The sequence below is a fragment of the Pelodiscus sinensis genome, chromosome 6 (genome assembly GCF_049634645.1).
Source record: "Pelodiscus sinensis isolate JC-2024 chromosome 6, ASM4963464v1, whole genome shotgun sequence".
NCBI lineage: Eukaryota > Metazoa > Chordata > Testudines > Trionychidae > Pelodiscus > Pelodiscus sinensis.
The window spans coordinates 69,343,792-69,415,880 of record NC_134716.1 but is presented as its reverse complement, the minus strand read 5'-3'; the positions used below and the strand labels follow the sequence as shown (position 1 = coordinate 69,415,880).

General features: G+C 41.7%; 1 protein-coding gene across 2 annotated transcripts; it reads left to right on the top strand.

Moving 5' to 3' along the window:
• The first annotated feature begins 42,101 nt into the window (after positions 1-42,101).
• Positions 42,102-70,893, top strand: RGMB (repulsive guidance molecule BMP co-receptor b). 2 transcript variants are annotated; one of them, XM_075932084.1, is made up of 5 exons: positions 42,102-42,147; positions 43,015-43,106; positions 46,625-46,842; positions 52,694-53,202; positions 69,944-70,893. In XM_075932084.1, exons 2-5 carry the CDS (start codon positions 43,102-43,104, stop codon positions 70,610-70,612), a joined length of 1,401 nt encoding a protein of 466 aa, XP_075788199.1. In that variant the 5' UTR covers positions 42,102-42,147; positions 43,015-43,101; the 3' UTR covers positions 70,613-70,893. The 2 variants fall into 2 exon arrangements, with proteins under 2 accessions (XP_075788199.1, XP_075788200.1); XM_075932085.1 differs by lacking the exons at positions 42,102-42,147; positions 43,015-43,106 and having other exon boundaries at positions 45,986-46,842.
• Positions 70,894-72,089: the final 1,196 nt, after the last annotated feature.

Sequence of the window (72,089 nt, the reverse complement as noted above, 5' to 3'; positions counted from 1 at the left end):
GACCCAAACTGTCTGATTTTTTGTTTATGCTTCTCTGTTTATACCCCCTTTTGTCTCTTGGTCATATATTTAGATAGTAGGCTCTTTAGGACAGGTCCCATATTTTTGTTCGGTGTTTGTAGAGTATCTAGCACAATGGAGTCTCGATCCACGACTAGCGTTCCTAAGTGCAACTATGATAATGTTGTTAATAACAATTCATAATAATGAAAACATTAATTAGTCTTGAACACATTAGAAAAAAATCACTGAGGGTAAATTTATGATCTTTTCTGAACTAGGGATGGTTGCACATAGCTGTTTACACAATTAACCAATAAGCCTGGACTCATTGGTTAATCCTAATGGTTACATACATCCCCCCTGCTGCCTCTGTATTAGAGGCAGCAAAGGGGTGGAGGCAGAATCTAGTGCTCATGGAGAGCTGGCTCCCAGTGTGTGCACATTCTTGGAGTTGTCTGCCCTCTATCCATGCTACTTCCCACAGGGGGGAAGGTGGGAGCCAGTGTATGTGGGGACCTAGCTTTCAAGCCTGCTCCCTGTGCTTAGCAGCTTCCATGGAACTGCCTACCCCCCTGAGCTGCTGCCTCTATATCAGAGGCAGCAGAGGGAGTAGGCAGATTCTGGTGCTTGCAGGGATCTGGCTTAAAAGTTGGTTCTCTGGGAGCACTAGCTCCTTCCTGCCCCCCTGTGTGTAAAGGTGCAACCACTAAAAAATCCAGTGGTTATATGTTTACACAAATACACGTTTGTTAATATCCCTAAGCTGAACTAATGCTAGCAGTACTGGGAGCCAAAAACAGTAAACAAGAGCCTGGTTATTGCACTGCTCAATAACATAGAATAGTTCTGCAACAGAAATCTGCGAATAGAGAAAAAAACACCACTGAAATACTTGCCATAAATTTCACTGTGTTCTTCCAAATCTAAGCTGAGGGTGAATTGCATGTGGCCCCTGAAGACATAATATGCAGACCGTAACTTTCCTCTGTCAGTAACTGCAGGGGGAGGACAAAGAAGATTAATTTCAGGCATTTATTGCTTTTGAATTCAAAGAACAAGCAATTTCTATTTGATTATTAAGGAAGATACAAGATCAAGCAAATAGTATGGTTCTATGCATTTATCTCTGAAAAACATTATGTATATTAACATGCAAATTAAGAGCAACCCTTGGTTTCACTAAGACTGAACAACACTATCAAAATTTTAATTGAAATGAAAACAAAGAAGCATTTTCCTGTGCTCCTGGTTGTGAAGATACAGATTATTTTGTACTGTAAATTCATGTACTGTACTTCTGTTTTGTTTGCTCTGCAGCAATGCAGAATGAAATATGTATCGCCAGCAGTGGTATCTACTACTCTTCACTGCACCCTTTGTCTAAAACTGAACATTAATTCCAGTTAATGAGCCTGGGTTTGGATGAGAATGTTTTCACACTTCTAAACAACATCAGAAACACTAGCTCTAATCACTGGAAGATTAATTATAAAATAATTCATGTTATGAAGTTATGATAGAGGGCCAATTGCTATGTTAAAATTTACACAAGGTAGTATTTTAGCAGACCAACAAACTAGCAACATATTTAGTTTTCATGTGCATATGCAATTAGCAGTTTCTAACCCTTTCACTAATGTGTTCTCTGTTGTGAAGCACTAGGGCATTTTTCCTTTGCCTTCCTAAGGTTACAGTGGAATCCAGAGTTCCACTGTAACACAAAGCATACCTAGCAGGGGAGACAGCTCCTGACCTGAATCCAGGTTTTCATCACATACCTGGTTCCACCTGGACATCCCCAGACCATTTTTGGAGATGCAGATATGGTTGAGGATATCAGTTTTGTATCTCTGCAGGGCTCTATTCAATCAGGTAAATGTCTGGAGCTGCTTCCTTGTTCCCTGGATGAAGGGAGAATCAGAGACCAAGACCAAGTCTACACTGGCACTTTACAGCATTGTAAGTTTCTGTCTTAGGAGTATAACCCTTCACCCCTCACCCTCAAACACAGCCAGTTACAGTGCTGTAACATGCCAGTGCAAACCAGACTATAGTTTGGGAACTGCGCTCCCAGTGCAGTTAACTACACCCCTCATGGAGGTGGTTTAAATAGAGCAGTGGCTCTCAACCGCTGGTCTGCGGACTGGCTCCAGGCCGTGAACTACTGGCTGCTGGCCCATGGCAACTCTGGGGAGGTGGGCAGGGATATACTGCCCAGCACCTCCCCCACCACTGCAACTGTTGGGAGAGGTGTGTCCTGCCTTGCCTCTTAGCCAAATAGCACTGGGCAGGGCTGCAGGATGCAAGGGGCATCCGGGCACTGCTCTTAGGGCTGCAGGTGGCAGCAGGGCCCTGATCCCAGCAGGTGAATGCCTCCTGGCCCGTGTCCCCATGCAGTGGGCTGGCTGGGGAGAGAGGGCTGTGCCAAACACTGGCTGCATCAGGCAGATGCAGAATGCTCAGCATGCACCGCTGGCCGGGGCTGCCGCTGCTGTGTGTGTGCTGCTCCTGGCAGGACTGGGGCATGTGGCTGGGTGTCTCAGTGCCGGGAGAGATGCGCTGGTCATGGTGACAGACAATAAGCGTGAGCCACAGCACTGGCTCGGGCCCCCTTTCCCCTGCACGGGGTCAGTGACTGGACCTCCCATGCTGGCACTGGGGAATTGGCCTGGCCATGGGTAAAGCCGGACCTGCACTCACCTGTCCATAGCTCTTTGCTGCTCCCTTAGCATAACCAACCTTCCCCCAGCCCTGGGGCTCGGGACCCTGCACTCCCCCCCACACACATCCCAGCCTGCCCTGGCCCCAAGACCCACCACTCCCACTCCTTTGCCCAACCTTCTGGCCTCATTCCTCAATCTGCTTTGTCCCAAGCTGACAGCAAGCCCCTCTGCTTCCCTAGCCTGGCTACCCAGTTGCAATCCTCCCTCCTCTCAGGATCTGCATGTGCCCAGCTCCCTTCTGCACTCTTCTGAGCAATGGGGTGCTCTTCTTTCCCTCTTCTCGGAGGAGGGTGAATTCACTGGCCTGCCCAGGGTGTGTCTGTTCTTCTCCCCTGCACTCTACATAAGAATGGTCATAGAAATGTAGCCGTGTTAGTCTGGGGTAGTTGAAGCAAAATGCAGGACAATGTAGCACTTTAAAGACTAACAAGATGGTTTATTAGATGATGAGCTTTCGTGGGCCAGACCCACTTCCTCAGATCAAATAGTGGAAGAAAGTAGTCACAACCATATATACCAAAGGATACAATTTAAAAAAAATGAACAAATATGAAAAGGACAAATCACATTGCAGAACAGAAGGGGGATGCGGGGGGGTGGGAAGGGGGAGGAAGGAAGGTAAGTGTCTGTGAATTGCTGATATTAAAGGTAGGGAGAGTGGGATGTTTGTGAGTTAATGGTATTACAGGTGATAATTGGGGAAACTGTCTTGATAATGGGTGAGAAAGTTCAAAGACTTGTTAAGTCCTTGTTGGTAAGTGTCGAATTTTAACATGAATGACAGTTCAGAGGATTCCCTTTCAAGTGCAGATGTAAAAGGTCTTTGTAGCAGAATGCAGGTGGCTAAGTCATTTAGAGAGTGTCCTTTCTGGTTAAAGTGGCAAGAAACTGTTTTCTCTTTGTGATCTTGTCTGATATCTGTTTTGTGGGCATTAATCCTTTGGCGAAGTGTCTGAGATGTTTGTCCAATGTACATAGCAGACGGACACTTTCGGCACATGATAGCGTAGATTATATTTCTGGATGCGCAGGAATATGTGTTCTTGATCTTATAACTCACTTGGTTAGGTCCAATAATGGTATCAGCAGAATGAATATGTGGACAAAGCTGGCAACGGGGTTTGTTGCAAGGGAAGGTACCAGGGTTGGTATTAGTGTGGTATGTCCTGTGGTGGTTGGTAAGAATCATCTTGATTGGTAAGATGATTGGTTAAAATTCGACATTTACCAACAAGGACTTAACAAGTCTTTGAACTTTCTCACCCATTACCAAGACAGTTTCCCCAATTATCACCTGTAATACCATTAACTCACAAACATCCCACTCTCCCTACCTTTAATATCAGCAATTCACAGACACTTACCTTCCTTCCTCCCCCTTCCCACCCCCCCGCATCCCCCTTCTGTTCTGCAATGTGATTTGTCCTTTTCATATTTGTTCATTTTTTTTAAATTGTATCCTTTGGTATATATGGTTGTGACTACTTTCTTCCACTATTTGATCTGAGGAAGTGGGTCTGGCCCACGAAAGCTCATCATCTAATAAACCATCTTGTTAGTCTTTAAAGTGCTACATTGTCCTGCATTTTGCTGTAAGAATGGTCAGACTGGGTCAGACCAAAGGTCCAGCTAACCCAGTATCCCGTCTTTCCACAGTGGCCAACATGCCAAGTGCTTCACAAGGAATGAACAGAACAGATAATCATCACGGGATCTACCCACTAGCAACCATTCCTAGCTTCTGGCAAATGGAGGCTAGGGACGCCATTCCTGCTCACCCTGGCTAATAGCCACTGATGGACCTACATTCTATGAACTTGTGTGGTTTCTTTTCTAATCCTGTTATAGTCTTGGCCTACACAATATCCTCTGGTAAAGAGTTAACTGTATTTTGTGTGAAGAAATTCTTCCCTTTTGTTCTAAATCTGATAGGTAAGTATCCTACCTGCCTTTTCCTGGTGCTGGTTGGCTGAGTGGAAGGGCAGGATATGCCTCTCCAAAACAGGCATGGAAGGAGGAGAGGCACTGGGTGGTGTACCACAGCCCCAACCCCCAGAGCCTCTGTGACTTGGTGCTACAGCACTCAGCTGGCAGCTGGGAGGCAGCACAGGGCTAGGTGAGGGGGGGCAGGGCAGGCACTGGGGACTCCGGAAATAAGGCTACTGCTGGGAAGCTCTGGGGATGGGGGACTCTAAGTGGCAGGTTGCTGACACTGGGGGGAACTGGGACATCCAGGGTGGGGAGCTGGCACTGGGGGGCTCTGGAGATGGGGCTAGTATTGGGGGGGGGAGCATGGGGGCAGGGCTGACACTGGGGGGGCTCTGGAGATGGAGCTAATATTGGGGAGTGGTGGCTGGCACTAATGGGGGTTTGAGGGGGTTGGGTGCAGTGAGGCTCTGGAAACAGAAGGTTGGCACTGGGGAGTCTGGGGGGGGGAGCTATAAGGGTCGGGGGACTGACAGAGCTGAAGCCCACTGTTCATGGTGGCTCTGAGGGCTGGGACTTTTAATGAACTGGTAACATTTTACCTGCATGTTTGCGTATTCATAATTTGCATAATGAATATGTAATTATGCAAATAAAATGTTGCCAGTCTGCCAAAAGTTTTGAATGGGTTTGCTGGTCTGTGGTATAAAAATGGTTGGGAACCACTGAAATAGATCACTAAGGGTACTTCTAGGCAGCAGTGCTATATTGGGATACACTGGATGTATCCCAAAATAGCATTTTCTGTGTCTTGTCAGTATGCTCATTATTACAAAATGCAATCATAATAACGGGTTTACTATTCTGACATCCCAGTAAGCATCATTCCATTAACCTCAAGGATTAAGTAATTTGGTCAGAATAGCAATCTATTTCAAAATTTGGCATTGTGTAGATAGTCTATTTTGCAATTTGGTGCTATCTCAAAATAAGCTTGCATGGCTTATTTCGAGCTAGTGCCGTTATGTAGACACACCCTGAGAGAGCTCTCTCCTAGTGCTTGCATTGTGGCCACACTTTCAACGTGAAACGTAGACAAAGCCTAAATTACAACTGTCTGGGTGCATCTACACTGTAGCATTTTTCCAGAAAAGTAGCCGTTGTTTCTGGAAAAACAATACTTGCGTCCACACTGCCATTGAGTTCTTTTGACAAAAAGTCGAAAGAATGGAGGGGTTTTTCCAACAGTGGTAAACCTGATTCTAGCTTTTTCGGAAAAAGGCGTGTGTGGATGAAGAAGAGGGAGTTCTTTCGAAAGGAGATGCCTCCAGGAAATAACACTGGTACTCTGGTGACCTCTCCATCCAAACTAATCCCAACTTAAATGTGAGATAGTGTCCACATTGATTGGATGCTATCTTTCGAAAAAGCACATTGCTTTTTCGTTGCTCTTTTGCTGTGTGAACGCTCTCTTTCTAAATAAGCTTTCTCTGAAAGCCTCTGAGTCATAGCTCAATCTGTTCCCTTAACAACATGGCCCTTAAGCAACATGGCCCTTAACAGACACCTTTAAATGACCCTCATTTTGACTCTTAAATTATTTCTCATACTAAAGAAGACCAGGAGGCAAAAAGAAATATCTGCCCAGAAACCTCTCTTGTGTCAGATAAATATTTTAATAATTTGAATAGACATTTTTCCTAAGTTTCTGCCAAAATTGCTTGCAGATTTCTATTGCCTCTGGTCCTGACAAATGTTCTTCTATCAAAACCAAATGATTTATTTTTAACAGTAAAATTGGTTGACTTCATGGGCTTGGATTTGGGGTTGCAAGTCACAGATTTGGGGCTACAAGGCTTATGAATCTGTTTCTATCTGATTTTTCCAATTTTCTTTTGAGCTCAGGGTATGTTGGCATTGCCAGGCATTTTCTGTACTAAAGCTAGCTTCACAGTCAAATTTTCAAAGGTGGATACTCAAAATATTTCACACCTAATTGCAACATATACAGCTACCTGAATTGTAAACATAAATGTTACTTTGCATATGGAAACTTAACTCTTTGTTCCATGCTGAAAGCTTGACTCTCAGGCAATGTCTACACTGCACACTTATTTAGAAATAATTCATGTTATTTTGAAATAACAGAGAGTGCGTCTACACAGCAAACCCGTTATTTTGAAATAATTTCAAAATAATGGACTTCTTACTTCGACTCCTGTAACCCTCATTTCACAAGGAGTAAGGGAGTTGAAGGAAGAGTGTTCTTCCTTTGACTTCCTGCTGTGTAGACAGAACCAAAAGTCGAATTAAGGTACTTCAACTTCAGCTATGCAATTAACATAGCTGAAGTTGTGTGCCTGAACTTGACTTTAGTCCATGGTGTAGCCATGCCCTCAAATTCTCTTCCTGGCTCTGACCCTTCTATTCTGATCATTCCCTTTTTCTTGGACATCTTTACTCTGACATCAATCCCATCTCCCTGGCTGATCCCTTTCTGTCAACTTGCTCTCTAGCATTGTGACTCCTTTTTTTTTTTTTTTTTTTTTTTTTAAACAGAGGAAAGTGATTTCCTATATCACCTTGCCTGAGTTGCTTAATCTTTCAGTGGCTTGGTTCCCCATCTGTGAAATGGGGAAAATACCACAAAGAGTTGTTGTGAGGACCAGTTAATGAATTAATAATGCCTATCAGGTCATGGCCATACAAAATCCTAGATAGATAGACTAGATAGATAGCAGTGTCATATATATATATATATATATATATATATATATATATATATATATATATATATATATATATATATAGTCATTTTATTATACTGATCTGATAAACATGTATGTGTATATCTGTGTGTATGAGAGAGACTTTCTGATACTCACCCATACTTAGTTGCTTCTCTGAACTCCTTCCTCTATGGTATGGTTTCTTCTTCCTGTCAAGGCTCTTGGCTACAAGACAAGTCCCTAAGTTACTGAAGCCCCAAATATAGGCAAAGGCAAGAGACTAGAAGAATATTTGGCATGGTTAGTTTTCCTTGATGACTCTTACAGCATTTGGCTGCCCTAGGTCTGCTAAAGATGGTGTGCGTGGGCTGACCAATCTTCAGACAGCATTGGAAACTGCTCCCTGTATCATAAAATTCTCCTCTCTGACGGCTAGCACAACATCTGTTTCCTTTCACAGCTTGGGCAGATCAGATAGAGGCAACAGCTCTGGATAAAGCACACAGTCGGCAATTGTTCTTATGTCAACCCTACAGAGCATAGGCAATTGTAACAAGTATGGCAGAGATGTGAGTGTACATGTTCCTCATCCCAAACGTTAGGAGAATTTCACATTGTGGCTTCAAATCTGCCACTAACAAATGAGTCTTTGTTGAGTGCCATGGTTCTCAAAGGGTGGTCTGTCGAGAACTGCCAAGTTGTTTGCACATCTGCTTCTGTCACAGGGATGAAGCATCTTCCAATTTAAAAGCACTGAAGAGTCCTTCCAGTTTAAGACTCCAGGCGTCTTTTAGATTTTCAGAGACATTTTGGGACTGACTGATTTCATATAGACAAGCTTCCCCCTGACCCTTGAACATTTCTTTCGTATGTGTGTGTTTGCATTTAGTGTGGATTAAATGGTGATAAAACACATGGTCCAAACTGCTGGAGGTGCAGCAAACTGGAAAAGAGAAACAAACTGCAGAGGGGACTGGAGAGAGTAGAAGCTATTAAAAGTACAGAAAACAATGATGGGAAACTGTCCTAGGAAATGTGAAGTTCTGCTTTGGGGAGTGGAAATACAGATACAGTAGGGGAGAAAAGATGTAATAAAGAGTCATCTCCATCACATAAAATCAAGTTTAATTTCATTTTGACTTCTTAACATTTTCCTACTGTCACTCATGAACAAGACCACAGGATATTTGAACTCTTCCACTAAGAGCAACAATGATGTGGGTGTTACCCTAATCCGTAAAGTGGGAGCTGATTTTTCAGATGAAGCTTTTGGTTTACAGATCAGTCTCTGTCAGCCTCACCTATGATCATGAACTTTGGATGACCAAACAGATAAGATTATGGGAACAAGAGGTGGGCCTGAGATTTTTTTTCCAGGTTGGCTGGGCTTACTCTCCAAGAGAGGGTGAGGGGCTCAGCTATTCAGAGGAGAGGAGCTTGGACTAGAGCTGCTACTCATCCTGATCAAAAGGAGATGGCTGAGGTGATTCAGCCACCTGATAAGGATTCCATTGGAATGCTACAGGGCACCTCCTACTGAGAGGAAACCCTGAAGCTGACCCAGGACATGATGGAGTCATTATATCTCCCAGCTGGCCTGGGAACACTGTGGAATCACCCAGAAGGATCTGGAACCAGAGAAAAGGAAGGCCTGGTCCTTCCTACTCTTTGTGCTGCTTGCTGTGACTCTCACCAGGAGAAGTGGCTTAAAAGAAAAAGAAAGAAAGAAGAAAACTGTCCTAATTTTTTTTCAAATATCCAAGCATTCCACATGCTGTGGGAAAGGTACTCCAAAGAGAATCTGAATCCCAAAGGATGATGGCCCCCAAGAAAATATATATATTTAAATGGTCTAAAAAGAAAAGTCCCCATTACTGATTCAGTGTCATGGTATTATAAGAAAAAAAAACCCCTCAGCTCTACTAATTAATCTCTGATAAAGAATTCTTAGAAGGTTGCACTTAATGATGGGTTAATGAAAAAGTGGTTCTTGCAGCATTTTGGTTTTGAGACAGGTTGATCTTTGCAAATCACTGTGTGTCTTAACATACAACTAGAAAGTGATATTTACTTCAAATTCTCCATAGACAAAACTAAGGCCAGGTCTACACTAAAAGGAAATGTCAAATCAAGATACACAACTCCAGCTATGTTAATTATGTTCCTGTCAGTTTCCCTTACTCCTTGCAGGAGTACTGGCCTCTGACAGGGATGCCCTCTGGGTTCGATTGAGCGAGTCTTAACTAGATTCACTAAATCAAACTCTGGAAGATTTACCGCAGCAGCATCGATCTTCCTTTTAGTAAATACATGACTTAAGTGAATGATCTTCATATCAAGGAAAATGGAAAAAAATTTAATGTCTATTAAAGTTAACTACAAAGATTAAATTAATGCTTAAAAAATTTCTGAAACATCCTTGAGAGAGTGCATAAGAAAGTGGTGATATTGCTAGACAGAGTACCAATCAGAGTCAATGAATTAGTGAGTTAGGTATGTTCAGCAGTGCACAGAAATCTGAGAAAACTAAACTATATCCAAGCAGAAGCATTACGAGGATATGGAGTGTCTTCATTCCTATGTCTCTGTGTGTACTATAGATAGCAGCCAGTGAAAAACCTATCACTCTTAATGAAGCTTCTAGATGTAACTCTTTGGGCCAAAGTACTAGGTAATAGCAAAAGGGACTAATATATAATGATTGTTGCCTTCTTCCTCCATTACTTTTCCTGATTGTCCTAGGCTGGGTCACAGAAACAGCATATGCCAACTCAGGAAGGGGACTCCAATGGACTCAAACTAGGAAACTTGAAGAGCTAGAGTTTGCAGACAACTTAGCCCTGCTTGCAGACAAATTAGAGCATATGCAAGAGAAGACAGATGCCCTACAGGAAACAGCTAAGTGAGTGGTCTCAAGATTAGTCAAGAGAAGACCAAGTTGATGCACATTAACAATAGACAGGAAGGTGAAATTATAATAGAAGGGAAAGCAGTGCAAGAGGTTGACCAGTTTGTATACTTGGAGAGTGTTATCAGCAAGAATGGGGGAACTGAAGAGGACATCAGTGAAGGACTACAAAAGGTGCAACAAGCCTTTGCCATATTACGACCAGTCTGGGGTACAAGAGCCATTTCATCAAGAATCAAACTACGTATTTTCACTTCCAATGTGAAATCAGTGCTGTTGTATGGCTCAGAGGCCTGGCATGTTGTCCAGAGCAACACTAAGAGAATTCAGACGTTTGTCAATAAATGCCTTAGACACATTCTCCAGCTAAATTGGTACGATAGAGTGCCAAATGAAACCTTGTGGACCAAAACAAATCAGAAACCAATGGAGGTTCAGATTAGGAAGAGAAAATGGTGATGGGCAGGCCACATCCTGCATAAGGACTGTGAGGAATGTATCACGAGATAAGTGTTAGAATGGAATCCAAAGGGGAAAGGGGATGTTCCAAACAAACATGGTGATGAAGCATCCTGGACAAAGTAAAGCAGCTGGTTTAACGTGGGATCAAATCAAGACTATCGCTAATGATCACAAGAGATGGAGAATGACTGTGGAGGCCCTATGCTCCATTAGGAGCCCAGAATAGAATGTATTCTGACTCTCCGTTTTTAAAAAAAATCTCTTTTTCAGACAATATGTTGCTTAAAAAAGATTTTGAAACAATTCTTTAGTATCCATAGACCATTCCATTACGTATACTTATTTATTAGAAGCATTCATACAAGTACTAACCTTTTAGACATATCCACACAGCATTGTTAGCAACAAAGAAAATGGTCTTCATGTTTTATTTCTAAAGATTTCACTGTGTCTGTAGCTTGCTGCAGCTGTGCAGCAAGCCACATGCTTGTCACTGATATGGCACTTTAATTTTTGTCTAACAAATGTTCATAAGCAATTATATATTTAATATAATTCACTTATACTCATCCTCTTGCAGATACAGCCTGGACAGACACAGCATGTCCAGAGTTTCCTGAATAACTATTATAGCTAGCAACTGGCAACATATTGTATTGTGGTTGAACACTAACACTACCTCCCTCAGTAGTGCTGGAAAAATCTACTAGCTCTAAATTGGAAGAGCATTCTTGTCTTTGGATACCTCTAATATAAATAATTATATGCTGGTTGTACTAACACCAAATTTCTTTTTTTTTTCTTTTACATTTAAGAAAGTTGACATAAACAGCTGAGAACAGCAGGTCAGTCTCCTAACTGCAATAAATCAAGTGTTCACCAATATACTGATAAATCACTTATGACAGCTCTGGGTTTTGCTGAGCAGAACAGGCTGGAACAATGTGTTAAATGTGATCCATGCTTTGTTGAAGAAGAGAGACAAACGTAATGCAGTAAGTACCATGTGTAACCCCATCATCTCTGAGAAACTCAGTATGGGAGACCAGATTCCTGTTTTGTAATGGATAGTTATGGCATTGGAAAAGGTAACAGTCCCATGTATATTCTTTTCCATAAATTAGCTCTCATTATTTTTAGTACTTCAAACTTGTTTTTGTCAATTATGTCCCCCCATGTCTTGTTTGGGGTACATGGGTGCAGGAACTAGAAGTATTGGGGGTGCTGCTGATGTACCATCTACCTGGAAGTGGTTTCCATCATACAGTTTGGTTTGATGGCTCTCAGCATCCCCACTATAAAAATTGATCCAGAGTCACAGTTGAGGGGAGGGGATGAATAATTTCTGAGATATATATTTCAAAATACAATCTTAAGCAGCAGTTTGAAACCTTTTTCATATTTGGGTGAGAGGGATAGGATCACTTGATGATTACTTCTGTCCATTCCCTCTGCGGGCATCTGAAATTGGCCACTGTCAGCAGACGGGCTATGGGGCTAGATGGTCTGACCCAGTATGGCTATTCTTATGTTCATAAGATGTTTTCATCATGTATTAGTGCCCTTTATAGATGCTCACATAGGATAGCTAAGTGAACATAGTGAATATCATCTCGCCTAATGCAATGGATGCAATTGCTTAGAACCTTCCTCCACTTCTTTCCTATGCACACATTTTATAACCATCAACATGCATAAGTCTGACATAAACTGGCCCTTTCAAACTGATGGCAGTTCATGTAGAATGAACAGCTATTCAGCATTAATAAGGAGGGTAGAACAGGGTCGTTAGTGCCTGTTGTGTAGTACCTTGCTTGTTCCCTAAGTCCTCTCACTTGCTTCAGTGGAAGAACCCAGCTAACGGGTAGCAGAAACAGCTCCCGAGATAAAGGAGAAGTGGTACACCACCTCCAGCAAGGTGTGATCACAAAAAATGATATTTACGAAGTCAACTGGTGAAAATATAACCCAGTGTTTCTCAAAGTGGTCCACAAAACCACTTTGATAAACCTGCTAACTGGCTGCTCTGCTGTGTTTATTTAATGGCACCACAGCCACTGAGCCTCACAGCTCCCATTGGCTCCAGTTCACCATTTGCAGCCAAAGGGGGTCATGGGAAGAGGTAGCCTAGCCCACGCCTCTTCCTGCAGCTCCCCTTGGCTGCAAACGGTGAACTGGAGTCAGTGAAAGTTGTGAGGCTCCATGGCCACGGCACCAGAAAGTAAACACATCAAAGTGGTTTCGCGGACAACTTTGAAAAACACTGATATAAACTGATCCTTTCTCACTGTTTGCCACCCACAGCAGGTAGATCTTTCTAACAAAGAGGAGTTTAATTGTGGTGAGAGCATCACAATTTTATTTGTTTTTATTTGTCTATAGCAGCACCTACAACATTTTTGGAGCTATACAAACATAAATGAAGGCAAGTGTTGCCTTATAACAAAAAAATGCTTGACGTGTTAATGCACTTTTCTGAAAAGCCACAAAAGGCAAAGACCAGGATATATTGTCAGGACTATAGAATGCTGTCTCATGAAGAAAGCCAAATATTTTCTCTGCTTTGTCATAGCAATTTACATGTATTTTAAAGCTTGTTTTTTATTTTTGTGACGCACAAAACAATTCTGAGAGTGTATGGAACACTTCCAATAAATACTACTATGAAACAAGACACAGCAGCAGGTTGTTAAGCAATTACCCTTTTTCAAGATATATATTTTTTTCTGTTTGGCTTTACTAGCACAGGAGAAAAGTCACTGGATTGCAGAGGAAAGGCAGCTGGATTAATGTTTCTTGCTACTTTAGAGGTTCATGATGTTTTTCCCATAGGGTATGTCTACACTACCCTCCTAGTTCGAACTAGCGGGGTAATGTAGGCATACCGCACTTGCAAATGAAGCCCGGGATTTGAATTTCCCGGGCTTCATTTGCATAAGCGGGGAGCCGCCATTTTTAAAACCCCGCTGGTTCGAACCCCGTGCAGCGCGGCTACATGGGGCACGAACTAGGTAGTTCGAACTAGGCTTCCTGAAATGAGGAGTAACAGTAGTTTGAACTAGGAAGCCTAGTTCGAACTACCTAGTTCGTGCCCCGTGTAGCCACGCTGCACGGGGTTCGAACCAGCGGGGTTTTAAAAATGGCGGCTCCCCGCTTATGCAAATGAAGCCCGGGAAATTCAAATCCCGGGCTTCATTTGCAAGTGCGGTATGCCTACATTACCCTCCTAGTTCGAACTAGGAGGGTAGTGTAGACATACCCTATGATCCAAACATTCTTCACAGGTGTCTCTGTAGGATGAATCAAATAAATATAAAATATATGTTAAGGGTGTAATTTATCTCAGTGTGGCTCATGCAAGCACCTAATCCTGAATTCAGAGAAAAAATAAGGTTTAAATGATACACAGGGCTCTCTTCCCTAACACGAGTCTTACCCTAAAATAGTATTAGGTAGCTTCCCTGTCATTACTTGCAGCAAGTGATGCTCTCTGCTTTATGTCACACATCATTCTTGAAAAAATATAATCCATCAGATTTATTACATTTGTGATTTAAATGAAATTTATAAACATCCCAAATCAAGCAAGAGCCTCAGGTATTTACTTTTCTTGTTATCTCTGATGTTTGTTCTTTTTCTACTAGCTTGGTCATGTTATCTTTAGTACTTTAACCTTTCAAATAGGAGGTTATTTTAAAAAATGTTGGACAATTGCCCACTGCAAACAAAACACTGTGAGGAGAGTGGGTATAGAGAAAGCTCAGAATGATGAGCAGATAGAAGCTGGGCAGACTTCCAGGCATATCCATATACAAAGACAGGGTCAGAAAATTGCTAAGATGATCTAATGGAAGCAGCAAAGATAACACTCAAGTCTGCACTGTCTGACTGAATTTTGTCTGATCCCAGCAACATGAAGTAAGTGTGCTAGTGCATTTTCTCTGGGGGGGAGGGGGACCCATCAAAGTACACTATGTCTATTTCCAATCAGAAAGTTATTTTTAACTTTTCACTAAGAATTGCAATAGCTGTTGTCAGTCTTTGCCTCTGTCAAAATCTCTTGCACTCTCCCTTCCTCCCCCCCCCCCCCCACACACACAGTGAGAGAGAGTTCTGTCCCCACATATTGGTAATAAAATAAATCTTAGTATTGCTTTATCATTGTGCCGAAGGGCACATTGTAGCACTTTGGCATGAAAGAATTATCTGTCCATATTCATTCTTTCGGCATTTTCAGTATAAATAGAAAATTGCCCACTTAAAAAAACATATCTACTTCTCCCAAGTAAATTTTGGTGATGTAAATACACCTCTAGTGAGGAAGGCTTTAAACTAGGTTTTCCAAGGGATGGCGACCTAGCCCTGAGGTAATTGTGAAAGTCAAATATCAGAAGGAAACACCAGGAGGAAGGTGCAACAGGGGAGACCTCCTGATTCTTACTGAGAAAGTAGGACAGTCGGCTAGTTATCTTAGGTGCCAGTACACAAACACAAGAAGTCTAGGAAACAAACAGGAAGAATTAGAAGTCCCAGCAGAGTCAAGGAACTATGATGTGATTAGAATAACACAGATTGGGAGGGTAATTCACATGACTAAAGTACTGCCATGGGTGGGTATAAACTATTCAAGAAGACCAGTCAGGGGAGAAAAGGTGAAGGAGTAGCACTGTATGTAAAAGAACGGTGTGATTACTCAGCACTCCAATATAAAACTGAAGAAAAGCCTGTTGAGAGTCTTTGGCACATCTAGACTGAATCCCTCTGTTGACAGCAGGCTGCAAATCAAGCACATCAAAATTGCTAATGAAGCAGAGATTTAAATATTCCGTTCATAATTAGCATAAACATGGCCACCACTTTTTTCGAAACAGAGCTTTTTCGAAAAAAAAACAGCAGTCTAGACGCGGATCTGTCGAAAATAAAGCCTTTTTTGACAGATCCTGTATTCCTCAAAAAATGAGGTTTACAGGATCTGTCCAAAAAGGCTTTATTTTTGACAGATCTGTGTCTAGACTGCTGGGTTTTTTTCGAAAAAGCTCTGTTTTGAAAAAAAGTGGTGGCCATGTTTATGCTAATGAGGCACAGGATATTTAAATCCCTGCATCATTAGCAATTTCGATGTGCCTAATCTACATCTCTCTGTCAACAGAGGGATGCAGTCTAGACACACCCTTTGGGTTCAGATTAAAGGCAGGAACAAAAACAAAGCGATGCTTTGATGGGCATCTGCTATAGATCACTAAACGAGAAGAATGAGGTAAACAAGGCATTCTTTGTAAAACTAACAGAAGTTTCCAAATCACAGGTCCTGGTTCTCATGGGTGACTTCTATTGGGAGGGCAATGCAACAGTCCCAGGTGGCCCTAGACTAGTTGCCAGTAACTGGCGCCCTAGGCAAAACATGCAATCGGCAGCCCCACCTCCAAACCCCTCAATGATATTGCACAACCATTTGGCGCCCCATTTAACTTGGCGCCCTAGGCGACCGCCTAGTTCACCTATATGGACGGGCCGCCCCTGGCAGCAGTGCACAGACAATCCAGGAAGTTTTTGGAGAGTGTTCAGGATAACTTCCTGGTGCAAGTGCTGAAGCAGCCAGCGAGGGGTCATGCTCCTCTTGACCAGCTGCTCACAAACAGTGATAGATGATGTGGAAAATGTTGAAGTACTCTATGCTTTTTTGCTTTGGTCTTCACAACTAAGGTCAGCTCCCAGACTTTGGCACTAGGCTGCACAATATGCGAAGGAGGTGAGCAGCCAGACCTATGTAGTGAAAAAACGTGTTACAGCTATTTAGAAAAGGTGGACATGTACAAATTCATGGGGCTGATTCTAATGCATCCGAGGGTTCTGAGTTGGCTGATATGATTACAATACCTTTGGCCATTATTTTTGAAAACTCATGGTGGTTGGGGGGAGATCCCAGATGGCTGGAAAAAGGCAAATGTAGTTTCTGTGATGGGGTACAGCCACAGAAGTCCCCTTGGTTTATCCCCTTAGTGTACTGACAGGCTAAGCAACAGTTCTGCAGAAAATGACCTGGGGATCCTATTAGATGAGAAGCTGGATATGAATGTGTGCCCTTGTTGCCAAAAAGGGCTGCATATTAGTAGGCGCATCATTAGCAGATCAAGGAAAGTGATTATTCCTCTCTATTCAGTACTGGTGAGGCCACATCTGGAGTATTGCATCTAGTTTTGGGCCTCCTACTGCAGAAAGCATGTGGATAAATTGGAAAGAGTTCAACAGAAGGCAATGAAAATTATTAGGGGACTGGGGCACGTGACTTATGAAGAGAAGCTGAGGGAACTGGGTTTATTTAGTCTGCAGAAGAGAAGACTGAGGGTATGTCTACACTGAAGAGGTTTTTTTTGAAAAATGGCCATTTTTCTGAAAAAGTTTCACTTATGTCCACACTGCAATCATGTTCTTTCAGAAAAAAATCAAAAGAAAAGAGGGGTTTTTCCGACATTGGTAAACCTCTTTTTACGAGGAAGAAGCCTTTTTCCAAAAGAGCTCTTTTGGAAAAAGGCACGTGTGGACAGGGAAAAGGGAGTTCTTTTGAAAGAAAAGAGGAAAAAAAAAACAGGTGCCATGGTGGCTACACATTCCATAGTAATCACAGCTTAAATGTGAGATAGCGTCCATTTAGTGTGGATGCTATCTTTCGAAACAGCAGACTGCTTTTTCAATGTGCTTTTGCTATGAAGACACTCTCTTTCAGAAGTTTTTTCAGAAGATCTCTTCTGGAAAAGCTTCTTCTGAAAGAAACCTATAGTCTAGACTTAGCCTGAGAGGAGGGTTTGATAGCAGTCTTCAATTACCTGAAGATGGGTTCCAAAGAGAATGGAGCTAAGGTGCTCTCAGTGGTGGCCCGTGACGGAAAAAGAAGCAATGGTCTCAAATTGTGGTGCAAGAGGTCTAGGTTGGATTTTAGGAAAAGAACAATTTACTAGAAGGACACTGAAACACTGGAATGGGTTACCTAGTGAGGTGGTGGAATCTCTATCCTTACAGGTATTTAAGGCCAGACTTGACAAAATCTTGACTGGAATGATTTAGTTGGGATTGGTCCTGCTTTGAACAGGGGATTGGACTAGATGACCTCCAGAGGTCTCTTCCAGCCCTAGTCTTCTATGAGTCTATGATTCTCTGAGGACAAAGTCAACAATGAAGTAGACAATTCATTTCAAACAAACAGAGAAAGTAAACATATTATAGCAAAATGCTAACTTCCTTGCACGTTAATTGTATACATAAAGAAGCATGTGAAAACGGACAGTTTCATAATGTGGACAAAAGTTTCCATCTTTCACGTGATACCAGCACTTGACTTTCACTCTCTTCAGAGTAGGATTTTTTTCCCATGAGAACAAGAACTCACACAAATGTCTATTAAGGGAGCAACATAAGAAACAAGCAATCATTAGCTCAATACAGTATTTTTACTTAAATATGAGATAGGCAGATGGTCTATGTATTCCTTCTGGAAGCTTCCCAGTGACAGATGGATTCTTGGGGGAAATATGCCTTTGGAAATTCAACACATTCCCTGACACGACAGAAGTGATCTTACCTTGCAGACAGTCGTCTTAATTCTCTTCCTCCGGGGATGAGTTAAGCATATCCTCTGTTCCAGAAGGTTCTGAAATTTCCCAGATCACACGGCATCCATGTGCTTTCAAATCCCCATTAAACCAAATTATTCAAAATGGAAAATACTCAAAGAGCAGTTATAAGTGTTTGCCAAAGGGCATTTCAGGGGGGAATATAAAAGAAGATATTTTTCAGCATGAACACAGAACAAAAGCACAATGGGGTTTCAAATGTAAAAATGACCTATTCGAAGAAGAGCATTTCAATTTCCTCAATAACCTTCACTACATTATTTTACTGAGCACCAATGTTAATTCATCAGCTTAGACCATTTCAAAGTGTTATTTTTACTGACTAGAAAAAAATGAATTGTGATTCTTACAAGTCAGGCTAGAAAATATATCTTGTACATAGATATACAGTACTTTATAAGTCCAGTGATCTCCGTTTTAAAATGAAAATTGTTTTTGTTTATTTGCATATTGTACACATAAAAGAAACTTTAGTATGTGGTAACAGCTCCTTTCAAACATTTAAAATCACAGATATTATTCTGGAACTCTTTCCTAATGAAAGAAGAACTTGTTCTGTTTCACATATACATTTCTGTCAGGTTAACTATTGAACTGCCGATAAGTGCTACCATTAGTGAAATGTGATAAATCACAGTAAAAGAGAAAGAATGACTATAAAATACTCAATCCACTAAATGCTAGAAATTCACTAACTGGAGATCAAATCTGGCTTGAGGTTTCATCAGTGTAAATTCAGAGAGTGAAATTCTGGCTGCAGTAATGTCAATGGCAAAGTTCCCATTGACTTCAGTGGGACCAGGATTTCAGCCAAGAGTTACTCTGCTGCCTTTATGGAAGTTAATGTGAGCTTACACAGATGTAACTGAATGGAAAAAATGACCTTAAAGTAGATTTTTAGTTGTATTTTTTAGTAAGGTGAAGACTTTCAGCAACTAAACCATACACATTGGTTTACCTCTTTAGCCCAAAGATTTCCTAACATCATCAACATTACTAGAGCAAGGTGAAAAACAGAATTTTCTTAATTTTTTAAATTTTCTTTGAAGTTCAATATTTTTTAGTGTTGTCCTCTAAAAATGACTATCACTCATATTTCCTCCACCACGTCCTTACTTACATCCAGACTTACTTAAAAAAAAAAGCAGGCTGACTTTTTATATGGTTGTATAGTACCCAGTGCAGTGCAATCCCAACCTTGATTGGTAACTTCCAGTACTGGCATAACACAAACAACAGAACTGGCTGAAAAAGTGTCTAAATAAAAATATTGAACTTCAATGAAAATCAAAAATAAAGAAAATCCTTAACATCATCTTCTGTTGGGAAAGGACCAGAGGCATGATTACATGGATTCTCTGGACATTGCCTCCAAAAAGCAGAGATGTAGTAACATTAGAAATTACTGCTACCTCAGGACTGCATTGTAACTGTGGAGGGCTCCAGAAACACTCCACTATTAGAAGATGGAGGTTTGTTCTATCCTATCCTCACCCAGAGGAGCCCCTTGCTTGTTCAGATTGTGCACTACTTTCCAAAATGCTTGTGTGAGGTATCCCTACAGAAGAAGAGGAAGAGGAAAGAAACTGAAAAGCTTCTCTTCAGCATCTGGTGGATTAATATCACATAGATTTCAGCAATATGTGCATTCAAGCTACACAGGTAGCCAGAAGGATTGTTGAATGATTAGGGAACTAATTTTGGAGTAGGGAGACCAGGGTTTCATTCTTTGTTTTGCCACAGACTTCCTGAGCATGACCTTGGGCAAGCCACTTTAGTCTCCTTGTGCCTACATTCCCCAAAGACAAATTATAGTGCTTTCTTGAGGCAAAATATATTAAATCTATGATGGGATGCTCAAATGGAACAATGGAGAGGAACCTGAGCTTGACACATGTAAATGAAATTGGAATTTTGGCCTCCTGATATCAAAAGAAAGACTAGGCTGACTGTTTAAAAGCCTGGGCTGGGATCAGTAGAGTTACAGCAAAACTGAATTTGCCCCCTGATTATTACACAAACTGGCTTGATCTCTGTTTATTTCCCTGTGGTCTTTGACTGGTCCTCCAGACTTGATCTTTTTAACAGTGATCTTTTGTATCTTTTTTTTTAACAAAGACATTTTGAAAATATTTTAGCATGAATTTTTCAGTGTCTCCCACATTGCTGAGCTACATGGAAGTTTGATTTAGTTGCAAACTGACATTTAGATCTGAAAAATATAGGACATTCCAGTAACCTGAAATATCATTCTGCTATGCGTAGTGATTACTGGAGTTTTTCAGATGTTTGTAAGTGCTTGACTTTGAAAAGAATAGGAATTCTGGGGATGTACCATAGGTCGCATACTAAGCTACTGCTTCAATTTTTCATCGGTTCTTTAGTTAGGAAGTGATGAGGATCCTCTGAGCTTGCCCATGGCAGAATGACCTATTATGTGAGAGAAGGGATGATTTAAAATGCAAGGAGCTTCTCATTCCCAAAAATGTGGTTACAGTTATAGAACCACTGTATTTTAAAAGTCTGACAGCGATTAGAACTCAGATGTAACTTTTTTTACTTAAACCTGTCTTATTCCTACATCTATAATAATGATAAATAAACAGCACTTGCTTTCACTGTTTGCACTATAGATATGGAGAATAAACATTACAACAGTAACACCTACCAATGCCACTTATTCAATAAACTAATGAGGAGATAAGCACTTAAGGCCATAAGAAAAAAAATGTAAAGGAATGAGCAATTCTGATTGTTTTTTAAAGGAAGTGCTCTTCCTAATGATCTGTTCGGATTTGGAACTAATACTGAATTATGCATGAATACCAGATGCTATCTTGGCTATCCAGCTTTATTTAGGTGTAGGACCTACAATTTGCTTTTTCTTTGTTTTATCTCAATTTTAAATTAAGGCACTGAAAGGTAAGCTCATTGAACCACTTCTGCAAATAACACAGCTCTACTGAAGTCAAGGGAGCTATGTTGATTTGCACTACTACATCCCTGCCTGGCCCATTTTTTCTTATTTTAATATAAATGAATACCAGTGGGGCTATTTTTAACAAATTGTAGTGTTGTGCCAGCAATGGTACACATGCTAGGAACACCAAGCCAAGCAGAATTCTTGCAGGAGCCACACTTATAGAAGGAAGGCAATTTGGGCCAGACCCACAGGCCATGTAAATGATTATACCACTGAAGAGGTGGCTTTCTAAGAAATAACTCCTAGCGGTGAACATGAACTTATTAAAAACCATCCAGGTCTTTTATAAGTTAATTTATGTTACAGCTCAAGGCAAACAGCTTGCCCTTTCATTGGCCAGTCAGTCACAATTTTGCATCATTCTGAGATCTGCACATGGTGACTAACTCTGTTTTCTCTTCCAGGGATAGGAGGAAAACACTTGCCTCAGGTTCTCCATGGAACTTGAGGGGCTGCATTTCCAACCCAGCATGCCTGTCCCTGGGTAGATTTGGCAGTGCTAGAATGTGCATACTGTTTAGACCAAAAATGTGTAGAGAAGGGGATGAGACCAAACATAAGCCTAGTACTGTGAATCTGCAAGGCAATGGGCAAAGATAATCATTGGTTCTGAACTACCCTTGGACTGTGCTCCTTCTTCCATTCTGCAGTGGCAACACACTTAGCACGCGGAAACACTTCAAAGGTTGAACCCAGTGGGAACAGAATTAGGCTGGCACTGAATAAATAGATGAGCCACATGGATATTTCCTGTGAGGCCTCCATAAAAGCAGAAGTGTGAGGCTTCCATAGGAGTGATGCAAGATTTGCAGATTAATTGTTAAAGCTTTAAATGCAAGGGGCTGCCAGGATCATTAAGGGCATATTTACAAATTCCTTGTGTGACAACCCATCTCCCATCCTTTGCCTGTCTTGTCTATTTAGATTGACACTCTTTGGGGAAGTGTTTGTTAGTTCGGGTTTGTTTGGCGCTTAGCACAATGGGGTTCCAATCTTAGTTGGGGCTTGTAGTCATGCCTGTAATAAAAACTAATAACAATGATTGTTGTATCCTTGCAATATTCAGGTATGGAGCAGCCAGTGGCTATGCACATGTCCAAAGGAATGGAACATATTGTTCACTCTTAGACAAATAAGAATGCTTCAGAACATTAGAGATCCTGAATTCTGACTAGCGGATGGGGGAATAATGACTTATAACATGGTAGAAAGCAGACGAGGTAAAAAAAAACAACCTTATTCCCCAGCGCACAAAAGTAATATCCATCTGCTCTGGGCCAGTGGTAAAATGCATGAGAAAGGAACAACTGGTATGCTGCACATTGCATGACAGCTGCACATGCCTCATCAGATGCACCTGGCATCCCAGTCCCCAGTCAAAGCAGCATCACAGCTGAAGCAATTTGAAACTGAGAAGATTCCAAGCCTTCTTGCTGCGCTGGGATCACACTGCAGAGGCTTGTCAATTTCCAGCCAGTTCCACGATCAGGTACATCTGGTTTATGTGGAGGAGTGACATAACTGGGAAAGGCAGACCACAAAGACAGAGGAGTAGTTTAAAGGAAAAGAGAGAGAGAACTGCTGAAAGGAAGAAAGTAGGTAACAGAGAAATCAAAGGACACTTGAGAGAGGCAAAAGACCAAGACAGAGAAAAGAAAAGAGAGAGAATGACAGAAAATGGGGTAACATGGGCATGATGAGAGAGAGCCAGATTGGGACAGAAATGGAAGAACTAATAAAGAAATCCAAAGCAGAAATTGAATAGAGGCCATAACAAAAGAGATGGGGAACTTCTGGGGAAATAAAGATTTGAGGAATAGTGAATAGGACATATAAAGAATAAGTAAGGAGGAATGTATAGGTCACTTCACACTTTTTGAAATTAAAAAAAAACCATAGAATTTTGTTACATTTTTTTCACCCAGCTTTACTGCTTACATCATGTTTACAATAATAATGCATCAAATCGTAGGTGTCCGGGTTTATAGCTACATATAAAATCACACCTGTTTGCTTACCTGGGACTTTTCCTATTGCGCGCGCACACACAAACCCAGAACCTTGATATGAACACAGAAAAATAATGAGGGATTAAATGCAGAGGCTACGACTTGATTTAATACTGTAGCTAGTATACCCATCCCAAACTATTCAGCGGGTTGTTCCAGTGCAATGCTCAGTGATCACAAATAGCCTTGGTGGACTATAAATCTGAGCACTGGTGTGAAAACCATGCCACCCACCCATACCCTCAGACTGTTTGGTCTAATAGTCCACTTAAAATGTATGCAAAACACCACAAGAGGAACTTCATGGCATAATTAGATAGGGTATGATGTGATCCAGACTGACTGTGAAGAAAACATCAGAATTTGGAGAGTGCACCCTGTTCTCCGCAGCCTAGCTTTCAGACTGAGGGGTTAATCTCTGCAGGAGAGATTTGCAAAGGCATCAATGACAATTATTATTTATCATTTGCATTACTATAGCACCTAGGAATCCTAGTTATGGACCAGCATCCCCTTGTGTTCTGGGTTTGTACAACCCCTAACAAAAAAGACAATTCCCTTCCCAGAGAGCTGAAGTCTAAGCCAAGATGCTGACAGATTGGGAAGTACAAGGGAAATGGAAACAACACTGTATAAATAGACAAGACAGAATCAGGGGGAGGTGCAGAGAAAGAGCATATATCACACAGTGAATGGTGGGAAATCACATGGTAGTTCCATGATTTTTATTTATTTATTTAGGATGGATTTACTCAGGAACTTAACTGCATAGGAAGGTAAGTAGGGCAGGAGAGGAAAGGGTAAGAGGGACACACACGTATGATATGAAGATGAGGTGTAGAGCCTGAGCAAGGGGCAGAGGGTGTGCAGCAAACAGCCAGTTCTCACAAGGAAGAAAAAGTCAGAGAACATTCTAGTTTTGACTGGAGTTTCTAAAGGTGCTTAACTCCCATTGAAAGTTGATGGAAGTTAGACACACCTGCTATGTGTGCCTTAGAAAATTTCTCTCCCTATCAAACACATAGATTTGACATTAGCTGTAAAAATATTTAAAAATAGACTCATCCTTCAGAAATAATGAAAATACAGGTTTAAATACCAGGTGAACAAAGAGAAAAAACAATAATTTCTGTTCAAAATGTCCCCCAAACAACTAGAAAATCTTAAGGTTCACACATCTCCTGCAATCTGGAACATCTACACAGCAGCAGTATTTTGGAATTACAGGCAGTCCCCGACTTACGCGGATCCGACTTATGTCAGATCCGCACTTACGAACGGAGCTTTCTCGCCCCGGAGCTCGCAGGCAGCGGTCCTGCCACCTCGACCTCCGGGGCGAGAAAAGCTGCTCCCGGTGCCCCTGGTCTGCTGGGGACCATCTCCAGCAGACCAGGGGCACCTGGAGCAAAGCCGCGCTTCTGGCTAGTGTGCCCCCCCCCCAGCAGACCAGGCTTTTGTTGTGGACCCTGGGGCAGAGCAGCTGGGGCGCTGCCGGTTGGTCCCGCAGCACCGCTCTGGGCACTACTGAACCAACCCGGCAGCACCCCAGCTGCTCTGCCCGAGGCGTCCTGATTCAGCCGCTGCTGGTCAGTTTCAGCAGTGGCTGAATCAGGACGCCTGGGGCAGAGCAGCTGGGGTGCTGCTGGGTTGGTCCAGTAGCCGAGGAGCGGCGCTACTGGAGCAACCCAGAAGCACCCCAGCTGCTCTGCCCCAAGCGTCCCCAAGCTAGCCGCTGCTGAAACTGACCAGCGCTGACTACAGGGAGCCCGAGGCAGAGTTGCTCTGCCCCGGGCTTCCTGGAATCAGCTGCTGATCAGTTTCAGCAGCAGCTGACTTGGGGACGCTTGGGGTTCTTAAGTTGAATCTGTATGTAAGTCAGAACTGGCGGTCAGTTTCAGCAGCGGCTGAATCTGGACACCAGTTCCGACTTACATACAGATTCAACTTAAGAACAAACCTACAGTCCCTATCTTGTACGTAACCCGGGGACTGCCTGTACTCACATTATTCAGAAGTAACATAGTGCATGTCTACACTATAAACCTTTATTTCAAAATAATGTCAAGCTGGAGGACTTCTGACTGCAACTCATGGTAAACCTAATTTCATGAGGAGTAAGGGAAGTTGAAAAAAGAGTGTTCTTGCTTTGACTTCCTACTGTCTAGACAGCGCCCAAAGCCAAATTAAGCTATTTCGACTTGAGCTACACAATTGATGTAGCTAAAGTTGCATAGCTTAATTTGACTTTAGTCCTGCTGTGTAGACATGCCCTTAGATGGAAAGGTTCATCCAACCCTCCCTGATCCTATATAATGTTTCTACAATGACACTGATTGTCATGCCAGTCCTCCATATGCCATTCACTTGTTCTATATAGCTGCTGTAATAATACCCAACTTTCTTCCATCATAGCCTGAAAAGGAAGTTAATAAAGTAGATTTATTAATAATTGTTTGTTGGAGAGTAATAGGCTAAGAACTATATTTTCTCTTTTTTTATTTTTAAATGAATCTTTCTTGGCAGCACAGCAATGCAAAGCAATCAAAGATAAAGTGTCTGCTAAAGCTCAGGTATGCACACTAGCACAATGTGTTACTATATGAAACAATAATTCATAATGTTATGATATAATCAAAAGCCTTTTTATGTATCTCATAACAATTATGGCATAATTCAGCTAAAAAATAGACCGGAAATTCTGTGACAGTAAATTACAATATAGAGATAAAAATGGAACACTCATCAAGCTAATAACAAGAAGATGATTGGAAACTCGAAGCACTTTATCAGTTACCTGCTGTTCTTGGAACAAAGGCCAGTAATAAAAGGAACATGGCTGCAATAAAGAAGCAGTCTTTCCTCTTGCATTCTAAGTATAAGATTGCTTTAGGCTTTTAAATTATCTTAAGAACATATTTCTGGAGGGAAATGAAAAAAAAATGTTTTGCTTGCACATTTATTTAAAAATAGGTGTATAGGGTTTTCACAAAAAGAATTATGTAGACAGCAATCTTAAACATTATTCTCCAAATTCCCTAGCATCTCAGTTTAGCTAGTCTTTGAATAGAGCATTCAAATAATAGTGATGGGTGTGATTTTTTTGGACTTAAAAATGTTTTTAAAATGCAGTTTTGTTATTTTTAAGTAGCACTGTCATCCTTTTCGTAGCCCAGAAAACATCACTGATGGCTAATTTTACAAACTTGGTGCTAGTTTTTATTAAAAATCACAGACTATTTGGTATTCCATGCAGCCATGTATGACTGGACTTTGAGGCTTATGACAATCCTGCCCACACAGGTTCCCTGATTTCTGGAAGGACATTAGAACAGTGTGTGGACAGTTCAGGGAGGGAAATGGCTGTGCTCCTCAGACTGCGGGTGATGGCCCTGGGACTGACACTTGTTCCTTCCTATTCGAATAGGAATAGGAGTAGTCAGCACAACATCTGCTCACAGGAGGAACAGCTCAGGAGCATGAGAAAGAAATACTAGGTTGATATGCGACTGAAAGCAAAGAGTTCCTGCATTCTAAATCCAGTGCTGACACTGACTGCTCTGTGCCCTTGATCAACTCAGCAAATATTTCTAGTTGTGATTCTCTGGTAGCAAAGGTTGTGACAACTAAGAAGTTAGACCCAAAATTCCACAAAAAATCCTCCAGTGGCGGGGATGAGGAACAAGGTGTGGAGAACACAATGGGACTAGAGCCATCTAAGTCCCACTTTATTTAAATAATTAACCCTAGCAAAAGATTTTAAAAATTTGGCTGGCAATTAAGCCCAGACCTCAGTTCTGCAGCAAGAGGCTGTGTGTATACAAGGACAAGCTTGATGTAAAACACTCCACTATATTTGGAATATAGCCCTAAAAATCAGTTGGGGAACCTTCGCATCTTCCACAGCCTGGTCTTCTGTCTAATGGGCTACGTCTAGACTGGCATGATTTTCCAGAAATGCTTTTAACGGAAAAGTTTTCCATTAAAAGCATGTTTGGAAAAGCACGTCTAGATTGGCACGGACGCTTTTCCACAAAAGCACTTTTTGCGGAAAAGCGTCCATGGCCAATCTAGACGCGCTTTTGCACAAAAAAGCCCCGATCACCATTTTCGCGATCAGGGCTTTTTTTGCAGAAAACAAATCTGAGCTGTCTACACTGGCCCTTTTGCGCAAAAGTTTTGCGCAAAAGGGACTTTAGCCTGAATGGGAGCAGCATAGTATTTCTGCAAAAAGCACTGATTTCTTACAGTAGGAAGTCAGTGCTTTTGCGGAAATTCAAGTGGCCAGTGTAGACAGCTGGCAAGTTTTTCTGGAAAAGCGGCTGATTTTCCGGAAAAACTGGCCAGTCTAGACACAGCCATGATGTAAGGATCATTGTGATCACAGTCACTCCCATATGGGACTGGTGCTACACAACTATCATGACACAACAAACCTATTCATGAGATAACACAGTGTATCTCCTCGTCCAAGTTTTAGCTTTCATTTACCCAGTATGAAATGTATTTATAGAGTAAACTGCTCACAAACAAATACAATATTAAATTAATGTTAAAACTTTTACCTGTGAACTAATTCATATTGTTATAATTACTATTCATTGCAGCACAAAACATTGGCGAGTGTAAGAAAAAGTCACAACAATCATGCTGCCCTTTTGCATAATGGAAGAGTAATATTATCATTTGTAAACAATGTCACATTAGTTTGCACAATTGTCAGGTGCTCATCTGCTGTTCCAATGGTCAAATAGGACATTGTGGCTGTGTCTAGACTGCATCTCTTTTTCATAAAAGGGATGCAAATTAGACATATGACAATTGCAAATGAAGCGGGGATTTAAATCTCCCCCGCTTCATTAGCATAAAAATGGCTTTGCCAGAAAAAAGCGCCAGTCTAGACGTGGAACTTTCGGAAAATAAAGCCTTTTCCAAAAGATCCCTTATCCCTTATTTTAAGAGGGATAAGGGATCTTTCGGAAATAAGGGATAAGAGATCTTTTGGAAAAGGCTTTATTTTCCGAAAGATCCGCGTCTAGACTTGCGCTTTTTTCCGGCAAAGCTTCGAGCCGGAAAAAAGCAGCAGCCATTTTTATGCTAATGAAGTGGGGGAGATTTAAATCCCCGCTTCATTTGCAATTGTGATATGTCTAATTTGCATCCCTTTTACGAAAAAGGGATGCAGTCTAGACACAGCCGTAGTGTTTCTGTGTGTCAAAATAATGCAATAATACAATATTTAAAATTATATGAGGAGTTATAGATCAGTTATTTGTCAGTGGAGGAATGGAGTAAAAGTACCACACTTTACTGTACACCTGAGCAATGTACAGACCAAAAATTACTGTACAGACCAAAAATTACAGCAAATTGGCTAATTTGCTTTCATGCAATAATTCAATGAGTTTAGTCCTTTGTGAAGAGTCTGATATTTCTTTTTACAAACAAATATATTCATCTGTTTGCTGTTTGATGGGTGGTTCATGCAGAAGTAGTTTTAGAGAGGGTCCTACATTCCACTGTAATGTCAATGAGGATTTAATTCCTTCTATCCCAAACAGCTCTTGGCCCCAAATGCTCAGGTTTTGGCACTGAGGCTGCCCCTGCACCCACCCACTTGCCCCCCATTCTGAAAACTGATCCACATAGGCAGACAGACCCCAAAAAAAGTCAGAGTGGCCCCACACGGAACCCTGTTCAACCCCTGTTGAAGTACCTTGAAGGATTTGTGAATTCAAATTAATGTAGCAGATTTAGTGTGTTGTAATGATAGCAAGACACTTGATATGTTTCCCCTGCACAGTCTCACAAGAAAGCTACAACAAAATGAATCTACCATGAAAGAAGAATACAATTAGCTACTAAAACCCAGACACTGAAAATAATTTTAATGGCAATGTAGTCTGGGAAACAGGACATTAGATGGAAGTTATGAGACCTGCAATCTATTCCTGGTTCTATCATTGCCCTGCTTTGTGACCTTGAGTAGGTCACTTCACCTCTCTATGCCCGTCTCCCCTCTCAGCCTTTGTCTTGTCTATTTAGAGGCTAAGTTCCAGGACAGGGACTGTTTCTTGTCCCTATCTGTTTGTAAAGTGTCTATTGCAATGGAGCCCTAATCTGGGCTCCAAACACTACTGCAGTACAAATGGTTCATTGTCAGATTGTAGAGACAATTGTTCAGGACCGAGATATTTAAGCAACTTGAAGGGGAGACTGTACTAATCAAATTTTAGGCTGCTATGAAATCAGAAGGGGTTACCATTCAATTAATACAATATAGTCTTGAAAAACTAGAGAGAAGACTTAAATCAATAAAGTCAAGTTAAGCCAGAGGTTTCCTACACCTTATTATGGAGAAGGTTATTCTGCCAAAAAGCAAATGTTTTTCCCTCTTGGGACCTTCTTCAAAATGTCAAACCTTAACCCATAAATCTCACCTACTGAGGATCATACCTATCATTTCTCCCGAGACAGCCATGCTTGTCCCACCCCTTCTTCCAAGCCTGCCCTTTCTTTGTTCTTCCTACTCTTGTACTTAACCTTAAGCCCAAAGGGGCCCATAGGTGCCATAGTAATACAAATAAAGCATTCATTTCAATAACCTCAGTGAACTAAGAAGTGAACACATCCCAACTGATGCGCTGTGCCATTGCATCAATGTAACTCCAGTGAAACCACTTAAATTATACAAGGTGTAAAAGAGAGGATGATGGGATCCATGAGGTCTGCTCTCCTGTACACTGGTTTAACAGCACTGATGAGTTGAGTGCCTGTGAGATCAGAATCAGGAGTGATACGCTGTTTATTTTGCATTAATGACTTTATTTTCTGTTTATCTACAGAACATTCTGTATCCCTTCTACAAGCAGAAAAAAGGTTTCTTTTGCATCCAGCTTTTAATAATCTACCAGACAAATTTTCCTTCCCTAAAACAAAGAGGGAAATCCTTACTCTGTTGCAATCAATGAGAGTTTTACTAGTTGCTCCAGTGGAGGCAGGATTTCTCCTAAGGTGTTTAAGGGGACTTGTGAAAGTAGTTCAAAGAGTGGCCAAACTGGCTAGGATGAATGAAAAGAGGATCTGATTTTTGCATAGATGATAAAATAAACAAGAGTCAATGTGATTTGGCCAGAGAAAAGAGCAATTGAACCCAGAATGACATTTAACAGGAGAATCAGGGTAAACAAGAGTAATTATTTTCCTTTACTAGTTAGTATGTAGAGCTCACTTGAAACAGACCAATTAGTTTTGGGTACCACATTTTAAAAAATATAAACTGGAGAGAATTCAGAGAGCAACAAAAGCGATCAAAACTTTGGAAAATAAAAATTTCCAGACAAGGTTATTCTGGGCACTGGGCATGACCAATCCAAAGAAAAGGTGAAGGTGAGGTAATATTCATGAAACAGCAATCTGTCCATCGGAAGATCCTCTTAAGAAACTAGGGATCAATTATTCCCTTAGTTTATGAAGACATAAGTTATGGTGAGTGGGGTGTATATTGAGAAAGAAACAATGAAAAGAGCAACAGTTATGTAATGGAGCCAGCTGGCAAAGGAAGCTGTGGAATTGCTGTCAGTGCACATATTCAAGGTTAGTACTGGCATCCAGTAATTAAAAAAGGTTTAAGACCAATTAAATTAATCCTACCACAAAGAGATGGACTAGATGACCCACTAGATGTTTATCGCACAACAAAAGCATTCTGCGGATTATTTGAGCCAAAATTAATGACATGCTAACACTGTTGCACAGAAAGTATTAATATTCATTGCTTATCTGACATTCACAAACTAGAGACAGAGACTCTCCTTTCAAGCAAATAATCAATCTGCCCAGGTGTCTGAAGTGCAAAGAACATCTGCAATATAAGAAAAAGAAAGTAAACAGGGAAGCTACGTCTACACTGGCATGATTTTCCGAAACTGCTTTTAACGGAAAAGTTTTCCGTTAAAAGCATTTTCGGAAAAGCACGTCTAGATTGGCAGGATGTTTTTCCGCAAAAGCACTTTTTGCGGAAAAGCGTCGGTGGCCAATCTAGACGCGCTTTTCCGCAAAAAAGCCCCGATTGCCATTTTCGCTATTGGGGTTTTTTTGCGGAAAACACTACTGTGCTGTCTACACTGGCCCTTTTGCGCAAAAGTCTTTCAGAAAAAGACTTTTGCCCGAACGGGAGCAGCATAGTATTTCCGGAAAAGCACTGATGATCTTACATGAGATCGTCAGTGCTTTTCCAGAAATTCAAGCGGCCAGTGTAGACAGCTGGCAAGTTTTTCCGCAAAAGCAGATGATTTTGCGGAACAACTTGCCAGTCTAGACACAGCCGGAAAGTGCTACATGCAAGTTGCACAATATGTGATTCATCCTGTCAGGTCAGCTGTTACAAGCAGCTTGAGACACAAGACTTATATCTCCCAGAAAGAGACAGTCATTTCCATCCTTTTTAAAGGAGATACTTCATATGATAAAATAGAGGAAGAACCCAGAATCATTCTTCCTCCAATTGTGCAACTCCAGCATCTTTCTGAACAGCCTTTTCTGTGGTGCCATGGGCCACACTGTGTTTCAAAATAACATTATCCCTTTATGCCTGAGTAAGTAGCCAATATTCAAGGGTTCATGAATTGTTCACATTCAGAGGAAACATCTGTGATAGCCTGCTATTGGTTTGATGCAATTGTGTTGATTTCCAAAGAACACATGAAGTCTCATTTCTCTGAGAACAGTGGGATCAAACCAAATGAGGCAGGTTATTCATGGTTCCACTCTTGCCTTGCAAGCCAGAACTCTGCCCAAAATGCTCTTTTCTTTTCCTCTCTCAGGGCTATGGTACAAGCACTTCTCCTGCTGTCTCCTGGCTTCTGCTTGCATCTTTTTTGCCAACCCAGAGAAAGACAACTACAAGCAAAACAATCACCAGCCCCTATATTTCTAGTCAACCTAGTGGTGATTTCCATTGTTTCAGTCCCAACCGGTTCTCTCATTGGATCTGAATGGAAAGTGGCTAACACACCCATCAACTGAAAGAGTTATTTGAGTGCCCATATAGTTCAAAGATGTGATTGCTGGGAGCAATCCAAATTTTAGCATAACAACAGCATGTGGACCAGGCTAATACTTCAACTGCCTTGTTTTCTTTTTTGACAAACAAGGCATCATGACAAACAAGTTATCCACAAACAAAAACAAACAAAACTGTTATAAAGGTGGCTCAAGCACTTGCTTCTATCAGCATCCTGATTTGTAAATCTTTGGCACAGCAGTGCAGAAATCTATATGCTTGGTAAAAAGTAGAAACAAACGTGTCCTCTAATGCACTGAGTATTCTCAGTGTGAATGACTTCACATTAACTGTAACCTGCAGGCAACATTCAGCCCTTTACAAGATCAAGCTGTGTCATTTGCGTGGGGACTTTTCACTGGACTAGAACATTCATTTGAATTAACAACAACAAACTTTGTACAAATTGTATAGCTACATGTAATGCGATGGGTTGCTTATAAAATATAGCTGTTAAATAGTAAAAATGCCTGTCATCTCATGATATATATACTGTCCTATGACACAGGAAATGCCTTGTAGCAAACAGGAGGCCAGGTTCTCAGCTGCTGTACATTGGCATAACTCCACTGACCTCAGTGGAATTACACTAATTTCCGCCAGCTGAGAATGTTTCATTCTGTGAGGTAGTGAGTAATTATCCATGTATGCTGCCTCATCCTGCTTTCTTTCTTCAAACCAGAAAAGTCTCTTTTCCTCCCAAAGCCTGGTTAGAATCTTAAGTTTTGAAGTTTACTAGCTTGGTATCCTAATGTTTTATTTAAAAGCATGTGAAATCTAGTTTTGACATTCTAGGATGTGGGAGGATGCAGTGTATTTGGTTTGACTGCATGAATGTAATTTTTAAAGGCAGTGGCAGATCTAAGACCAATAGAAAGTCTGGGTTTTTTTTTCTTTACACCAGTATAAATAAGAAAGTAACTCAATTTAAGTAAATGGAGTTACACCAGTGCAAGAACATTGGAAAAAGCAATTAGAACCAAGCTCATAGGGGAGTCTGGGGCTACCCCCAGTCTGGAAAGACTGACTTCAAGGGTCTGATTCTGATTTCACTTTACATTGGTTTTACACAAGTGTAACTGTTTTTATGACTATAGTTATTCCTGATTTATACCATTGTGAAATTGGAATCAGAGTCAGAGGACATAACAGGAAATTTAGATCCTGATTCTCCTCTTTACACCAACTTAAATCAAGAGTAACTCTAATGAACTTGCATCAGTATTAATGAAAGAAGAATCAAGCCATTAGGAAGATTTTCAAAAACAGGTAGTTTCTGAGTCCATGATTAGGCATCTAAACAAGTGGCATGATGCCTAACTAGGAACCACCCATTTCTGCACATCTGAGCTTGCAACAGCTCTCTCCTGAAGTCATGAAACAATGGTAGCTCAAATCACAGTTTAGATAAAGGAGGAACCATGGTTGTGCTGATAATTCTAATCATGTTGATGAAGAATATCTGTTCTCCTTCCTAAACTTTAGGAATATCCCACTTTCTTTTGTCTTCCTCCATCAGCTCCTTTTAAATTTAAAACAAAAATCATTTTTTCTACATGTTGTGTACTTATTTTGTTGGGACTATATACATAATTAGAGTCTATGGTGTCACCCTTGGTGTGGTAATGATGCATATTTGCTCGTGATGATGAACTGATGGAGTAACAAACACTACAAGAAATGGATAGCAGGTAGATTAATAGTGAAGGTCCTTCCTCTTGAAATCACAGACTCTCTGCAACATATAAAAAGCTTGCTTAATGTGTCCCAATGCAGTATTTTGTGTGACCAAAAATGGTGATTAAGCTATTTTTTCCTGTATAATACCCTTGTAAGTCTGCCAGGAAAAAAGTGAAAACATATTGGCTACGTCTACACTGACATGATTTTCCGGAAATGCTTAAAACGGAACAGTTTTCCATTATAAGTATTTCCGGAAAAAGCACGTCTACATTGGCAGGATGCTTTTCTGGAAAAGCACTTTTCCGGAAAAGCGTCCGTGCCAATGTAGACGCGCTTTTCCGCAAAAAAGCCCCGATCGTCATTTTCGCGATCGGGGCTTTTTGGCGGAAAAGAAATCTCTGCTGTCTACACTGGCCCTTTTCCGGAACAGTTTTCCGGAAAAGGACTTTTGCCCAAACGGGAGCAACGTAGTTTTTCTGGAAAAGCACTGATGATTTTACTGTAGATCGTCAGTGCTTTTCCAGAAATTCAAGGGGCCAGTGTAGACAGCTGGCAAGTTATTCCGGAAAAGTGGCTGATTTTCTGGAATAAGTGGCCAGTGTAGACACAGCCATTATGAACAGGTTATCTTGCTTGAAATATTGGTTATCTGGTTTTAGATGAATAGTCCAGCTCTGCTTAAAGCAATAATTTCTTCAATTAAATATGGGGACAGTGTTTCTATCCAGCCTTTTCTATCAAGTTGGGTGTTTATTTTGTACCTTTCACTGTAGTATCTGAGGCTTCCTCTATACAGGCAGTCCCCGGGTTACGTACAAGATAGGAACTGTAGGTTTGTTCTTTGTATGTAAGTTGGAACTGGTACATATTGAGGGGAAACTCTAGCCAAACATTTCTCCAGAGCTCAGTTTTATTCTCCCACACCTCACTTCCCTCGGTCCTTTATTCTCAAGCTGAGGTGCCTGCTGAGAAAAGCCGCTCCGCGTCTCCCTGGCCTGCTGGGGGGGCGCTAGCTTCGCGTCTCCCTGGTCTGCTGGGGGGAAGCAGCTAGTGCGGGGTTGCCTCCTCACCCCGTTTGTAAGTAGGGATCCGATGTAAGTCGGATCCATGTAACCCGGGGACTGCCTGTAGTAAGGAAATTTCCTTTGGTATAACTGATGTAGTCTGTGGTGGTGGTATGGACATCATCCAGGCCCTGCTTCAGTTTCCCTTCTCTCAGGTTATAAAAAAGTCTAGACAGATCTTTTCATCAAAGGCCACACATTTCCAAAGGTCTGATTTATTAAAAACAGTCATAAGCATAGCAGGACTTTATTCAGATATACCCAGAGGTATCCATCCATCATCTCAGGCTCAGTCCAACTAGCAGTCTTAGGATATTCTTTCCTGCACCTGGAAAGAGTCTTTTCTTCTGGGATTCATTCAGTTCCTGCTCTGGGATACTCCTTTTCAATCCTTCCTTAACCAGCTCTTACCTTTGGAATGGGGTTGTATTAGTTAGTCCCTCACTGTCTTCTTAACCAGGAGTCATCCCCCTCAAAAGGGGTTTTGTTAATCGGGTCCTCTGGTCATTTCCAAGCAGGAGCCCTCAGTTCTCCTCTCTGGAGCAAAGTTGTAGGTTAACCAGCTTGGGACCTTTGCAGATTCTCCCTCAACTAGCTTTCTCTTTGATTTAGCCATCAGGCTTCAGCAAGCCAGTCCTTTCCTGCTCCTAGATTTGGATGTCTACCCAGCTATGAGGAAGGAAGGAAGTTTTATATTGGTCCTCTTCTTCCAGTTCATTCCCACTTGGCTGTATGACAGGGGATCCTTGACTTCTACAATGCTGCTGGCTATTAAAGATATAGTGACAGGATTTCCTTTCAAGCACTATTCATTCCCAGGACTGCTTCTTCTCTCTCTATAATCCCTAGGTCCTTATAGGTATAGTAGTCTATATCTATGTAAATATATAGGACCTTTCAAACCTCTAGGAAGCAATGCCACATATCTGGCTGGGCTGATCAGTAGAACCTACTTCTTCTAAGGCCCAGACTGCCCCATCACATAGCAGATGTGAGGCCTGGCACAAACTGGGGGCCACCGTTTTACAATTTACTATGGCAACGTGGCAAAGTAAGCTGCACTGATTACACATTGCTTTGCACCAGTGCAGCACATCAACATGAGGGGTCTCCGTAAATTCCCTAAATATAGGTCAGTCTTGGGATCTGGCAAAATGCACTCTTTCCATGTGAGTAGCCAACATGTAGGCTTGAGCAAGTCTGGATTTCCTGTTGTATGTAGGGGGAAATAGTCTTTTCTGTCATGGTAGAGGATGGGAATGGTTTTAAAGTGAAAGATAGCCTTTTTTGGAAAACATTTTTTTCAACATTTTTGTACTTTTTAATCTGAACAATGAAAGCCTAAAAAATCCCCTGCTGTGTTTTTCTGTATTGTTTTTCCCTTCTCTTTCTCCTTTTCCCCTTTATCCTCCTTTCCTTTTTTCCTTTTGCAAAAGTGGAAGAGTGAAGGGGTGCATAAGAAAAGAAGAAAAAACAAGGCATGCAGCTTCTGTTGTTTTTTGGTCTATTTCTTCGACAATTTTTTTGTAAATCATTTAAAAAGAACAAACACAGCAAATAATTTTTATGAGGGCATGCCATTCTTTCTTCAGTGTACCTACCCAAAAATTGACCATGTTTACTAGATCAGCGGGGACCAGGCCCTATCAGAGAGAGGGCCATTTGGCCCAGGCCTCAAGAGACAAAGTGGCCTCAAATTTTGACATTTTTCTACCAACTCATTTCCATTTATTATGCACCTTGCAGTTATAACAGAGACAACAAAAGAAGCTATATAGACCTGCAAAAAATTGATTTAAATCATTGTGGGACTTCTGGTCTTTGCCAGTTTTTTGGTCACATATGAGTTTTCATCTGTGTGACTGGATTAGCTTCTGTGATTAGTGATTCTATGTTATGAAATGCTGTTTACAGTCGTTGCAAAGGTTAGAGGTTTTGAAAGTCGTAATTAATTCTGTTACTATAAAGTGATTTTGCTTGGTCTGAGGGTGAGTAGTTTAACCTTTAAATTAGATGTTTATCTCTGCATAGGAGATTTTTGTATTCCTGGTTTTTTGTATGTGTCTTTTATATACAATAACCATATCAGGCTCAGCTGTAAGCTACCTCTTTGTACAGTTTTAGATTCACCTTCAAAGGCTTTTTTGTGATGATAAACTTCACATCTAATCCGGCAATCACCCTGTGTTCATATTCATAATAATGCATCAGTTATTAGAGGAATTTAATAATGGGAACATGTTAGTAGATGAAATTTCAAGACTTTGAAATAAGGATATAAGGGTCATAGTAAATAACACCCCCAAACTATTATTATATCATATTCATTGTGAAGTATATACAATTAAAATTTTGTATAACCAATAGCCTTTAGAAAATTAATTTACTGTGTGTTACTGTGTTTTAAAAGACAAAATACTTTCACATGAAATATCAGTATCGCATAAAGATAACTATGTTACATGGATATCAGCTAGTAGAGCAGCACTAGCTGACAGTTCAATTGAAAACTTACTCCTGAGTGAAATAAACACAGAAACTGCTAAGTGGAAAAAACTCCTTGAGCACATATTGAACGTCATTCTTTTTCTTTCTGAATGGGGATTGGCTTTGTTTGGTTCCAGGAAACAATTGGTGACTCTACAAATAGAAACTTTCTTGGTATCCGTGAGCTTCTTAGCAAGTATGACACAATCAGGCCATTTTAAGTGTGTTTGTGAATCACATGAGAGATCGGAAAATGTGTGTAAGTCTATTATCTGTCTACCAGAATACAAAATGAGTTTATTGAGCTATGTGGGATATTTGGGCAAATAACGGTTCTTGAGGAGATATGACATGTGAAGTGCTTTTCAATTATTATTGATTCAACTCCAGACTGTTCTCATAAAGAAGAGACAACCTTGGTTTTTTGATATGTTAAAATTGCAGGAAGTTCAAAGATTTCAATTGAAGAACAATTAATTTTGTTCGATAAGTTCACACAAAAAAACCAAGAAAAGAAACCGCCACTTGTGTATTAGAAATTCTGGAAGGCTTCAAATTAAATTTTCAAGTCTGTATTGGCCAAGACTATGACAATGGATCCATTACAGCTGGGAAGTGCAATGGAGTACAAGCAGTCCTTCTTGAGCAAAATCCAAACTGTATTTTCTCCGTTATGGCAACCACACACTAAATCTTGTCAGTGTTGACTGCACTGAATCATGCAAGGAAACAATGACATACTTTGGAACAATTGAGTGATTGTACAACCTCTTCAGTAGCAGTCCTCAGAAATGGGAAATTCTGAAGCAGCATCTGCCTGTTCCCCTTCACAGCATGTCAACAACAAGATGGTCAGCATGAATTGATGGCATTAAACCAGTTGCACAGCATTTGGATTCTGTGAGAAATTTTGTGAGCTTGAATCTCTTACTCTCAGGGCACAGGCTTGCACTAAGTTTAAATCAATTCAGAAGTATACATCCAAATTTGAATGCATTTTAATATCGTCCATGTGGATGAAGCTGCTAAAAAAAATCCACAAAACTAATCTTGTAATTGAAGCATGCAATGCTATTATATGTTGAGAGGGATAACGTTGAATGGTTTCTTAAAAATATTCAAAAGATTCATGATCCGTGGAATGCAATCCTTTCTGAGTCCAAATCAGAAGCACAGGATATTGACATTTCATCTGAGTTTTCCACAAGCTAACATCTCAATCGGATGCAGAAAGGCAGTATCGAACCAATGTTGTTGTTTTATTTGTTATTGTTGACTTCATCAAACATGGTCTTATATGTTGATTTGAGTCACTGCAACAAATTTGTACACTTTTTGGATTCCTCTGGGAATTCAGAGAACTAAGTGATGAAGATCTATATTCAGCAGCTGAACAGTTTCAACAAAGGTTCAACAACAAAATTTCAGGAAATCTCTATGACGAGATTGTTTTCCTGAAACGTATACATTCCATCAACTTTAAATCGGACTGCAAGCCAAAAAAACTGCTTCAAGAAATGTTCAATCTTGGCCTGTCAACTGTATTTCCCAATATCACAATTGCACTATATATTTTTGTCAGTCTCCCTGCATCAGTGGCTTCAGGTGAATGCATATTCAATGTGTTAAAACAAGTAAAGAACTATCATCGTTCTACAATGGGACAAGAACATTTGAATGGGCTCTCAATGCTTAACATTAACAGTGATGTTGCACTTAAATTAGATTTTTCTTCAATTATAAACAATTTTGCACACAACAAAACCAGAAAAGTATTCCTAAAATGAAGAGTTTTACTTGCAGTGGAAACTCACAATTAAAGTTACATTTTAAATATATATGCTATTGATATAATGACTTAATTGTTAATAAATAAATGTTTCAAGTGTTCATTTTCATATATTCTTTTGATTTTAGTATGACCCTGTAAATGAGAAGTTAAATACATCTGCTACCTGGGGGTGGAGCCTCTAAACTCAAAGTGGCTTGGGCCGCTGTCATTCTCTGAGAGGGCCTAGCAGACAGTGGTAATGCCTACTGAATGTGGACCTTATGCTTTCCAGCATCTAATGAGCTCTCTTCACACTTGTGTTTTGCCAGACTATGGGTGCTCCTGTGCTTTTATTATATGAAAATGTATCAGAAAAAATACACTTCTCTGAATCCTAGGGATGTTATGGGGTTTAATTAGTGTTTGAAAAGCAGCACCTTCAGATTCTTAGATGGCAGTTGTGTCATAAATGTAAAATATTAACTACCTTAATATTGGGATCACAGTGTTAAGAGTAAACTTCAAATAATAAAGATCACTGTGCATGTAAAGAACAGTTCAGATGCCTGTGCCAATGTAATTGTGGGGCTTATGTCCTGTCTGGTTCTCCAGCACCCAAGGACCTCCCTGTAAATAATTCACCTAGTGTCTAATGTGCCGGAAATCAGACAAAAATATAGGAGGGGCAGCTGTCCTAGCCAAGTTGGGTTGGCAAAAAGCTAAAGGGATCTGTTCTAGTAAAAATTAAAAGATATTTAATTGTTGTATTTATGTTAGTCCTGATTTCTAAGGTAACTTCTAATATATATTGAGCAATGTTTCTGGTAAGAAGAAAGGGACCATGCCTTTGCTCTGTTATCTCTGTTGCATTGGCAGAAACTCAAGAAAGAAAGAATAGTAAAGGACTGGGATTGCATTAGAAAACATTCTCTCAGGCCAGCTTTCTGGGATTGCTTTGAACTTTTACTCATCATTATTTCATGTGCCGAATTTTCTTTGTGCCTGTGGAAGGAGGATAGGGGGGAGAAAAACACACGAGACTTGCCTTTAGGATTTTTAATCAAAGCTACTGCTCTCCTGATTGCTGCAGTGGATTTTCAAACGCCAAAGCAAGTGGGTAAATTAAAATCCCATGTTCCTGTGGGCTAGGAACAGAGCTGTTTGAAATGTTCTTTAACGAGAAGAGCATGTTCCTATTGTTTTTCTTGCCCGAGCCGAGAAGCTCCAAAGAGATCCTATGTCCGGGAATACCTGGCAAAGGGAAACAGAAGTGAAATTAACTAAGGGGAGGGAGAAAGGGCTGGGCTATAGTTGGTTGCGCTCTCTTACCAAGTTGTTTTGGGTCCTGATCCAAACACCATCGAAGTCCTTGAGGAGTTTCCATGGGTTTTCAATGGGCAATCAGTCCCTCGGTCGCTAGACTGAGCAAATGAGGGACCAGGAATTCTCACAGGAAAAGGAGGAAAAAAAGCTGCTAGCATCTCGCAGTGCATCTGCTCAGTGCTTGAAACGCACAGTCCGGAAAACAAGAAAGCCAAATTCAGCTTCTCCGACCCATGCTGTGGCAACTTAAATGGCGCTATTCTGGTTGAAAAGGAGATGGGTCTGAATGAGACTTTCAGGGCTGGATCCTGAGACAACACAGTAGCGTTTATAATTCATCCCTGTTCTCCCCCCTCCCCATAGTTTAGCGAATTCAAAACAAAATGAGCCGAAGGCCAAATTTCCCTCCAGTTAAATGCAGCCGCTTATTTACTAGGTCAGATTTTCAGCCAAACATTCTGCGCCGATTCTTTGTTGTTGTTATTTGGATTCACTGTTAGCTCAAGAACTGGACAACAACGTACATAATAAAACGCCATCAGGAGAGGGATGGAAAACAGATTGGCCGCTGGCAGCAAAACATCTGGAGAAACCAGGCAGAGGCCTATGGGGGGGAGGAGGGGGGGAAGCTTGTTGAAACTACTTTGCATGCTCAGGTTATAAAAGGGCTGTTAATACCCCCAAAATAAGGGGGTTGTTGGAGGGCTGGGGGAGGGGGTTTCATATCGTAATTCACTCCCACTGCCTACGTTTGCTTGCTGAGGAAGTCTGATACGATGTTGTGAACAAGGCTGGGGAGATTGTAAAAGGCAGCCTACATCGAGGCAGGGCTACGTCGGCCAGTAAAAGGCTCCTTTGTGCAAAGCCTTGACTGGGAAGGGCTGGCGCGGCCATGCCCAGCTGATCAGCCAGATGTGCAGGTACATTCCAGCGGTGGCAGGAGCCACTGGCTGGGGGCGGAGGAACTGTGCTGCGGCTCCCGCCCTCCCCGGAGAGAGAGCAGCTTCCCAGGAGGGAAGGGGGAATTATTTTGCACTCTCGCTCGCTTTCTTTTCACCCCCTCCCCTCATTTGTTTGCTATAGGTGGCGGAAAGATCACGCTGTCATTAAAGGCACATCCCCTCCTTTTGTGCCGGTGCCAGGAAGAGAGAGACAGACAGACACTCCTAGGGGCTGGGGGAGCTCACTGGCGCTCCAGATGAAGCCGATCGCTCGCCAAGGTGTCGCTATCAGTCCCATCTTCCAAGGGGAAAGGGGCTGATCCGTTGTCCCGGCCCTCTCCCCCCCCCCCCCCCCTCCGACAGCGCCGACGGACTCGCTGTGCCATTCTTGCTGCCATTTTTCCCAGCTGGCAAGCACCAGGGATGAAGACCCGGGGATGTTTGTGGTGAGTTGTTTGTGTTGTTGGTCTCGGGGTTGCGTGTGTGTGTGTCGCCAATCCACCTGTCTCTCGCTTTCGAAGGAGCCACCCGTGGCAAGGAAGGGAGGCGCGCTCACCAGTGTCCCGCCGGGCATCTGAAATCGCTCACATATCTGCAGATTACAAATTGCATCTGATAAAATAAACACCTCTTGCTCCACATTGCTTTCCACTGATGTAACCCCGGAGCGGCTCGAGAATACAGTGTAGCTCCCCAGCGCTGGGCTTTCAGCTGACAACAAGAACATCCGAGGGTCAGTTATGAGCATGTAGTGGAAGAAAGGGCAGAAGGCCCAGGGGGGCACTGATGGAAACTTACTCCGAAGGATCCCAAGACTAGTCCGTGTGCGCGCGTGTTTCTGTGTTCCAGACAACTGCGGGCTTAACGAAGCCCTCTCGGGGCCCGGGGAAGGGAGAGCTCGGCAGGTGTGTGCTTCCCTCTTTGCAGTGACAGTTTCTCCGGTTATCAGAGAACTACATGCAAGCCCAGGCTGCGGTAGGAAAGCGAAAGTGTAACTGACGGCAGTAATTGCATTGTCTGGAAAGTGGGTGGGTGGGGAGAGAGTCCTGAACACTTTAGAGCTTTCTTGGGACTTTCTGGCTAACGAGAGGTTAATTTTGTTTCGGAGGGACGATTGTGTTGGTTTCCTGAGATACATGGGCAGGAAAAGCATTACCTCCTCGGTTCTGGCAGGCGGCTTCCAAATGCTTTCCGCACCTGCTACTTTAGTCAGTATCTGCAAGTCTAGGGCCCCATCAATTTAGGGCCAAGTAACGAACGCTTTCTGTGCCTTGCGAAGACGGACCTAACGTTTTTAATGATCTAATATACAGGTCCTAATTTGCAAAGTATCCCGTCCTCCAGGAGAACATGATGCAGCGTTGACTCCAGCGATCGGCGCCGCACCCTAAGGGTTAAATATGATGTAAGTACAAAAATATTTAGAAGTCGATTTATTATGTACTTATTGCTGATACTTTGCCTTCATTACAGTGGCAAAAGAAATAGTGGGGAATATGACGACTTGTTTTGCAAATTGAAACCCCAGGTTTCAGACCCCGCTATTCTTCCTTCACATGCCAATATAATAAGCAGACCAAGAGGATATTTGTGTTGTGCTTCTGCAACTGAGATTATAGCAGTAGGGGAACAGTTAAGGCATGACGCATACCTTTTGGAAAATAAACCACAGGTTGTTTAAAATGCAGTAATGCTTCTTGCATGTGTTTGACTTTTTCCCAGTTACACGCTCATTAAATTTCTCTTTTTTGTTGGGTCACTGCTTGTTTTGCCATTTGTTTTCCTTTTTGGGGGAAAAGAAAGCGAGAAGGAAAGGTCCGAGGCTTTAAAAAAATCTTGACTTATTTTCCTTTTTTACATTTTCAACTCACTACTATGATCCTCGTTTAGATGATCTTTGGTGGGTTATAAAATTAAATGTACACCTCAAAAATCCAGAGACAAATTTGATATTGTTTATAAAAACTGTGTACGGAATTCAAATAATTAATAATTAACTTTTACTATGAAATACAGCGCACACTAACGATGACCTTTCTATGCAAATAGCTCTGCTAATTTTAATATCCTGACACTTGAGACTCTGAACTATTCTCGTAACAACATTGTCTTCTGCTCAAGGATTATACATTTTTATAATAACAAATATGCAAATTTTAGGCATCTGAATCTCAGGCTTGACAAATTTTACAATTAAACAATAAAATGTACTTTCTCCTTTGAATGAACATAGTTACATTTCATAACCCAAAAATTCGGAGTAACTCAAGTGCGCCCTCTATTTGCCAAAGAACAGAACTGACGAACTCAGCAAAAGAATTGGAACAATTAAAAGTCAGCAGCAGGCAAAGATGCCACCGACTTCAGTGAGAATATCGCCTCAGGAGGGATTTCAGGATCTGATTTTAGCCTGGTTACTAATTTAGGAAAACCCGATATTAAAGCGGTAACTCTAGAAAGTCAACACAAGCAAAAAAACCAAGTCACTTTGAGTTTTTTTGGCACAGAACTCCGAAGAACTAGTCTTTCATGTTTCTTTAATGGGTCACCAAATGGGAGAAGTTAAGGATGGAGTGAAAGATCTATTTTCGAAATTCTTGATTTTTATCAATTTAAATCACGTTTTGTTTTTGTTTTTTTTTAACTAAAAAGAAAATTGGGTTAGACACCTGATACCACAATTGCCCCCAAGGCAATGGTTAAAGTCCAGCTTTGTACAGAATACATCATTCCTATGTGGTGTCACTATGATGATATTGTGGATACAACCTAAAAGGCTTGAATCATGCCCAAGGGAGAATCAGCTCTTTGTCACTGGCACAACTACAGGATACAGTGATGAGAAAAGACACTGTCAACATGGTTAGTTTAATATATAATTAGGTTCTCTTGATAACTTTTCCATGTGCATTTGCTAGGAATTACAAAGACAGTCATAGATAACTTAACAGGGTAGTTTGTACAGATAAAGCATTTTTGTAGGGAAAAATGGATTAGTCCAAGAAATGACTGTTTCTAAACTTTTTTTTTCATACTACTGAATTATTTTTTCCCATGCTTCCTAATGCCTTTGGTTGGGGTAGAGAGATGGGGAGGGAGAAGGTGTATCACTGTGGTCAAATTTCAGTACAACTTAACAAAGAAAAGAAGGTGAAGGAATTGCTGTGGATCTGATCACTGCAAACTTCAGACCAAACACCAGGGATGCTGGAACAATTTGTGTAGTGGGGGTGCTGACAGGTGTTGAAACACACTATAAACCCTGTTTATAATGGAAACCACTTCAAGCCAGCAACACCACCTTCACCTCCTAGTTCTAGCACCTATGCAAACATCCTTCATTATATGGGGCATGTTGGATAGGCCTACTCATTTTCACCTTATTATTAAAAGCACAAGCACTAATTACAGAATCCCCATTTTCCTCTGTAAGCTAAATCCTCAACACAGTGCAGTCTTGGGGGTTGGAAGAAAAGGGGATAAGGTATGTCTGCCTGACTACACCAAAGAGAAATGTGGGTCCTAGTGAAAGTGGATTTAAGTGGTAAAGCAATTAATGAAGATTATATCTCACTTCACACCTACTGATAACAAAATTGGACGCTATTAATCACAGCAGTTACCTCCTGTGGTTTGTGTATTTCCTCCTGTTCGGTCTCCTTGTCTGAGTTTCCTCTACAATCCATAATCAGGAGCCTACTTGAGCGCACGGGAGCCAGTCAGCAGTTCGCCTACAGTCCCTGCATGCAAATTAGCAGGGTTGCAGCTGAGAGATTCCTTACACGTAGATTTTAGCAATGCCACTTTAAATTCTCCTAAATTAAGATGTTAAAATTCTCCCAGTCTCGTGTAAACACAGACCGCGAGTCCGACCTGCTTGTTTTACAAGAGCATGCGAGTGCAAGGCGTCTGTCACCCCAGAACGACACAGTGTTTCGATAATAACTCAAGAATAGAAAGTCACCGCAGACTAGTTACCGAGTACCGGCAGAAGGCGAAATCATGCCTGCGGGCGGAGTTCTCCAATGCTCCATTGATACCCCTCGCAGCCAATCACAACCCAGGCACCTCTGCGCCTGCATTCCGATTAGGAACACTGGCAAACACGACGTTCCAAATCGGAATGTTTGGCGCAGCGGCCCGGAGGAGGTGGCTGGCTACTGCGAAGATGAACACATCGGAATCACGGGGTTTTGGAAAGCACTTCTGAGCCGATTCAAAGCAGGGCCGGGCACTAAATTTGCATTTGAGACAAAACAGCGTTTTGAGAGGCGCAGGGCTCCCAGCACGAAAAGAGCCTGCTAGTGTAGGGGGGGGGGAGGGCAGAGCACGGGGACCACGTCTCTCAAAGGTTGAACAGTGAAGGGAGGTAACTCAGCTCAAGAGAGCGACCACCCAGGCAAGGCAAGAGCTCCCAGGACACTAGCGGGCGGGAAGCCGGCAAGAGAAACGCTCCATCAGCACTTTTCACACCCACTGGAGCTGCCTCTTGTGCTTCTTGAAGCCACGGCACAAAAACAATAAATCCGAAAGGCGGAGAAAGCAGGGCGGGGACCCGCCAGCAAATCACCTCGGAGCCTCCTCCGCAGTCGGTCCAACTCCCTTCGGAGAGGAGGGGGCTCGGCGGGGGCGGGAGGGAAGAGCCAGGCGGCCTCCAATGAGGCTCGCGTCGGGCTTGTTGGACGGGAGCGGCGAGCCAATGGGAGCCGGGCGGGCTGCGGGGCGGGCGAGTGCGGAGCTGAGATTGATTGGCTGGCTGGGGGCGTGGTGCGGGAGAGGCGCAGGCCGAGCCCGAGGGCTCCGCGCGACCTGGGGGCGAGCCTCACTCTTTGTGTTTGTGTCTCTCCCCGCAATGCTGCGCTGCCTGGCTGCGCCCACCCCCGCCTGGCCTGCTGGCGGCCTCTCCCCGCCGTGGGGCTGAAGGAAGAAGAAGAAGAAGCGAGGAGGCCCGTTCGCCTGCCCATGCAGCAGCCCCGTCCCGCCGCCGCCGGAGTCCCGCAGACCTGCATGGCCGGGCATGGGGAGAGCAGCACTTTCCTGCGCCGCCGCTGCCGGGGCTGAGCAACGACGCCGCCGGCTGCACCCTCCGCCGCCGGCCGCCTTGGTCCTACTCTTCAGCCTCTGGCTGCTGCTGCGCACAGGTAGCGCCGCCTCTGCCTGCCCTGCGCAGCTCCCTCCCCGCCTGGTCCGGGCGGAGTTCCTATGGGGGGGGGGGTGTCCTCTGTCTGACTGGCACGTTCCCTCCCCCCCCTATCCCCAGATGCTTGTTTCTCTCGTGACTAGTCGTTCCTGGGCTAGGATGGGGAGTGTTTGGGGGGTGGGAGTAGCCTGAAAAGGGAAGCGAAGCCTCTCGTTGATCGTCTTGTGATACTCTGGGGGAATCTGATTGCTTCCCCCAGGACATAAATCTTCGAGAAATCCCCGCTCCCCAACCTGCTTAGCGATCTTTGGAGGGAGGGAGGAAAGCTGGCTCCGTTTGGGAAGGGGGGGGGGGGTGCAGTCGTGTGAGCTTTAGACCCACGGGGCTTTATTGCTCACTGCGGTGATGTTTACTGAAAGTCAGGGCTGAGATCAGGTTTCCTCCACCGCCTTCTCCGTAGAGAGAGAGAGAGGAAACCTTGTGCCTTTTTTCTGTTCTTTGCAGCTGGAGTTGGGGGATGGTGAGAAGGGAAACAAGCTCTTAATGAAATGGTTTTAATATACTGTAGTCTCTACCGGATGGATTTTTAGCACTTCTAAAATCGCTTCTTAATACATATTGATAATTTCATGGTGTTTTGCCATTGTCTAGTAAAACTTGATCAGATTGGTTAGTCTGTCTGGGTCTGTAAAGTTAATGTCCCTCAGATGTGTGCCATCCATCACATTTGTGATGTACAGTTTCTGTTAGCATTTGTATACCCTAAAATATTTCTCAGAGGAGTTACATTTCTCTGACAAATTTTCTAATGCATAGAGTAATCAAGGGAAAAAAGCAAAGTTTTTGAAGATAGAGATGGAATAAAGTTTAACATGAGATTTTAAGAGGGTTGTATCATAAAATGTGAAGTTGATGATTAAGATATAGAAACAAACCTTTCAAGTTTGTTAATGAGAAGAAATGTAGTTTAAAATTATATTGACTATAGGTAAATCAAGAACAGTAGCCCCTTTGTAAGGTATCACATGGAAAAGTACATGGTGTTTGAGATTCAGAACAGTGTAATAGTCATTGAGTCTTTTTCTTCCCTTGTATATCACTTACAGTAATAAAATAATTATATTATTTTAGCTTTATATATTAGGCTTAGCAAAACCTAAAAATTAGAGATTAACCCTAAAAAGCAGAGAACTGTATTTGAAATCTTTAAATTTAAAAAAATTTAAACCCTCTTCTCCTCCCCCCTTGTCTGAGGAGAAACTGCTTTAATGACAATATTATGGAAGGGGAAGGACTAGAAAGAAAAGCCATGTATTGTGGCTTTTAAATTGTTCCTTTATTTAAAAAAGAAAATTAGAGAACACCACAAACTTACCCAATCTCTCAGGAGTGTCTCCTAGAAATATTTTATTATTTTTATCACTTGTATTGCTCATTACTTGTGCTGAAAATTATACTATCCATTTTTAGACACCTAAATATTTCTGTTCAGGCAAAAGTGACATGCTGTTGTTCATTCAAACTGCCTCAGATAATGCAGTGTGAAAAGCCAGTCATATACTCCTAATAATATTTTTTGCAAAAGTTCCAGTGAAATGACTGGAGCCTATATAGAAGATAGTAAAATAAATGCAGCTCGATAAAATTCATCTATTGAGTAGTCCACATTAACTGGTAGAATTTAACTGAGTTAATTCTACTTTTTAAAAATAACTACATGCCTTTCTTAAGAAGTTAGAAAATGTCACATTTATAAAACATTATCAGTAAAGTCTGTGGTGGTCAACCAGAAGTTTGCTTCACTGATGGTCTCTTTCTGTGAAAGAATGTTCTCTTTAGCTAGTAATTCATCCAAAATAGCTATAATTTTAGTTGAATTATTAACATGCAAGATAGTATCCTTCAGATTTATTAAAATCATTTGCTCCCTGTCCTTCCCAGCAGTGACAGCCTTCTTAGAGCAGTGCTTTTGAAATGGAATGGTTTCTGCGTATTGCACAGTGCTTAGCCAAATGCAGTTTTGCAGATGGGCAGACATAATGCTTTTATTATTACTTCCCTGCCACTTGCCTCCTCACCATTATTGTTTACCTTATATTAAGAACACTTGTGATGTGTGTTTTTATAACAATTAAAATGCATAAAATGTGAATATTGATACCTTTTTTAATCTGCATTGTCTTGGCATTATGACAAGGCTCACAAGTAAGAGGCAAAGTGGTGTACACTGTCAGAATGAATTCATGAAGACTGGATATATCTCGGTGTGTGAATAAGTTACTCATCATAAGGGAAGTTCATCTCAGGTTAGGAAATGAAACTGATGATCCCATTTTCTCTTTCCTCTCCCTTTTGAATTCCAGATAACTAATAGTTTAAAAAAATACTCAAAGGGTTGCTTTCTTCCCAACCACCTTTTGTCTTCTATAACTTCTTTAAACCCTACTCCAGAGAAGCAGGGTTTTAAAAATCAGATTTACATTTCAAAAGACGCAAACAACTTAATCAGAATGTTGAAGACAACCAACCCTAACCCTGTTCTTAAGCCAACGGAAACAAGCAAAAAGTGAAGGATTAAGGAAATTCTATGGGTGGGGAAAGACTATTTAAAATGGTATTGTATTTTCACATTTCCCCCACTCCTCCAGAGCATGTGCATGTGCACATTTTTCATAAATATTTCCACACTCTTCTTAATACTAATGTTTTATGACTTATAATTTCAAACAAATATGTACACAGCTGAATTTTATAGCTCATAAAAAGAATAAATAGCCAGAACATATTTTTAATAGGATGCTGTTGGTGCTTGGACAGCTAGCTGTTGTGTGAACTCCTAAACTATATGTTGCTAAGTTCTTTTACTGTCATGGTTGTCTTCAGTTCTTTTCTTCCTTTCCAGTGTAAATCTGATTTTTAAAACCCTACTTCTCTGAAATAGGATTTAAAGTAACTCATGGTTAATAGTGGAATAACTCAGGGATTTTTTTTTAGTTTGAGTTAGAGGAAATGTATCTTTTAATTATTTTAAGTGTAATACTTTTAATAGTTTAGGGTGGAGGTAAATTTAATATAGATGGAGCGTAGAGTATTTAAACTAATCTCAGTTTTTTAATAGGAAATCTATCCAGCTCTCCACTCCAAAGTCAGAAGAAAATTTATTTTTTTGATGCAAGAAAGATGAAATAATATTTCAGGTGTTCTTAAGCTTCCCTAGACTGAAATGTCAGCTTGAGTGTTTATTAAAAGCATTTTCATCTTGAAAGCACTTATACCTTCCTGGGTAAAATTTGGTGGTAGGTAGGAGGATATAAATGCTCTTCATTTTTTTAATGAGGTATAACCAGATATTTAGTAAAAGATTACCAAAACTTGGTAACTTACAGGATATCAATAAGTATAAATCTAATCTTTTCCTGTATTGATCTTTCCCCCTCCTTACACCCTTCTCTCCTCTAGAAGGTTATGTGAATAAATGGAGAACTTTTCACTTGTCCTTTCTAAATCATAGTGTGATGCATAAGATTGTGAACATAATCTCTGCCCTAAAGAATTCACAATGTGTAGTATACTGTGGATGACATCAGACTATAAAAACAAAATAGTATATAGAATACTAAAGTAAAACACCTAAAGAAACATTTTTAAATAGATCTGTGTGTAGGCAGATGAGTGTTACATCAAAGTTATGTCTCTTAAAAATTGGTTTCTAGTTAGTGTTCACAAGCCATTCGTGTGGAATACTGTGCCTGTCTGCTTTTCTTGCCCAAGCTGTTTTCACTTGGCACTGAATAGCTGACTAGGTCCCCCAATCGGTGGAATTTTCAAAATACTTATTGTAAAGTTGTTCCAGTTTACTGCTTCAAATAAATGTGGTTGGATGTTTTCTTGCAATCAGTATGCTGTATATTATACAGAACCAAGTTTTCTGCTTCTAATTGCAATGACATCTACTTTCATACCTCCTTCAGTACTGCATTCACTTTTTTGTCTTGTTTCCCTTCTCCCATGAGTTGTTCTTTGGGAAGTGTTGTGACCAAAGTAATGTTGGAGGATTGGAAAGCATGACATTAAGGGCTGAATGGGCAAGGCAAACAAGGGTTGGGGGAAGCCAGGATTGTAGTTATATACTTCCTCTCCAGCAGCCAGCTGACCATGGCACTGGTCATACTGGTCTGTCTTATTTATACAAACTGAAATGTAAGTCTACCACTTGCATTTCCTGATCTGCTTCTGTTTCCCTCTCTACACGCCCTCCCTATCCCAAGTTATAACGGGCTATTAAAATGCTTGGTTTCCACAGTTGACAAAACCTTAACTGTTGTTTTTAAAGTATAGCATAAAAGGCTTTTTCAGTTGTATAAAGAAAATGATAGACGAAGCACTAGCTGTAGCAGTGCCCAAGAATGAAAGTAAACTGAGTTTTATGCCTGCCTTTTTTTTTTTCTCTTTTTGAGGGAGTGTAACTATGATCTCTGCACCACATGCGGCATTTCCTACAGTGCAAGACATAATCTGTACACTTAAACTTATTGGAAAGTCCCCACTCTTTTAGTTTCTTGGTAAATCCTAGTCCTTAAAACATTTAATTAACTTGTCATGAAAAGCAATAGACTAATGGAAATATAATTACTGACCTAAATCAGTGGTTCCCAACCTTTTTATGCCACAGACTGGCAAACCCATTCACAAACTTTTGGTGAATCGGTAACATTTTATTTGCATATTCATTATGGTAATTAATTTTAAGAGGCCACATATTAGTGTGCCTCTGTATACACACAATGCATGTTTTTGTATCAATCAAAGTTTGCAGATATCTACAGCACTAAAAGAAATCTCTTAAAATAATTCTTTCCTTATCTTCAGCCATTAACACCTATGTAAACTTTGTTTGAAATGGACTCATGCAAATGTCATGAGCTAGGCCTTTTGTTCCTGTATTCAAAAGCAAACTAAAAGCTTTTAACTCACCTGAAATTTTGGCACAACCCTACAGTCTTCACCAGCCCAGGAGAGAGTCTTATGTCTGCAGCCCAGAGGGAAACAAGTTAAGACAGCCCAAACTCCCCTCCACAGATGCCAGCATTGCCCCCATTTCCCCATCTCTACCCTATGCTGCCTCTCTCCCAGACCAGAAAGCTAGAGTAGCATGCATGGTTTTCTCACAAGAAGCTGCAAGCAAACCTGGCTGCTGTAATCAGATTGCTGTAATCAAACCTCTCCTTTCCCATACTTACTGCAAGCTCCAAACTCCTCTCTGCTCTGGCCCCCTCCTGTCCCATGTAATTACTCTCTCCTTCTTCCTTATGTCCCCATTTCTTACCAGCTGGTTGTTTGGAGCAAGGAGCTTCTGCTACTGAGGGAGTACCCCTCCCCATCCAGGAAACTCTCTATATGGCAGCCCTAACCCTCTGGTTCGGACTCAGTTGGGAGTTGCATGGTCGCGCAGCTTACCAAGAACTTAGATTCCCACTGAGCCAATCAAGGCAGGGGCGTGACCTGGCAGACAGCAGTTCGCGGACCAGCACCAGTCTGCGGACCGGCAGTTGGGAACCACTGACCCAAGTGATTAATTTTAGCATGGTTTTATAGCGTCGTCTTGGTATAATATAAAGAAGAAACACTTTATTTATATCTGGCAGACTATAATTTTTTAAAGATCAACTATCTGCCATTTTTATACAAACTCTATCATCTGTGGGTCACCTCCAGCCTTTTGAGAGAGAGAATTTTCCAATGAGAGAGGTTCTGTTGAGTAACCTTAAGGCTGTAGTGTTCGGGGGAAAATGAATTGTGCTCTAAAATGTTTGCTCTCTCTCTTCCCTACCCCTTTTTATTCTTGTGCTTAGGTGATTGCCAGCTGCAAACACCATGTCGAATCCAAAAGTGCACCACAGACTTTGTGTCATTAACTTCACATCTCAACTCTGCTCTTGATGGCTTTGATTTGGAGTTCTGCAAAGCCCTGCGGGCATATTCTGCCTGCACCTATCGTAATTCCAAAGTCTGTCGTGGAAACCTCGTTTATCATTCCGCTGTGCTAGGGATCAGCGACCTCATGAGCCAGAGAAACTGCTCCAAGGATGGGCCAACGTCATCTACTAACCCTGAAGTTACCCATGACCCCTGTAATTACAGTGGCCGCTTAGGAACCAGAGAACTTCGGGGAGGGGAGCAAACTCCTTCTTCTGACCTATTTTGTGGCTTGTTTGGTGATCCTCACCTTAGGACTTTTAAGGATCACTTTCAGACATGCAAAGTGGAAGGTGCCTGGCCTCTCATAGACAATAACTACTTATCTGTGCAAGTAACAAATGTGCCTCTGGTCCCAGGATCCAGTGCTACTGCTACAAATAAGGTATGGATTGTGCTCTTCTCTTTCTCCCTGCCCTTTGGTGTTGAGTGGAACTTGAAGCAAAGAGCAAAAATGCAATACAGTCTAAATCATTTAATATTCTACTTTTAGACTTAAAAGGTTGAGGTGTTTTATCGAGTACCATGGATGACCATGGTTTGCCTCAGAAAGCCTCTCCAACCTAAAGGGCTAGCTTTTTCTTATAATGGAGGAACCACCCTCACTTCATCAAAAATGTTTGAGATAAAAGATTAATGCTTAAACTCACAGTGGATGAAATTGGATGTAAACTGCAATTCTTTGAGGTTTAGACAAAGGTTGCTTGTTTTAGATGCTTTGCGTTAATCTACAAAACAGCAAGGTATAACAGAGTCCAGTTTCTAGTCCTGTCTCACCCAGCTACATTGTTGCAAGTGAAAAGATACATAGGGCTAGCAAGCTCTCACCTAAGAAAAAAGAACTTAGAGTACATGTGTCAGGAGAAAGATGTGCAGAATATATTTATTACAAATGACCGTTAGGATTGCTGTTACTAAAAGTGGTGGTGCTGTATGGGGAAATATCTGTGCATTTGGTGATATGTTTGAAACTGACAGTACAGTGTTCTTGTTGATGGTGCATGACCTGTCCGCCACCCTGAAGAGGGTGCTTACGAGTAACAGAAACAGAAAAGTTGAAAAGGAAGCAGTGAAAAGCCAGCCAAACAGCTGTGTGCCAAGAGAGGGATAGGCACAGGCATGTTTAATATTGTTCTTGAATCATTAAAGGTAACATAGGAGCAAAAATATCCTTGTGTATTTAACTACAGAATAAACTATTTTAAAAATGCAAGCTGATTGCCCATTCAATGGTGGTACCGTAATCAGTTAAGGACAAGCTGGGGAAAAATAATATTTAACCTCTGCTGCAGTGAAGCTTGTAGGGGGTCTTTTGGGTAGGGAAAGGGGAAGCAAAGATTGCCATGATTTCCAAAATGGCAGGGAGATTTCCCGGACTAAATCTGTAAGCTAGCTCTGGCTTATCAAGCCACACAACCCTGTACTTGTCTATCAAGGTGGAGAGAGGAACTTAGGTTGGGATCTTCAAATTTATTATCAAGGCAATTATGCAGTAATTATATAAAAAAAGAAGAAGAGCAGCTTTGCTTATCAGTTCCTGGATCACTGTTCAGTTCCGTGATAGCATCCAATATTGATACTATACAGGTGAGATGAATTCTCTGGGTTGGACAGTAATGGAGTTACGTAAAAGAACTGCTGTTGGACTAACTAGAAAAAATTCAAAACTTGAGATGCTTCTAATGAACCCTCGGGTCAAAGCACAATCTGCATATCCAAATAAACCTTGAACAAGGCATATTTTCCATAATCTGATTCTCAAAATAGATTTGCACCTTCCTTTTTTTTCATAGAAGAGTGCTTGCTAAAGATGATCCTGGAAGATGCTTAAGTATAGGTAAACAAGAAGGAAAATACTTCATAGAATACAAAATACTTTTTCATACTAAGTTTTTCTAGGAAGCTGTAAAAAACATCCTTGCATCAGGGAGGTTCCCAGGTGAAATTTTGTGCTAACAGAAGTGGACATAATGTGAGAGGGTAAGTCTCAGTACTATACTGGGTTGGAGAAACTTGTTAATTTCTAGGCATAAGGCTCTTTTGTATTGCTTCCAATGTAAAGCCATGTAAGCAATATTCTTCTGGCCCCAAATCTCTCTAGGGGAATGCTGTGTTTGATGCTTTGTCTTCATAATAAGTATGCTTAATGTTAAAATCTGACCTAAGACTGCATCTCAGCACTAAGGATGTAAATGAGTAGCAAGTATAAGATTAATTTATAAGCCTAGGCTTATCAGGTAATCTTCAACTACTGTACTCACATTCTTCCCCCTCTTCCTGCTGCCTCTGCTATACAGGCAGCAAAGGGGGAAAGAAGCGTAAAAGCTGGTTTCCCTGCAGCACCAGCTCCGCTGTGCTGCCTGCCTCCCCTCCCTCTACAACCCCCGGCTGCCTCTATCAGAGGCAGCAGTGTGGGGGTAGCAGGCCATGGGAGGCTGCCATAAAGCAGTCTCTGTCCACAGCAAACCCAGGCCCAATGCAGGCAGCAGCAGGCCCTGTCCACAGGGGATACAAACTCACCACAGGCAGAGGCTGCTTCATGGCAGCCTTTCTCCTCCTCTCCACAGAAGCCTCTGTCCCTGGGGAGCTCAGGACCCCTCTCACTCCACGGACAGGGGCTGCTGCCACCCTATGCTGCCTCCGTATTGGAGCAGAAGTGTGGGGCAGCAGGCAGCTGGTCTGCATGGGGAGCTGGTTAAACTGGCTCCCCTTGCAGACCATCTCCTGCCTGGCACCCCATGCTGCTACCTCTGATAGAGGCAGCAGTGCAGAGTGGCAGGGGGTCCTTGGGAGTGGGACCACATTGCACTGAATGCCAGACCCACCCCCAGGGACTATCGAATAGTCGAGTAATGGATACGATTTTATGCAGTTACTGGACTGTTCTGATAGCTAACATCCTTACTCAGCACCCACAAGGATATTAAAGATGCAGAAACAGTTAATAAGGGAGCTGCAAGCAGGCATTCATTTTAGAATGTCTGACTGTGGTTTATTGACACCAGTGACCATGCTAGGTGCTGTGCAGTACTTGAGGGATGTTCCTTTGCCAGGCAATCAAATTTTTATCAGAACATCTCTTTGTGGGAACTGAAGACTGTGTGTACCTACTTCACTGGAAACATTACAAGATATGTTGGGAACTAATGCATCTTCCTGAGCTCGAGATTTCTTTATGAAACAGTCTCCTATAAGTGAGAGAGAAGGCCTATTCAATTATCTTGTCAGTGCAGAATTGACTCCAACAATACTTTTTTTTTTTTTTTTTATTGTCTTGTTCCATATGCCTCCACCACTTTGTGGCAGAATTTACTCTCATCGTAGTAGGGATGTAAGCAACTAGTCGACTATCCAATAAGCAAATGCTTATCAGATAGTCAAGTAGTAACTTGACTAGTCGTTTCTCCCCCACCCCTCTTGTTACCTCGATCAGAAAGAGGCTGGTGCTGGTGGGGAACTAGTAAAGCCGGTTCCTCCCAGCACTGTCTCTGCAGGGGCAGGGGAGGCAGAGAAATAGCGAGAAACGGCGTGAGTGGGAACTGCTTGAGTCCCTGCTTGCACCGGTTCCCACCGCAGGTGCTTCTGCAGGGCTCTTGCACATTTCAAAAGCAGAAGAGACACAGGGAGCTCGGGGTGAGCAGGAACTCAAGTAGACTCAAGTTGGCCACTGTGAACAGAGGGTGCTCCAGGACCAGCCCCTGTTAACAGCAGATATGGTTGTCCACCACGAATAGGGGCTGCTGGACTCAGTGCAAGCTGGAGCCAAGCTGTCGCAGCTTGTACTGATCGCTGCACCTCACATTTTCAATGTAATTGAAAATGCAGAGCTGCAGCGTGGGTGACTCCAGAGCTGGCATGAGCTGGGACGTCTCAGTCCTGTGTCAAGTAGGTTCCTGGAGCTACCTCTGCTACAGCTCTACAGAGCAACTTTTATCAACTAATTGCATAGTCAATACAAATTGTATCGACTACGAGTAGCCATCCTTACATCATAGTGGGCCTTCATTTTAAAAACAAACTGGTATTGCAAATTTCTTAGACTTTTAAAAATTCACTTTGAATGTAACTTCTCATTACTTCAGCTGTTTACTTGTTGCATTTCTTTTAGCTTGGAGCATGATGAAGCTAGTTAGTTTCTAATCTGCATTATTTTCAGGACCCTATGAGCTAGCAGGCATGCAATGTTTTGTATTGCAAACACTCCTGAAGAATGTTGTATGTTTTTAATAGAGAGATTTTTTTCCCTATAGGCTTTCCATTTATGCAGAAACTTGTTTTCAGCAACATTCTGAATTTTGAATCAAATGCCATCTGACCCATTCTATGGGGAAACCAATGAAAGGAGAAAATGAATGTTTACCTTGGTTTCCTCTTCATGCTTTTTGGTGAGGGGAGGGGTCTGGGTCATTACATAAATTAATCACCTTAAAGCTGTTCTATTGCTATTTGATAGATTTGACATGGAACCCCCTCCCCTTAGTAGCACGGCTCCCTTAAGAACCGTACTGCTGTTGGTTGTGTCCACTTACTCCGTCTCCCCTCCGTCTTGACAGCAAGTAGAGGGTTTTGAGGCTTGATGAAGCCATAGCTAGTTTACAGTAGGGATGTGAAGGACTAGTTGACAGGATAGTCAACTAGTCGCTTCCCCCCGCCTTGCTGCCTCTATTAGATAGAGGAGGCAAGAGGAGGGGGGGGGAAGAGGGAGTACTTCCAGGGCTGTTGCTACACTTCAAAGGTGGAAGTGCCCAATCGACTAATCAAATAGTTGATGTAAAAATGCATCGACTATTTGATTAGTCAGTTATCTGATACTTGACATCCTTAGTTTACAGATTTATTCTGGGAAATCTCCCTGCAGTTTTGGGGATCATTGCATGTAAACTCACTGCTTTCCCTTTCCCCATCTCAACTGCAACAGAGGGAAAAAAACATGCTGGGGTGGCATCCTTTTGCTATTTTTAATTAAGGGGAAGTCCCCTATTTCTCTGTGACATGGAATAAAAGAAAACATGGGGCTCACTGTTCCTGTCATTCCTTATGTTTCCCAAGGCTGGAAGGGGTGTGCTTTTACACTTCGTGCTGTTGGCAGTTCCAGTTTTTTTCAGTGTTGTACGTAGTATTGCTTTCCTTGCTCTCTGCATAATGAACACATTTTGCTTCATAATTAACTGAATTAGAGGCATTGTATAATCTGTAGTCAAGGTGGGAATTGTTGGAACTTGTAACTTTGCTTTCCTTCATACCTAGTCTTTCCTTATACTTGCCCTTCAGATGGAGGAAGAAGCATAGTTCCGTGGGTTAGGGCATTAGCCTCAGACTCTTAAGACTTAGGCTGAAGACCCTGCTTCACTGCTGACTTCCTCTGTTACCTTGGTCTCTTTGTATCTCTGTTCTCCATCTGCAAAATCCATATAAATAGTACTTTACTCCCTCACAAAGGGAAGGGTGTGTAAATCTATTAAAGATAGTGGGAGCCTTAGAAGTACCTTAGAGGAAGGTTCTTCTCTCTTATAGTGATGTTTTTATAGGCAAGGAAATGTTCACTTACCACATCCTTTTGTCAAAGGGGTCTACATCCTCTTCTCACCAATATGTCTCCAAGCATCCCTGAGTAGCAGAAGAGAAAGGTGCAGAAAGGACTGCTCTTCTGCTTATACAAAGGAAACTTCTTCTGATGTAATAATGGTTACAAACTGAAAAGGGCTGTTCTCTAGCTAAAAGTTTGCGTGGGAGGGCAGGGGCAGACTGGTGGTAGAAAAGCCTGGGGGGAAAATGGGCAGTCAGAGTACACAGCTTTTACTATAGTAGGCACAGTTAAAAGCTGAAGGTGATTGCAATACAAAGGATCTCTATCAGTTGCATTAGCAGTGTAGTGAAACATTGATAAGTTAAGTGGTCTGTCTTCTAGCTAAAATCCTTTTATATTTACAATTTGGCTTCCGTTTTGCAAGAACTACTTTCATTGTACTGCTACTCCCTTTTAAATAATTAACTGGAAAGAGAACATCTTATTCTTGTCGTTCTAAGAAGGACCATGAAATTGTCAAGTCATGTACAATCATATTGACCTTTTGTATCCCTCTTGCAATGGTTCTAGTGCAGGGGTTTACAGTAAGTGGGCCACATGCAGTACACCAGGGTTAGCCCCTGATGGGCTGCCAGATTAATTATTTACCTGCATATCCACAGGTGCGGCAGCTCTCAGCCCCTGTTGGCCTCGGTTCACTGTTCCCCGCCACTGGGAACTGCGAGAAGTGGTGTAGACTGGGCTAGCGCTTCCCCCAGCTCCCAATGGTGGGAAATAGCGAATCACAGCTGACAGGAGCTGCAAGCAGGTATGGATGCACAGGTAAATAAAGCATCTGGTGGCCCACCATGGGCTGCTAATCCTGGGCTACGTCTACAGTGGCCCCTTTTCCGGAAGGGGCATGTTAATTTCACCTATCGTAGTAGGGAAATGCGCGGGGGATTTAAATATCCCCCGCGGCATTTAAATAAAAATGTCCGCCGCTTTTTTCCGGCTTTTAAAAAAGCCGGAAAAGAGCGTCTACACTGGCCCCGATCCTCCGGAAAAAGAGCCCTTTTCCGGAGGCTCTTATTCCTACTTTGAAGAGCCTCCGGAAAAGGGCGCTTTTTCCGGAGGATCGGGGCCAGTGTAGACGCTCTTTTCCGGCTTTTTTAAAAGCCGGAAAAAAGCGGCGGACATTTTTATTTAAATGCCGCGGGGGATATTTAAATCCCCCGCGCATTTCCCTACTACAATAGGTGAAATTAACATGCCCCTTCCGGAAAAGGGGCCAGTGTAGACGTAGCCCTGGTGTGCCATGGGCCACTTATTGCCCACTCCTGTTCTAGTGTGTAAAGTCAGGTTGAACTCAGTTGTAATTGAGAAAGGGCAAAACTGTAAGAAGGAAAATAGTGTGCAAACTAAGGATTAAAAATGGAAGTACAAGTCACCCTGCCTGTACAAGTAATTAGAACAATCAGGCATGCAAACTAGGTAGTAACTTGAGCAAATGGTGCTTGTTAAGCGCCAAACAGCCATTTGTATGAGCTTCGCTAACTCTCACATACCGTTACCAGAGTAACTTTTGTGCATACCATGGCCTCTGACTTTTGGATGGGTGTTTAACTTCCTTAAGATCAAGATTTACATTCTGAATGAAAAGAATCTCCCATATATGGCTAAGCTAAAATGTTCATGCTGGCTCTTCAAAATCTAGTTGAATCATTGCTTGTGAAGGGTCCAACTGGCAGCTCTGCGGACTAAGTCATATGTTTGCCCTCAAACAGGTTAAGAACAGGCATTGACAGTTTTCTTCCTAGTTCCCTCCCAAATATCTCTTCTAGGTTCAAGTTGAAGCACATCTCTAATGGAGAATAAGCTCTGCTCATTCACACTCTTGTTTTGTTTTTGGTTATTTGTCTTTGTGCATGGGGGGAGGCATATCTAGGGAGAGAATATACTGGCGAGTTTTGTCAATTAAAAATGGAAGGATGTAGTCCTGGGTCTTGTTTGAGGGATCTGTCTTTCCTTTTGGCTAGAGTAACCACATGACTCCTGGAGCATAGCATGAAGTAGGAGCAAGAAAGCTATTTAAAAGGAGTTTCTGGCTTCTTGAAGGTCCCATAGAAGTGCATATTAAGGATCAGTCTGAGAAGTGTGAAGTGTGGCAAAAGCAGGAAGTTAGTTGTGGGAGAAGTGGGCAGATGTACCGAGGCTGCCTTTGTAGGCAGGGGCTGAAGCAAAAGAGAATCTTTCATTATGTTAAGAGCAGTTGCAAAATTGTCAGTGTCACATGTTTCCTTACTAGTTATTTTATATAGCCTATAATAGAAAAATGGAATTTCACCAAGGAGGAGAGTCTCATGCTTAGAGTTAGTAGTAAGCTCAAGAGATCTCATCACCAAACTTCCAGAGTACTTCTGTCTACATTTTCAGCCTTCAAGGTTTTCCCTTACTAAATGTCTTTTCTTGTCTTCCCCCCCATTCTGAGCTCTACTTTAGTAATGTTCATGCATTTTGTGCTCCTTGTTTCATTTCTGTTTCTGAAGAGGATAAAACAATCTTTTTGTTGAGCATGTGTGGGAAGTACATAAAGAACAGTGGCTTTTTTCCCCTCCCTCTCTGTCCTCCAAAAGATGTGGGCAGGGGATGGAAAAGGTAGGTCAGTCTAACTTGGAGCCTGCCAGCCTTGGCCACGTTACTTATTTGCTTACTACAGGTTGAACCTCTCTACTCCAGCACCTTCAGGACCTGACCAATCCAAACCAGAACATTTTCTTGGAGGTCATTACTGTCATGCAGCATTACCAACACTTTACTGCTTACTGGGCTCTGAGGACATTTGGGGGTAAATTAGGGCCAAGTTACAGCACAGAACCCTGAGAGCCGGAACTGGTGGCTATAACAAACTTTATGGGACCACGGGAAACTTGGCCACACCCATAAAAAATGGACATTCAGCTAACTAAAATCATTCTGGACAACGGATGTTTCCAGACCAGAGATGTTCAACTTATATTGCCAAAGAACAACCAGCCAACTGCTATATTGGGTTAGATCAATGGTCCATCTAGCTCAGTATCATGTCTTTACAGTAGCTGGTACCAGAGGTTTAGTGGGAGTTGGCCTCCTCTCTTCTGGCAGTCAGAACTCCTGGACATGGAAGCTGTAAAAACTTGGGTTAACATATTCAAAGGCTGTCTAATTTCATGATGTCCTTTGCTTTAAACCAATATTTGGTGATTCACCCCAGTGCATTGGTAGGTCTACAGATCTCTTCATACATTGCTCTTACTCCAGTCCCTTTTGTGGACTGCAAAAGCACCATGATAAATCAAGATACTGCATTTCCTTCCTTCAAACTGCAGATTTAAACATTAATGATAAATCTTAATTCCAAGATGCAAGAAGCACAGATAAATGTGTTCCTCTGATTCAGACTGCATACTCAGCAGTCTGCCTGACTACAGAGCCTTGCTAAAATGTATAGATACCTCAATAAGACAGACCTGCTTCTGGATCCAAAGGGAACTGTGTAGCAAAGCATATATTTCTTATGGGACAAGTATGATTCTACTTTCATGTAGAATATAAATTGAAAATATTTGCACCTTAGGATAATTGCATAACTTTCTTACTGTTGTAGTCTTTCTTCCTCCATGTGTACATGTCTGAAATCTACTTATAAGCTCTTCAAGGAAAGGGATCCTATGGCTTAATTTAGGATGACAAGCATTTATGTGTATTACAGTAGCATTTGGAGGCCTCAGTTGAAGATCTAGTGAATTGTGGTAGGTTGCATGCAAAGCTACAGTGAGATACAATACCTCCCCCAAAGGGTTTTACATAGGCAAAAGGTGGGAAGAGAAACAGGCACAAAAGGATTAAGTGACTTGTCCAAATCGTAGCAGGTCAGTGGCAAAACCGGCAACAGATCTTCGTCTCCTGGTTCTGGCCATGATGCCCTGTCCAAGAGACCCATGCTGCCTTTCGGTATTCTTAATACTACAACATAATACTTAGTTTAGACTTTTACATAGCAATATCTTAAATTCAAAGTGAAGGGTTTTTTGCCTAATCTCACAGCCTGTACCAGCAAAAACTGCCTTCTGGTGGGTTTTGTCCGCTTTAGGCATAGAAGATTGGGTCCTTAATGTTACATTCTGATACAGGAGATGGATCTGTACTTAAGACCTGTTCCTTATTCTTGTAGGTGGAGATGATCACAGGGAATGAAATATTAAGTCAATGAGACAGCAGTTTGGAGGTGGGGGGAGAGAGAAATGTTTAACAATGGCATTGTTGTTTTAAATGCATAGCAATACAATCCATCAATAATAAATGATGTGGTATAGTGCAAACGTGCCAAATTGAATTATTGCATTATATGGATTAGTTCATAGAAACAAAGTAAGCAATACAGATGTTAGGTTGAGATTCACTCTTTCAGAGACTAAAAAGTTTCTAGGGACACCAGGTAGAAAAGTGTTTGTGGTTTGTGTGTATACAGAATGTGCTGTTTAGAAGTCCTGAAGAGGTAAAGGGAAATCTGAGGCTCTCAATGATGAGATAGCAAATATGTAACAGATGTTCGTAACATTGCTTAATGCACTCCTGGCTGGAAGGTGTTCTGTTACTTTGGAAATGACCAAGTTACAAGAATCTATATAGAATAGAAAACCAGATTTTGGAGAGAGAGAGGAAATGACTAGGAATTCTCTGGAGATAGCAAACAGACTTAGTAAAGGAAGGAGGTGGGTGTTAAATAATGGTACTTGCAGTCTTGATAGTGTTCTCTTTTAAAGAGGAAAAACAGGAATTAATGTAAGCATTTGTATACTACATAGTAGGAAAAATGGCTTTCTTAGTACTTGTTTGAGCTAATATTTTTCATGTACAGTCAACCTGTGGAACTCCTTGCCAAAGGATGTGGTGAAGGCTAGGACTTTAACAGGGTTCAAAAAGAGCTAGGTAGATTCATGGAGGTTAAGTCCATCAATTGCTATTAGCCAGGATGGGTAGGGATTGTGTCCCTAGCCTCTGTTTGTCTGGAAATGGGTGACAGGAGAGGGATCATCATGTGAGGATTATCTGTTGTGTTCCCTCTCTCTGGGGCTTCTGGTATTGGCCACTGTTGGAAGACAGGATATTGGGCTAGATGGACCTTTGGTCTGACCCAGTATGACTGTTCTTATGTATGTCTCATGCACAGTGCAGGAGCTGATGAAATACAAGCTGCAAAACATGTATAAAATATTTTTGCATTTGGTAATGTCAATTGAAGAGATGACTGCGCTAAAGTTATGATAATTAAAAATGCCAAGGTTCAAGCAGCAGTGCTAACTGATATTGCACATACTCTTTGTCTTGCAATTTGCTATTAACATGCACCCCACCCCATTAAAAAACTGGCCAAATTCTGTTCGGCACAACTCCTTTTTTAAAATTCATGTGACCTAATTTATGAATCAGATAAGATAATATAGTATTTGTAACATGACTACATCTGGGCTCTTAAGCTACCTTGAAGTCTGAAAATGGAACTACAAAGTTAGCTACTGCATTGAATTGCCCTGGTTTTTGTCACGAGTTACAGACTCTCTGCTTCTCTGTGGTGTTGCAGTTACTGAACATTTGAAGGCTGAATGCAAGGGAGTTTAAGAAAAGCCCAGTAAGGAGCAGTATTACTGGTAGTCTTATTAAAATCTCTCCCTCTCAAAGGAAGATTAAAATGTTAGCTCCTTGTTCCAATTGTGGAAAATTCAAGTGTACGCAGCTGTGGAACTCTGCAGTGAAATAGCAGCACCAAACCACTCCAACTCTGACTCCAGTACCATAGCTGCATTATGAGGCTCATCTGGAGTAGGATGAAAGGTATTTTTAAAACATGTTTGCTGAAATGTTTTAGCTAACATATACAAGTATATACCTTTTTACCTTAGGACAGGCATGTCCAAAGTCCGGCCCGCGGGCCAATTGCGGCCCGTGTTCCGGTTTAATACGGCCCCCAGGTAATTTGCCAATATCTATCTTTTATGGCCCCCAACAAATCCATATGTATTGAGATGAATACATTGTAAAATCTCAGTTAATGTCAGTTGGTCTAAATCAGTTATAAATATATTTGGACACAACATGTATACTTGGTGTTATGTTCCTGTTCATATTTTTTGAACTTAAAAGTTGACAGACAACCTTTATTACCAATAATATGTAATGTACTTTACAATGTTCCTGACATTTATTTCAGCTTCCTGGATTTTTTTTTCATCTGGCCTTCAGATATGAAAGGCAGAGTGATTCAACACCTGTTTAGATTTGTCATCCATGTGACGAAATGAAAAGTATGCCGTTTGCAATAAACTTTGCATAAAATAGTTAATTTGCATTTAATTTTAATGGTTCAAAGAATGTCAGGCAAAATGGTCGGCCCTCACGCTTGTTCACTTCATCAAATCTGGCCCTCTTTGAAAAAAGTTTGGGCACCCCTGCCTTAGGATAAATAAGCCTATGGAGAGGCAGTAGCTGCTCTGTAGTTAAGAGAAACCATAGAATGTTCCTGTATTACTAGCAGCTTAGGAAAGTTCCACTTTCAAAACTCAAGCTTCAGAGGGGTAGCCAAGTTAGTCTGTAACAGGAAAAACTTAAAAAACAACACCTAGTCTAGCAGCACCTTAAAGACTAAATAGTTACAAGAGGCTGATAAAGAACCATTAGTTTGCACTTGGAAAGGAAGATGACAAACACCAGATTTTACACAGAGATCAAGAACCATTAGCACCTTCATTGTTTGGTTGGTTGATAATATGCCAGCCATTTGATATCATATTCAGACCATTTGTATGAGAATTAAACTTGTGAATGAAGTTAAGTTCCAACCCTTCTCTGTGTATTTGGCTTGTGGAATTGGTCTGAAACAAAACAGCCACTATGGAGATCTATTGATGAATGTCCAGGAAGATTAAAGTGTTCCCCAAAAGGTTTTTGTGTCTTGCCTTTTTGGATATCTGATTTGTGTCCATTAATTCTTTCCGTAGAGATTGTCCAGGTTTGCCAATATATATTGCAGTGGGGGCATTGCTGGCATTTGATGGCATAGGTCACAGAATAGTGGATGTGAGAGGATTTTGTGCTAAAGAAGCGTTTGTTTTTACAAGTAATTTTTTTTTTTTATGTTCAGGAAACTGGAAGTGGAGAGGATTTTTGCTCATTTCAAAAACACATTTCTTTCATGAGGCCAAGCAATGGAAAGTTTTAGCCCAAAACATTGAGTAGGAATTTGATTTTTTTTGTACATAACTTTTATGTAACTGAGGCTGGTTTAGAGCTTTGGGAAATCTTGGAGTAGGAATGGAAAGTGTTAGTTTTGGGGTGGTTTGTCCTCATAATTGCAGGAACTTTTGAGAGCACATCACATTCTCAGAACGCTTGGCTGGCAGACTGATTTTACTTTAGCAGAGTGTTTCCTTCATGCAGATACACATACGTTAAGGCTCTTCCAGCAGCTGGAATTCCTCTTTGGCTTTATTTCTGGTCTTCGAACACTGTAATAGATCAACAGAATTTACTTGGGTTGAATTAAATGTTACATATGTACACAGTAACAAAGGGCAGGCTTAGGTGCAAAGATTTTGAAATGCTGAAAGAATTAAATTATCCAACTGTTCTCAAAATACAGTTCAATGTAGCAGAGGCAAGCAATTTATCATGAAATTTACCTTTTCTCCCTTCCCTCCCTGCCCTTAAAATATCCAGGAATGGCATACTCTCCAGTGTGGGTTGCAGAGAGAGTTGAGGAGGAATCATTGAGTAAGGGGTATTAAATCCACCACAAGGCTATAGACCTCCTTTTCCACTAGTCCACTCTGCAGATTGAACAGGATCTTGAAGCCTCTCCTTTCCATCTCAAATGAGCATTCTAGCGGGTGCTTAATTTGTAAGGAAAGCAGTGCTGGGGCTCAAGCGGTTGTTTTTATGTGCATAACTCATGCCAAAGCCCAAAGGCTTGCAAAATTGCCAAGCCTAGAGGTGGCAAGCTCAGTCATGGAAAGCTCTAGCAAAAGTTAAACATTGCTTCTATCCCACTGCCTCTAAGTGTGGAATCTAGCCAGTGGACTTCTTTTGCTAGCCGATTTGGGGGCATTCAGACCACAGGCTATACCTGCCATTTCACTGATAGCTATTTAGCTTGTGCTCTTTGTGCAGCACCATTTTAAAGATGTGGTATGAAGTAAGGAGGTTAGCTATAGTGTAATTGAATAGTTGTATAACCGCATGAAATCTAGGTGGTTGCACAACTATTCAGTAGTCCCTAGGGGTGGGGTCAGCAGCCAGTGAGCTTCCTGCTCCACTCCCAGGGAGCCCCTTGCCACCTTGCACTGCTGCCTATCAGAGGAAGCAGCAGGGTGGCAGATTGGAGCTGGTTCACCAGGGGAGCCAGTTTAAAAGGTACCCTTGCAAACCGGCTGCCCCGTGCTGTGGTGTCTGATACAGAGGCCACAGCACGGGGTGGCAGCAGCCATTGTTCACGGGGATGTGTGAGCTCCCCACACGCAGGGGCTGGTCTGTGGCAGCAGTCCCTGTCCGCTGGGAGGTTTGAGCTCTCCATGGACAGAGGCTGCTCCATGACAGCAGCCTCTATCTGCTGTGAGCTCAGGTCCTCTGTGGAAAGGGGCTGTTGCTGCCCTATGCTGATGCATCTGTATCAAGAAGCAGCAGCGTGGGGCAGCAGGCAGAACTGGTGCTCCTGGGGAGCCTGATTAAATCTAGCTCCTTATAGTCGACAAGATTAGCCAATAAGGCTTATTGTTAAACTGTATAAGTCAACTACACGTCGACATCCCTAGTATGGAGGCCTTTGTTCTCTCCCTGGGCTCGTCTACACTGGCCCCTTTTCCGAAAGGGGCATGTTAATTTCACAGGTCGTAATAGGGAAATCCGCGGGGGAATTAAATATCCCCTGCGGCATTTAAATAAAAATGTCCGCCGCTTTTTTCCGGCTTTTAGAAAAGCCGGAAAAGAGCGTCTACACTGGCCCCGATCCTCCGGAAAAAAGCCCTTTTCCGGAGGATCTCTTATTCCTACTTCAAAGACTCGTTCAAAGTAGGAATAAGAGATCCTCCGGAAAAGGGCTTTTTTCCGGAGGATCGGGGCCAGTGTAGAGGCTCTTTTCCGGCTTTTTTAAAAGCCGGAAAAAAGCGGCGGACATTTTTATTTAAATGCCGCGGGGGATATTTGATTCCCCCGCGGATTTCCCTATTACGATCTGAAAAATTAGTATGCCCCTTCCGGAAAAGGGGCCAATGTAGATGTAGCCCCTGTGTGTGAGTTTTACTCTTGATGAAGAAAGCAGAGTCCTAGTAAGAGCAGTTAGTGACTGTTCATTATTTATATAGTCTCTTGCCAGAAGCAGAGTAAAAATGTTTCCTTCTGTCACATCCAGATTTCCTCATGATCTTCACCAAGCAGAGGAAAGTGTCCCTCTGCACAAGCAGTCCCAACCGACTGAAATTTTGGGTTTGACAAACTAGAGGCAAATTGCTCTCTTTTTTTCCCTAGAGAAGCATTAAGTTAGTAATGTAGCATATTGATGTTATGATTGTTAGGGAGTTACTGGGGGTAGCTGTTTGGAAAAGCAAGTTTTGTGTGGTGTCATTCAAGCCATCTGAGCTGTTAACCTCAGACTCACTGCTGAGCAGTCTTGAATAGAATTTTCCTTTAGCTGGGATATAAATCATTCTTCTCTTTCAGACTGTCACAAACATGCCTAAAAACGTTACCATTGCTGTTCCGTTTGTGTCCTGGGCTGCATTTATTAAGGTTTAGGGATCAGATGTACAACTAATTAATCGTGAGACAATGTCCGGGGACTGCTCACCCTTCTCCCCCCCCCCCCCCCCCCCGGGCTGCTGGACTGAAACCTAAAATATTGGAAGTAAAGTTAAATGGTGGTATCACTACACTAGACAAAAACAGTGACTTTCTAAGGGGAAGTACTTCATATATTGCCTGGATTTTGAACAAGTCTTTCAAATTCAATTATGGGCCAGACATATGAATTTAACAAGTTGCTTGATTGCAGCTGTTCTCAAGCTTGCTGTATAACTGATTATAGCAAGGAAACCATTGGAAAATTCAAATCACAGTACCACTGGGAACATGTGAAACTAAAATAGTGAGTGCTCTCTGTGAGAATGTAATGCTAACTGGAGCAGATAAAACATTAAAACTAAGTAGTGTTATGTGTGTTTGAAGAGGGTTTGAAGTAGGGTGAGGACATGATAGTAAGGTAAATCTTCACTTTCATTTACAAGAAGGGTGCAAATTTAACATTTAATCTTCCCCCTCCTAGAGGGGAGAGGTGTAATCTAGCTGCTTTTGAGTCTTAACTCATATTTCAAAGATGTTGTGCCCTAGTGTAGTGGCTAACTGAAATTAAAACATTCAAGGACTGCTAGAAACTAAAGAAGGGTCGTAGTGCTGGAAAAGGTTCATGAACACATTTTAGAGTACTTAGACTCTCTTGGCCACATATCTACAATTTCTTTGCAGTTTATTTTTCGGTTCCTTTATGATGTATGTAGTTTGCCAGGTGTGGACATATTGCCATTAAAATACCATTAATTTCAGTATTAAAAAAACCCTTTTGACTGTTCAAGTCCGTGTTTCCTCTCCTCTTCACTGTTGAGAAGAAAGCTGCAGACGTGCCATTTATTTATACAAAATAAGATACTTGAACAGAGCTCTAAGGACCCTAACAAAGTAAAAATATAAACAGTTTGCTTTCTCCTAGGAAGACTGGAAGATCTGATTTCTGGTGTGTTAATTTTAAATAACACATATTTAAGAGGCTATTAGTATGCCCCCATTTAAAAAAAAAAAAAGTAAAAACTTCCAGGTATGGTTTGCAAACGACCTTTTCAATAAAGTAGTTGGCTATATTTTTCGTGTCTTGTTCAGAGTGGTATGTTTTCTTTTAAGCCATTTGTTTTATTCCTCTCCTTCCTGTAATATGTAGGTTCAGTGGCTGCTAGTGAACTTGGAGGTGTTGGATCTTCTAGTTTATAAAGCCTAAGTCCAACTCCAGATACTGAATAAACAAAGTGCAGATAGTCGGATAATTACAAAAGAGAGCAGCTAGTCACTGCTTGACCATTGTATTGATACTGTGCTATTTCCACAGCACTTAAGGTTGTTGCAGGGTATAGTGAATTTTCTTTCCATGTTCACTTAATCGGCGGTACCCCTTACCCACTGCCTCCCACTCTCCAGATAGAAACTAGTTCTGTAATGGAAGATAGTGTTGTGGGAATTGTTTGGCACATACAGCTCCTTGTGACTGCTGATAATTTCCAAAGTGTAGTGAACATTAGTAAACTGAGTTGTGGCATTTAGTAATGTATACAATCTGTGGCCTTTTTGGCCTCTTTTCCAGTTGCTGTCTTCTAATATTGTGGGTTTCTTGCTAGTTTAAGAACTCCGTTTTCAGTCACTCTTTGCTAGATTATATATTAAGAGTTCCGGGAATATGTGCACACTAGATACACTCTTGATCATTCTGTAGTTATGCTAATGGTTTAGAGATGAATTTCTCCTCTAATTACCCTTTGTTTTCTTCCAGATAACGATTATTTTTAAATCCTACCAAGACTGCACAGATCAGAAAGTGTACCAGGCAGTGACTGATGACCTACCGGCAGCTTTTGTAGATGGCACAACAAGTGGTGGTGACAGTGACACCAAGAGCTTGCGCATAGTGGAGAGTGTCAGTGGCCGATGCGTGGAGATGCATGCCAAGTACATTGGAACCACTGTGTTTGTGCGCCAAGTTGGACGTTACCTAACGCTGGCCATTCGCATGCCAAAAGAGCTAGCTATGGCTTATGAAGAAAGCCAGGACCTGCAGCTGTGTGTGAATGGCTGTCCCTCAAGTGAGCGCATTGATGACAGTGGTCACTTGCCTCTGCCCGTTATGGGGCAGCTTCTTCCTCATGCTTCCTCTGCTCAGCCCCGGTCCATGTACACAGTGGAGAGTGCCACTACTAAATGCCACGAGAAGATGCTGGTGAAGGACCTCTATTTTTACTCTTGTGTGTTTGATCTGCTCACCACTGGTGATGCTAACTTCACAGCAGCAGCTCATAGTGCCTTGAAGGATGTAGAGGCACTGCACCCTAGGAAAGAGCGCTGGCACATCTTCCCCCATAGTGGAAATGGTGGCATTGGCCAGAATAGCAAATTGCCTGTTAGTCTTGGACTTGTGTGCTTAATCCTTGTTGCATTTTTGTAGGTTTTTTTGGTCTATAACAAAGTTTTAAAATATATATTGTCATAATATATTGAGTAAAGCTAAGAGTATATATGTATATACCATGTATATGAAGGGATGTTTGTCTTGGGACACCCGCCAGATTGTACATATTGTGGTGGTGTTTTTTTATGTATGTTGGATGTAGTATTCTTTGATTGTATCAATTTGTTTTGCAGTTGGTGAAATGTTTTATAATGTCCCTGCATTGGGACTTCATAGAAAGCACTTTATTTTTTATATATTAAATATTTATGTGTGTATCTGGGTAATATGTATAATACACATGTACATACACCACACCCAGTGCTCCCTCAAGTATTATGTGGTTTAGCCAACTTTCTATGTAAATGCTTTTTCTATGTTTTCCTTTCAGTCCTTAATTTCGTCCCAAATCTAGCTGTCATTCTCCTGTGAATATAGCACTAACTTCTTGTTCTCTCTAGGTAGATCATTCAGAATTGAGGCTTTACTTTATCCCTGATATAGCTCATCCTTGCTTTCTCCTTCAGTGAAAATGAAACTCCTCTAATGACACTAAAATTTATCTAATCTCACTCTGCATTTATACAGCATTCGTGCTGTAGGTAGGACAGCCTTGGGGGTTTCTCTAGCTCATTGGAGATGTTAACTGCATAACATGATACCAAAATATCACCTTTCCCTCCTAATCATAATTTTATTCCATGAATGGATTAAAATGGGGAGGGGGGTGTCTCTTCATTGCCTAGGCTCAAAGAAAGAACCTGAGACTTTAAAAACCACCTAGGACTAGGTAAGAGAAGCTGTTTATATCACTGTAGGATATCAAGAAGCATGCTGGGAAATCTTCCATATGCGTGCGCCCCTCCCAATACATCTTGCCATAAGGGTCTCTGTCATAGCTCTCCATGTTCTCTTGGGGTTGACTAACATCCTTCAGTGTGAGTCTAATCAGCTGGAGAGGTTCTAAGTGACCTAAGAGATTCTCTTCTGTAAGCAGCACTTCTACCAAATGTGTTAAAGTATAGGGAGAGGGGATTTCAGCAGAGTTCTAATGCAGGATAGGGATAAAGTTCAAACGGTGGTTCACTAAATCAATCTAGCACCTTATATTATTACAAGAAAAAGGTAATAGTTTTTCAGCCGTGTAAACATACACATGTACCACTCCCCCTCTTCCCCTGGTGTAAGTATTTGTTACATTCTCTTTTTCCCTAGAAACAGTTTAGTGTAAATGAGTAAGTCCTAGAATCCTAAGAGTATGTGTCTTTGCTGCATTTTGAAACCCATCTTAGTGAGTCTGAGCCCAAGTCTACAGACTCAGGCTTGGGGGTTGACTGTGGCACTAAAAACCATAGTGCTCCAAAATCCCCTCCCTTCCAGGCATCAGAGCCTGAGCTCCAGGTCCAGCCTGAATGTTTGACTATTTTTAGCACTGAAATGTGAACCCCAGTCTGTAGACTCAAGCACTGAAACT

Bases quoted from the DNA above. Each gene is read 5' to 3' on its own strand.
- RGMB (XM_075932084.1), top strand. The intron at 46,843-52,693 runs GTAGCGCCGCCT...TCTTGTGCTTAG, and splicing joins CTGGCTGCTGCTGCGCACAG to GTGATTGCCAGCTGCAAACA. The intron at 53,203-69,943 runs GTATGGATTGTG...GTTTTCTTCCAG, and splicing joins GTGCTACTGCTACAAATAAG to ATAACGATTATTTTTAAATC.